The sequence below is a fragment of the Phyllobates terribilis genome, unplaced genomic scaffold (genome assembly GCF_046119375.1).
Source record: "Phyllobates terribilis strain yellow unplaced genomic scaffold, ASM4611937v1 Scaffold_9__5_contigs__length_417890890, whole genome shotgun sequence".
NCBI classification, from domain to species: domain Eukaryota; kingdom Metazoa; phylum Chordata; class Amphibia; order Anura; family Dendrobatidae; genus Phyllobates; species Phyllobates terribilis.
The window spans coordinates 22,747,285-22,819,373 of NW_027362769.1; the positions used below are offsets into that span (position 1 = coordinate 22,747,285).

Sequence of the window (72,089 nt, forward strand, 5' to 3'; positions counted from 1 at the left end):
ATACCAGGATGAGGATGAGGGGTGCCATGCATACTCGGATGAGGGATTGGGTGCCATGCATACCAGGTTTCTGGAATGAGGAGGCCATAGAAACCAAAATTGGGATGAGGGGTGCCATGCATATCAGGATGAGGGGTACCATACATACCAGAATATGGATGAGGGGTACATACATACCAGGATAAGGATGAGGGGTGCCATGCATACTAGGATGAGGGATTGGGTGCCATGCATACCAGGTTTCTGGGATGAGGAAGCCATAGATACCAGAATTGGGATGAGGGGTGCCATGCATATCAGGATGAGAGGTACCATACATACTAGAATAGGGATGAGGGGTACCATGCATACCAGCCAGGATGAGGGATGGGGTAACATACATATCAGGATAGGGATGAGGGGTACCATACAGTGGTGGCCAAAAGTATTGGAACCCCTGCAATTCTGTCAGATAATACTCAGTTTCTTCCTGAAAATGATTGCAATCACAAATTCTTTGGTATTATTATCTTCATTTAATTTGCTTGCAAGGAAAAAACACAAAAGAGAAGGAAGCAAAAATCAAATCATTGATCATTTCACACAAAACTCCAAAAATGGGCCAGACAAAAGTATTGGCACCCTCAGCCTAATACTTGGTTGCACAACCTTTAGCCAAAATAACTGCGAACAACCGCTTCCGGTAACCATCAATGAGTTTCTTACAATGCTCTGCTGGAATTGTAGACCATTCTTCTTTGGCAAACTGCTCCAGGTCCCTGATATTTGAAGGGTGCCTTCTCCAAACTGCCATTTTGAGATCTCTCCACAGGTGTTCTATGGGATTCAGGTCTGGACTCATTGCTGGCCACCTTAGAAGTCTCCAGTTCTTTCTCTCAAACCATTTGATAGTGCTTTTGGAAGTGTATTTTGGGTCATTGTCCTGCTGGAAGACCCATGACATCTGAGGGAGACCCAGCTTTCTCACACTGGGCCCTACATTATGCTGCAAAATTTGTTGGTAGTCTTCAGACTTCATAGTGCCATGCACACGGTCAAGCAGTCCAGTGCCAGAGGCAGCAAAGCAACCCCAAAACATCAGGGAACCTCCATCATGTTTGACTGTAGGGACCGTGTTCTTTTCTTTGAATGCCTCTTTTTTTTTCCTGTACACTCTATGTTGATGCTTTTTCCCAAAAAGCTCTACTTTTGTCTCATCTGACCAGAGAACATTCTTCCAAAACATTTTAGGCTTTCTCAGGTAAGTTTTGGCAAACTCCAGCCTGGCTTTTTTATGTCTCGGGGTAAGAAGTGGGGTCTTCCTGGGTATCCTACCATACAGTCCCTTTTCATTCAGACGCCGACGGATAGTACGGTTGACACTGTTGTACCCTCGGACTGCAGGGCAGCTTGAACTTGTTTGGATGTTAGTCGAGGTTCTTTATCCACCATCCGCAAAATCTTGCGTTGAAATCTCTCGTCAATTTTTGTTTTCAGTCCACATCTAGGGAGGTTAGCCACAGTGCCATGTGCTTTAAAATTCTTGATGACACTGCGCACGGAAGACACAGGAACATTAAGGTCTTTGGAGATGGACTTGTAGCCTTGAGATTGCTCATGCTTCCTCACAATTTGGTTTCTCAAGTCCTCAGACAGTTCTTTGGTCTTCTTTCTTTTCTCCATGCTCAATGTGGTACACACAAGGACACAGGACAGAGATGAGTCAACTTTAATCCATGTTAACTGGCTGCAAGTGTGATTTAGTTATTGCCAACACCTGTTAGGTGCCACAGGTAAGTTACAGGTGCTGTTAATTACACGAGTTAGAGAAGCATCACATGATTTTTCAAACAGTGCCAATAATTTTGTCCACCCCCTTTTTTAGGTTTGGTGCGGAATTATATTCAATTTGGCTTTAGGACAATTCTTTTTGTGTTTTTTTACTGAAGACAAATTAAATGAAGATAATAATACCAAAGAATTTCTGATTTCAATCATTTTCAGGAAGAAACTGAGTATTATCTGACAGAATTGCAGGGGTGCCAATACTTTTGGCCACCACTGTATATGCTCGGATTGGGGATGAGGGGTGCCATGCATAACAGGATTGTGGATGAGGGAGCCATGCATACCAGGATTGGGGATGAGGGAGCCTTGCATAGCAGGATTGGGGATGAAGCGTGCCATGCATACCAGGATTGGGGATGAGGAGTGGCATGAATACAGGGATTGGGGGTGAGGGGTGCCATACATACCTGGATTGGGGATGAGGGAGCCATGCATACCAGGATTGGGATGAGGGAGCCATGCATATCAGGATTGGGGATGAGGGAGCCATGCATACCAGGATTGGGGATGAGGGAGCCATTCATACCAGGATTGGAGATGAAAGGTGCTATGCATATCACGATTGGGGATGAAGGGTGCCATGCATACCAGGATTGGGGATGAGGGTGCCATGCATACCAGGATAGGGATGAGGGGTGCCATGCATACCAGGATTCGGAAGAGGGGCAATGTATACCAGGATGAGGGATACCATACATACCAGGATAGGGATGAGGGATGGGTTACTATGCATACCAGGATAGGGATGAGGGGTGCCACACATACCAGGATTGGGGATGTGGGGTGAAATGCCTTCTAGGATTTGGGTTGAGGGGTGCCATACATACAAGCTTTGGGGGTGAGGGGTGCCATGCATACCAGGATTGGGGGTGGGGGGTGCCATGCATACCAGGATTGGGGGTGAGGGGTGCAATGCATACCAGGATTGGGGATGAGGGGTGCCATGCATACCAGGATTGGGGGTGAGGGATGCCATGCATACCAGGATTGGGGGTAAAGGGTGCTATGCGTTACAGGATAAGGATGAGGGGTGCCATGCATACCAGGATAGGATGGTGGGCACAGGATGGGAGCAGCACATACCAGCATGGGAGACCATATACCAATAAAAATGCTCACCACCCGGGTGTAGAACGGGTTCAATAGCTAATATAGATATATATTTATATATATAGTATATATATATATATATATATATATATATATAAATATATATAAATATATATTTATATATATATATATATATATATACAGTACAGACCAAAAGTTTGGACACACCTTCTCATTTAAAGCTTTTTCTGTATTTTCATGACTTTGAAAATTGTACATTCACACTGAAGGCATCAAAACTATGAATTAACACATGTGGAATTATCTACTTAACAAAAAAGTGTGAAACAACTGAAAATATGTCTTATATTCTTTGTTCTTCAAAGTAGCCACCTTTTGCTTTGATGACTTCTTTGCACACTCTTGGCATTCTCTTGATGAGCTTCAAGAGGTAGTCACCGGAAATGGTTTTCACTACACAGGTGTGCCCTGTCAGGTTTAATAAGTGGGATTTCTTGCCTTATAAATGGGGTTGGGACCATCAGTTGTGTTGTGCAGAAGTCTGGTGGATACACAGCTGATAGTCCTACTGAATAGACTATTAGAATTTGTATTATGGCAAGAAAAAAGCAGCTAAGTAAAGAAAAACGAGTGGCCATCATTACTTTAAGAAATGAAGGTCAGTCAGTCTGAAAAATTGGGCAAACTTTGAAAGTGTCCCCAAGTGCAGTTGCAAAAACCATCAAACGCTACAAAGAAACTGGCTCACATGAGGATCGCCCCAGGAAAGGAAGACCAAGAGTCACCTCTGCTTCTGAGGATAAGTTTATCCGAGTCACCAGCCTTAGAAATCGCAGGTTAACAGCAGCTCAGATTAGAGACCAGGTCAATGCCACACAGAGTTCTAGCAGCAGCCACATCTCTTCAACAACTGTTAGGAGGAGACTTTGTGCAGCAGGCCTTCATAGTAAAATAGCTGCTAGGAAACCACTGCTAAGGAGAGGCAACAAGCAGAAGAGACTTGTTTGGGCTAAAGAACACAAGGAATGGACATTAGACCAGTGGAAATCTGTGCCCTCCAGGCTGTGTAAGGGCTATTTGACCAAGAAGGAGAGTAATGGGGTGCTACTCCAGATGACGTGGCTCACCAGACCTGAAACCAATCGAGATGGTTTGGGGTGAGCTGGACTGAAGAATGAAGGCAAAAGGGCCAACAAGTGCTAAGCATCTCTGGGAACTCCTTCAAGATTGTCGAAAGACCATTTCCGATGACTACCTCTTGAAGCTCATCAAGAGAATGCCAAGAGTGTGCAAAGCAGACATCAAAGCAAAAGGTGGCTACTTTGAAGAACCTAAAATATAGGACATATTTTCAGTTGTTTCACACTTTTTTGTTAAGTATATAATTCCACATGTGTTAATTCATAGTTTTGAGGCCTTCAGTGTGAATGTACAATTTTCATAGTAATGAAAATACAGAAAAATCTTTAAATGAGAAGGTGTGTCCAAACTTTTGGTCTGTACTGTATATATATATATATATATATATATATGCACTGCTCAAAAAAATAAAGGGAACACTTAAACAACAGAATATAACTCCAGGTGAATCAAACTTCTGTGAAATCAAACTGTCCACTTAGGAAGCAACACTGATTGACAATCAATTTCACATGCTGGTGTGCAAATGGAATAGACAATAGATGGAAATTATTGGCAATTATCAAGACACACTCAATAAAGGAGTATTTCTGCAGGTGGGGACCACGGACCACATCTCAGTACCAATGCTTTCTGGCTGATGTTTTGGTCACTTTTGAATGTCGGTTGTGCTTTCACACTAGTGGTAGCATGAGACCGACTCTACAACCCACAGAAGTTTCTCAGGTAGTACAGCTCATCCAGGATGGCACATCAATGCGAGCTGTGGCAAAAAGGTTTGCTGTGTCTGTCAGCGTAGTGTCCAGAGGCTGGAGGCGCTACCAGGAGACAGGCCAGTAAACCAGGAGACGTGGAGGGGGCCATAGGAGGGCAACAACCCAGCAGCAAGACCGCTACCTCCACCTTTGTGCAAGGAGGAACAGGAGGAGCACTGCCAGAGCCTAGCAAAATGACCTCCAGCAGGCCACAAATGTGCATGTGTCTGCACAAATGGTTAGAAACTAACTCCATGAGGGTGGTATGAGCGCCCGACATCCACAGATGGGGGTTGTGCTCACAGACCAGCACCGTGCAGGACACTTTGCATTTGCCACAGAACACCAGAATTGGCAAAGTCGCCACTGGCGCCCTGTGCTCTTCACAGATGAAAGCAGTTTCACACTGAGCACCTGTGACAGATGTGACAGATGTGATAGAGTCTGGAGACGCCGTGGAGATCGATCTGCCGCCTGCAACATCCTTCAGCATGACCGGCTTGGCAGTTGGTCAGTAATGGTGTGGGGTGGCATTTCTTTGGAGGGCCGCACAGCCCTCCATGTGCTCGCCAGAGGTAGCCTGACTGCCATTAGGTACCGAGATGAGATCCTCAGACCCCTTGTGAGACCATATGCTGGTGCAGTTGACCCTGGGTTCCTCCTAATGCAGGACAATGCCAGACCTCATGTGGCTGGAGTGTGTCAGCAGTTCCTGCAAAATGAAGGCATTGAAGCTTTGGACTGGCCAGCCCGTTCCCAAGACCTGAATCCGATTATCACATTTGGGACATCATGTCTCGCTCCATCCACCATTGCACCACAAACTGTCCAGGAGTTTGCACATGCTTTAGTCCAGGTATGGGAGGAGATCCCACAGGAGACCATCCGCAACCTCATCAGGAGCATGCCCAGGTGTTGTAGGGAGGTAATACAGGCACGTCGAGGCTACACACAATACTGAGCCTCATTTTGACTTGTTTTAAGGACATTACATCAAAGTTGGATCAGCCTGTAGTGTGTTTTCCACTTTAATTTTGGGGGTGGCTCCAAATCCAGGCCTCCAATGGTTAATAAATTTGATTTCCATTTATGATTTTTGTGTGATTTTGTTGTCAGCACATTCAACTTTGTACAGAACAAAGTATTCAATGAGAATATTTCTTTCATTCAGATCTAGAATGTGTTATTTGAGTGTTCCCTTTATTTTTTTGACCAGTGTATATATTCATCTAAACTAACAGTTTTTCTGAGGACTAATCCAGCTGTATATATTCAGTGGTGATAACAGGAGTTTGGCAGAGAGGCAGGGTATGTGGCAGACTGCAGTGTATACAGCACAAGAGGGTCCATAGCACGTTCTGACTGATCCTGCTGTGACAGATATTTGTAGACATAGCCCCAGATATCAGGGGCCAGGGTTATTTTTTTTTATCTTAATCCTGGTTATTTGCTTAAAAAGCAAGGCAGGCAGGATATGTGACAGACTGCAGTGAATACAGCACAACAGGGTTCATTGCACATTCTGACTGCTGATATTACAGATATTTGTAGACGTAGCCCCAAGTATCAGGGGCCACGGCAATTTTTTTTTTATCTTAATCCTGATTGCTTGCTTAAAAAGGAATCCAGAGTACACAATTTTTCTGCTCCATTTGCTTGTTAGCACTGCATAATGCAGCCAAATCTTTTCCATATTACAGGGATAAAAATCCTGAAATATTTTGTGAATGTGGAAAATATTGGCCTCCATTTCCATTTTGTTGCAGTGTGTCGGCGAAGCTATTCACACGAGGTCGCTGTGAAGAACAGTATTAGTAAACTACAAGCCCGCTTTTTAAAACCGTGGTTCTCCATCAGATGTATCACATATAACTGCATTCCAAATTCAGCCATTTCTGGCTTCCATTTCCATTTTGTTGTAGTGTGTCAGCGAAGCTATTCACACGAGGTTGTTGTGAAGAATAGTATTAGTTATCTACAGGCCTGCAATTTAAAACCGTGATTCTCAGTCAGATGTATCACATATAACTGCGTTCCAAAAGCTGCCATTTCTGGCTTCCATTTCCATTTTGTTGCAGTGTGTCAGCGAAGCTATTCACATGAGGTTGCTGTGGAGAATAGTATTAGTAAACATCAGGCCCGCAATTTAAGACCGTGGTTGTCCGTCAGACGTATCACATATAACTGCATTCCAAATTCAGCCTTTTCTGGCCTCCATTTCCATTTTTCTGCAGTATGTTAGCGAAGCTATTCACACAAGGTTTTTGTGAAAAATAGTATTAGCAAACTACAGGCCTGCAATTTAAAACCGTGGTTCTCCGTCAAACGTATCACATATAACTGCAGTTCATATCCAGCGATTTGTAGTGAACGTGGAAAATATTGTCCTCCATTTATAGATTGTAGCAGTGTGTCAGTGTACACCATTTTATAGCTCCATTTGCTTGTTCAGAGAATACAGCCATATTTTTTTGTTTTATTCATATTACTGTATTGTGGAAGCAGAGGAACTTTTTTCAATGATCAGACACACGTGATCCAAATTACTGCCGTAATACAGAAATTTTGTGGAGCGTGCCAAATATTCCACTCCATTTAAAGTCAGCCACCCGTGTTTTGTTGAACCAACTGACACTTGGTTGCTGACAAATATCATACTATTAGGCGACTGCCTGAAACCGTGGCCATCAGACATTATCCCATATGACTTCCCTAATAATCCAGCAATTTTTGTGAGCGTCTGAAATATTACACTCCATTTAAAGTATTGCAGTTGTAAGTTAAACTTATTCACAGTTGACCGTTGACAAATAGCATATCTATGAACAATCTTGTCAGAGTATTATGCCACTTTTACAGACTGACAAAAAAAAAAACATACAAAAAAAAAGCTAAAATGGAAAAAATGTTAAGACACATTCTTTCCAGGGTAATGACTTGTATATAAGGCCAAAGAAATAAAAAAAAATAAAGTTATGGACTGTGGAAGACATTTATGCGACCAGAATGATCACTCATCTGTAGCTGGTTATAATACCACCTAGCAGCATCTGTTCCTATTGTAAATGCATCTAACAGCGTTATCGATAGTGAATAGAATAGATTTTAATTTTTTTTGGGCAGAACACAATATAAGGCAATAATACCTGGCTGGATCAATGTAATAAGCTATCGATACTGCGATACCTCACCCGTAAAGGAATTTCAGATATGATAGTTAATATTCTAGAATATAGAATCTATTTGAATTGTCCTTCCCATTATTATGGAGTGTGTCTCCTATACTGTTATTGCATATGCAGAAATTTCAAGTGCTGCTAAAAATTAGGATGAACTCCAATACACATATGAAGAGATGTAAAAAATAAATAAATAAAAATAAAAACACAGTAGGATCTTTCTTTAATATAAAAACCAGACTCGCCAGTGTAACCTCAATGTAATCACATTCTTCCGTTTCCTGGACCTCCTCCTCTTGTTCGGCCTCCATCTCTGAACTGACCACATCAGTCACAAGCTGGAAGCACTGCAGCTGTGCCTTGGCAAAGCGGCAACAGGCTGTGCTTAATATAATATGCTTAATGCTTAGGTGACAAACCATCCACCACTGCAGAGTTGTTGAAAGCAGTAATACAGCAGCCTGATCTGAGGCTCTCACCGCTGAACATACAGCCAGGTATGGTCTTATGTGACAATGGGCGGAACCTGGTGGTGGAGAAATGACAGCTGGAGTAGATACAGTTTCCCTCTGTGCCAGTTCTTTTACCAAGCTAAAGAATATGGCTGTGGTGAAATACAACTCTCACCGAGAAGCAAAGTCAGACTGAAAAACATTGGGCCCCCTAGAGGATTTGATTTTGAGGGCCCACTTTTCTCCCCCACTCAAGAGCCCCATAGCAGCTGCAAAGTTTGCGCTATCTGAACTGTCCTGATGGAGAAGCCATGGCCCACAAGAGGATTCTCTGGTGGGCCCGTCCAACCCTGCCGAGAAGCAGCCCTGGCTAAGAAAAGTCTGTGGGAAGGATCCTGGACACTGTATGACTGCTTTTTTACTGTGGACAGGCTCCAGCAATCTATAAGATCCCTTCATGGGCTCCCCATTGGCTAGAGACTTCAGTTCAAAGCCATAACTATGAAATGCAAAGCCATCCACAACCTGTCTCCTCCATATATCTGTCTCCCAGTAAATACCTGCATGCAACCTCCGATCCTCACAAAATCTCCTTCTCTACTCCCGTCTTATTGCCTCCTCCCACAATCGTATCCAAGATTTTTCCCGTGCATCCCTTCTACTTTTGAACTCTGTACCCCAACATACCATACTTTCACCTACTGTTGAAACCTTTAAAAGGAAGCTGAAGACCCACCTCTTCCTACAAGCCTACAACCTGCAGTACCACTGCACGACCAGCTGTACCCTCACCTACTGTATCCTCACCCATGCCTTGTAGACTGTTTGTGTGCCCTCACGTGCAGGGTCCTGTCTGCTCTTGTACCAGTCAATGACCTCTTTTCACATGTAAATCGCAATGGAATAAATGGTGCTATAATAATAAATAATAATAATTATACTACTTGTAATCTGAGTCAGTTGATGGCACTTTCCTGGTGACTGCCCCTAAATTGATGTGTTTTGGCAGCTTTTGGTCCCGTTTGACGGTGTTGTGTATCCATTTGGCTTTGTCACCCATTAAATCCAATGGCTCTCAGCAATGTTCGGCGAATATTCGACAATTACATTGGCAAATATTGCAGAAATGGCGATTGTAATCCAAAACGAATATTGAAATATTTGCTCGTCTCTAATCAGAAACACCCTTAAAAAAATTATGTGGGTGTTGCATCACGGTCACCCTGGTGATATGTTGGTAGAGGATGAGGAGAAGGAGGAGGGCGACATAAAATATAACAATTCCTGAAGGGTATACCCATGTCTGGGTGTGAAGGGTTGCATGGGAATAGACCCCCCAAAAAATAATCACTGGAATTGAGTTTGTGTTTGATGCTATCATCTGGTGGTGTTGAGAAGTCTGGCCCAATTCAGCCCATGTTCATTTTTATACTAGTCAACCTGTCAGCATTTTCAGTTGACAGTTATAATGCCCCCAGCGGCACTAGAAACCATTTCTGACAAAACGCTAGGAGCCAGGACCTCCAAGGCATAGAGAGACAGTTCATGCTAAGTGTCCAGCTTGGATAACCAACAGTTGTAAGGCACAGAGAGGAATCATGGAGGACGCTGGTATGGTCACCAAGATTTTCCTTCAGCATCTTCCCAAACTTTTCGCTCCTTGTCAGAGTATCCCGTTTATCAGGGTCTGGGCACTGGGAGGCTCTTAGAAAACTGTCCCAGACCTTTGACTGAGTTCTCCTGCCTCTGCTGCATCTGGTTTGTGTCTCCCTCGCTTGTACTCCTTGGTTGTCCAATGAACTGTCTGACTGTGACCTCTGCCACCATCGTTGTCAGATAGAATTTTTTTTTTTGTTAAAATTCTTCAACAGGAGCTTGAACTTAATTTCTCCAAAAATGAACTCCTTCGGTTTTGCTCCCTCTACAAACCTACCTATACCTGCCTTTCCAATTTCCATTATACTAAAGAAAAATCCTACTGTTTTTTTACGTTATTTTTGATGACAATGCATTCTCCGTGAAATGTCATTTTAACATTTTACAGACTTATCTGGCAATGTGGTATGTGACACATCATCAGACACATCCTGTTTCATTTATGGAGGGACTCTGAAAGTCACAAAGCCTATTTTTATAGGGCCATCAGGCGGCCCTTACTATTCTTAAAAGGCTAGCAGTCGGCCCTCGCTATTGTTAGAGAGCCATCAGCCGGCTATGCTTTGTTGTTCCCATTATTAACAAGTGGGTCTCCAACACTGTTATTGCATATGCTGTGACTGCAAGGGCTGCCAAAAATTTGGACACAACCCAATTCCCCTTTGAAAATACATAGAGTAGGGTCTCAGTAAAAAAAATGTTCTCATTATAAAAGAGCGGGTCTCCTATAGTGGTAATGCCCATTCTCTGACTGCAAGGGTTGCCAAAATTTGGGAAAAACCCCACTAAGAATTTAAAGACACACAGAGCAGGGCCACAGTAACGACAAATTTCTATTAGAAAGGAGAGAGTCTGCTATACAGTTATAGGGTATGCAGTGAGTCCAACGGCTGACAAAATTTAGGAAAAACCCCACTAAGAATTTAAAGACACAAAGAGCAGGGCCATAGTAACAAGTACGACATGTTCCCATTAGAAAGGAGAGGATCTGCTATACAGTTATAGGGTATGCAGTGAGTCCAAAGGCTGACCAGATTTAAGATAAACCCCACTAACAATTTAATGACACATAGAGCAGGGCCACAGTAACAAAAAATTCCCATTAGAAAGGACAGGGTCTCCCATCGTGTTGGCCTATGCAGTGAATGCAAGGGCTGTCAAAAATTGGGAGGCTCTCCAATGCCCCTTGGAAGAGACTTAGAAGGCCTCATAAAAAAATGTTCACATTAGAAATGAGCGGGTCTTCTATACTTGTAATGCCCATGCACTAAGTGTATAGGCTGACAAACATTTACCCCTGTGGAGTATACATGAAAATAGTGTATATTCTTTACGGCATCATAAACACCCTTTAAAAAATTATGTGGGTGTTGCATCATGGACCACGGTCACCCTATTGATATGGTGGTGGAGGATGAGGAGAAAGAGGAGGACAAGAGCAAATAGCCAAAATCAGAAAGCGTATACCCATATGTCGATGTGAAGAGGTGCATAGGAATACACCTCCCAAAAAACGACACTGGATTTGAGTTTATGTTACGCTGCTATCATTCAGTGGTGTTGAGAAGTTTGGCCCAATCCAGCCCTTGTTCATTTTTATAAGAGTCATCCTGTCAGCATTTTCAGTTGACAGGCGGATGCACTTATCAGTTATAATTCCACCAGTGCCACTAAAAACCTGATAAAACGCTGTTGGCAGGGCAGCCCAGGACCTCCAAGGCGTAGAGAGCCAGTTCATTCCACGTATCCTACTTTGATATCCAATAATTAAAAGGCAGAGATGAATCACGGAGGACGTTGGAACGGTCGGCAAGGTACTCTCTCAGCATCTGGCCTGTGCGATGGGAGGGGCTGAGAAAACTGTCCCAGAACTTTGACAGTGCTCCCCTGCCCCTTTGGATTGAAGTTGTGTCTCTCTCGCCTGTACTCCTTGGTTGTCCAATGAACTGTGACCTCTGCCGCCAGTGTTTTTAGATGGGAATTTTTTTAATAGTTCTGCAACAAGGGCCTTCTGGTACAGTTCCATTTTTGTAGACCTGTCCACCTCAGGAATAAGAGATATAAAGTTCTCCTTGTAGCGTGAGTCTATAAGTGTCACCAACCAGTAATGGCTGTCACTCAAAACTTTGAGAAAGCGAGGGTCATGGGAAAGGCAGCGTAACATAAACTCAGCCATGCGTGCCAGACTGCTAACAGGCAATACTTCCATGTCCTACCAAGAGGATGACTGACCATGCTCTCCTCCTCCTCCTCCTCTCTGTATTCTGGCCATCCACGCTGAACAGACAGTATGCAGTTGTGCAGGTAGTATCGTCCATAGCACATGAAACTAGCTCCTGTTCTTCCTCCTCCTCCTCCTCTTCCTCATTGTCACCCAATCACCGGCCGAATTTTTTAAAGAGACAAAAACACTATTATCTTTTTTTAATAAATCTTTTATTTTAACACTAAATAACAAGTACAGTAACCAACACTTTCACTGTGCTTATTATATATGTGACTGACATGTTTCTATCTATCTAATCTATGTGTGATGCTCTATTCTTTCTGTTCTAAATTGTCGGGAACCGGTGTATGCCACTGATGAATTGCCGGCCGGATTTTTTAAAGAGACAGGTGCATGAAAATCGGAGGGCACTAGTGTGTTCCAAGTGCCCTGCTATGTTTTTCATGCACCCTCCTATATACCCTGCCTGCCTGGCTGCCTATATATTCTGCCTGCCTGACGTTTAATTGAGCACCGTTCCCATCGATTTGGGCAATTTTTGACCTTCTGCAGACCGCCGGGGGGGACCACCAGGAAAATGCTCGAGTTTCCCATAGACTTACATTGGGCTCGTTGCTCGGGTCGAGCACCCGAGTATTCCAATGTGCTCGACCCGAAATTCGAGCACCCGAGCATTTTAGTGCTCGCTCATCACTACTTTTTAGCCATAGAATGCCTTTTAGGCCCGGTAGCTTACTTTTTGCTATTTTCTGCAAAATTACTTTAGATAGAATTTTGAAACTCTAGGTATTCCTCAAGTATGTGATCCACACTGATCCACATGACAAAGCAACAATGTCAGTGGATAGATATGAGGAAATTCAGAGAAGCTTTCAATTTGATGATAAGCGAACTCATCCTGCAAGGTTGGAAACGGATCAATTAACATTAGTGATGGGTGAGCACTAAAATGCTCGGGTGCTTGATGCTCGGGTCGAGCAAATTGGAATGCTCGGGTGCTCGACCCAAGCAAAGAGCCCATTGTAAGTCTATGGGAAACTCGAGCATTTTTAAGGCGGTTCCCCCTGCGGTCTGCAGAGGGCCTAAAAATTGCCCAAATAGATGGGAACAGTGCTCAAATGACATGGGAACAGCATGGGGAAGACCCCTGGAAGCATTTCTGACTCCCAGGTCACAGCTGTCAACAACGTTGTCAAAGGTATTACGCCACTTTTACGGACTCACAATTAAACATAAAAAAACTTAACCAAAAATAGATTTTCCTGGAAAATATGTTAAGGAACATCCTTTCCAGGGTAATGACTTGTATATAGGGCAAAATAATTAACCAAAAACATTCCTCCACCCCTTGGGCTATGTTCACACGTAGCACGGTTGATGCATTTTTGCACATTTGCATTGCTTTCAACTGTGACAAATGTCCGGGAAATGTAATTTTAACATTTTACAACCTTATCTGGCTATGTGGTGTGTGAGACATTATCAGACACATCCTGTTGCATTTATGAAGGAGAGACTCTGAAAGTCACAAAGCCTATTTTTATAGGGCCATGAGGCGGCCTTTACTATTCTTAAAGGCCCAGCAGTTAGCCCTTGCTATTATTAGAGAGTCATCAGCCGGCTATGCTTTGTTGTTCCCATTGCTAAAGAATGGGTCTCCTATACTGTAATTACGTACACAGTGAGTGGCAGGTCTGCCAAAATTTGGACGCACCCCAATACCCCTTTGAAGAGACTTAGAGGAGGGCCTCCTGAAAACAATGTTCACATTATTAGGAAGTGGGTCTCCCATACTGTTTGATTATGCAGTGAATGCAAGGGCTGCCAAAAATTTGGACCTACTCCAATACCCCTTGAAAGAGACGTAGAGGAGGGTCTCCTGAAAACAATGTTCCCATTATTAGGAAGTGGGTCTCCCATAGTTTTGGCCTATGCAGTGAATGCAAGGGCTGCAAAAATTTGGACCTACTCCAATACCCCTTGGAAGAGAAGTAGAGGAGGGTCTCCTGAAAACAATGTTTCCATTATTCGGAAGTGGGTATCCCATTGTGTTTGTCTATGCAGTGAATGCAAGGGTTGCCAAAAATTTGGAGACACTCCAATGCCCCTTGGAAGAGACGTAGAGGGCCTCCTGAAAACAATGTTCCCATTATTAGGAAGTGGGTCTCCCATTGTGTTTGCCTATGCAGTGAATGCAAGTGCTGCCAAAAATTTGGTGGCACTCCAATGCCCATTGGAAGAGATGTGGAGGTCAGAGTGCCTCCTGAAAACAATGTTCCCATTGTTAAGAAGTGAGAATCCCATTTTGTTTGCCTATGCAGTGAATGCAAGGGCTGCCAAAAATTTGGTGGCACTCCAATGCCCCTTGGAAGAAACATAGAGGGCCTCATGAAAAAATGTTCCCATTATTAGGAAGTTGGTCTCCCATAGTATTTGTCTATGCAGTTGATGCAAGGGTTGCCAAAAATTTGGAGGCAATCCAATATCCCCCAGAAGAGACGTAGAGGGCCTCATGAAAAAATGTTCCCATGATTAGAAAGTGGGTCTCCTATAGTGTTGGCCTATCCAGTAAACGCAAGGGCTGCCAAAAATTGGGAGGCACTCCAATGCACCTTGGAAAATACGTGCAGGAGGGCCTCATAAAAAAATGTTCCCATTAGAAAGGAGCGGGTCTCCTTTACTTGTAATACCCATGCACTAAGTGTATGGGCTGATAAACATTTACCCCTGGGAGGTATACATGAACATAATATATAAAAACATTTTTTTACGGGCATCATAAACACCCTTTAAAAAATTATGTGGGTGTTGCATCACGGACCACGGTCACCCTGGTGATATGGTGGTGGAGGATGAGGAGAAGGAGGAGGACAAGAGAAAATAGCCAAAATCAGGAAGCGTATACCCATGTGTGGGTGTGAAAAGTTGCATGGGAATACACCTCTCAAGAAAAGACACTGGATTTGAGTTTATGTTACGCTGCTATCATTCCGTGGTGTTGAGAAGTCTGGCCCAATCCAGTTCTTGATCATTTTTATAAGAGTCAGCCTGTCAGCATTTTCAGTTGACAGGCGGATGTGCTTATCAGTTATAATTCCACCAGTGGAACTAAAAACACGCTCTGATAAAATGCTAGTGGCAGGCAGGCAAGGACCTCCAGGGCGTAGAGAGCCAGTTCATTCCACGTGTCCAGCTTGGATAGCCAATAATTATAAGGCACAGAGGAATCATGGAGAACATTGGTACGGTCAGCAAGGTACTCCCTCAGCATCTTCCCAAACTTTGCACTCCTTGTTAGAGTACCCAGAGCCTCAGGGCCTGTGCAATGGGAGGGGCTGAGAAATCTCTCCCAGAACTTTGACAGTGTTCCCCTGCCTCTGCGGGATTGGAGTTGTGTCTCTCTCGCCTGTATTCCTTGGTTGTCCAACGAACTATGACCTCTGCCGCCAGCGTTTTCAGATGGGAATTTTTTTAATACTTCCGCAACAAGGGTCCTGCCCCATTTTTGTAGACCTGTCCGCCTCAGGTATAAGTTCTCCTTGTAGAATGGGTCTAAAGTTTCAGCAACCAGTAATGACTGTCATCCAAAATTTTGAGAGCGTGAGGGTCACGGGAATGGCAGCCTAACAAACTCAGCCATGTGTGCCAGACTGCTAACAGGCAAGACTTCCGTGTCCTCCCCAAGAGGATGACTGACCATGCTCTTCTCCTCCTCCTCCACTTCCTCCTCCTCCCTGACCTCTGGTCATCCACGCTGAACATACGGTATGACAGTTGTGCAGGTAATACCATCTAAAGCGCATGAAACTAGCTCCTGTTCTTCCTCCTCCTCTTCCTCATTGTCACCCAATCCACGTTGGGATGAGATGAGGCTGGGCTGTGTGTAATCAAAGTGTATGGTTCCTTGCTCCATCTCATCGTGCTCCGCCTGCAATGCATCCTCTTTGATTGTGAGCAGAGAGCATTTCAGAAGACAGAGTAGTGGGATGGTGTTGCTAAATATGGCGTTATCACCGCTCACCATCTTTGTGGAGTCCTCAAAGTTTTGGAGGATGGTACATATGTCTGACATCCATGTCCACTCCTGAGGTCTTATGTGTGGAGTCTGAACTGTGTACCGACGGCCATGTTGATGCTGGTAGTCAACATCTGCCCTCTCCTGCTCACAAATCCATCCCAACATCAGCAGTGTAGAATTCCAACACAGGAAAGCCATAACACATCAGTTGGTGAGCCGGAAGCTGCAAAAGCTGCTGAAGCACCGCAAGGGCGGCGGAAGCTGTAATTGACTTTCTAAAATGGGAACACAGGCGGTGTACTTTGACAAGCAGATCTTGCAGTTCTGGGTAGGTTTTGAGAAACCGCTGAGCCAAGGAGTTAAGCACATGGGCCAGGCATGGTACGTGTGTGAGCCCGCCTCGCCTCAGAGCCACCACCAGGTTCCAGCCATTGTCATACATGGCCATGCCTGACTGTAGGTTCAGCGGTGTCAACCACAGATCTGCCTGCTCTTTAAGAACTGTCCACAACTCTTCAGCATTGTGCGGTTTGTCACCTAAGCATTTTAGCTTCTGCACAGCCTGTTGCCGCTTGGTTGAGGCAGCGCTGCAGTGCTTCAAGTTTGTGACTGATGTGGTCATTTTGGAGATAGAGGCTGAAGAGAAGAAGGAAGCTGAGGAGGGTGAGGTGCAAGAGCTGTAGACTGTGGGGGCAACCCTGATTGACATAGGGCCCACAATCCTCGGCGTCGAGAGGATGTGTTCAGTCCCAAGGTCCGACTGGGTCCCGGCTTCCACTATGTTAACCCAGTTTGCCGTCAGTGAGATGTCCAGAAGCACTAGTCCACATGTCCGTGGTTAGGTGGACTATCCCAGTATCTGCATAGTCGAGGGCACGGCTAATGTTGTTGGACACGTGCTTGTATAATGCGGGGATGGCACAGCATGAAAAATAGCGGTGGCTGGGGACCGAGTACCGAGGGACGACTGCCACCATCAGGTTGCCGAAAACTATCGTCTCCACGAGCCTAAAAGGCAACATTTTGAGCGCAATGTGGGAATTTAGTATTGTGGCCTGTGGGGCGTTTTCTGCGTCTTTACGCTTGCGTTCCAAGGACTGGGGTATGGACAACTGAATGCTGCGCTGGGGCAAGAACGTGAGTGCTGTTGGTGCTAATTGAGAGTGTGCAATGACAGGTGCAGGGCAGGAGGCATCTTCGCATGCACTATGGACAGGTGATTGACTTGCACGCACAACAGAGGAAGAAGCAGTGGTGTCACCCGCAGACACTGTTCCTGGACCCAGGGGTTAGGCCTGCAAAGTCGGGTGCTTTGCTGCCATGTGCCTGATCATGCTGGTGGTGGTCAGGCTGCTAGTTTTGCTTCCCTTGCTGATGCTGGCCTGGCAGGTGGTGCAAATGGCCCTTTTGGGGTTATCGGTAGAGTCTTTAACCCCTTTACAGCCCATGGCGTATTAATACGCATCAGTGCCCTGGGCTTTAAGAGCCTGACCCGTATTAGTACGTCATCGCGATTGCGCGTGCACACAGGCTGTGCAGGTGCGATCGCCGCCGGGTGTCAGCTGATAGTACCGGGTGTCAGCTGTGACAATGTGCAGGGAGCGGTCCCGCACTGCTTCCGGCACATTAACCCCTGCAATGCTGCGATCGAAGTCGATTGCAGCATTGCGGTGGCAAGGGGAGGTGATCGGTATACTCACCTCCTCTTCCGGCCTCCAGCGCTGTCTGCCGCGTCTTCCGGGTGTTGCCATGACTACCCGATGTCGTCATGACAACATCCGGGTCACCAGGCAGCAGGAGCATTGTTTGGTCATGCGCAGTGCACGACCACACAATGTTCTCACTGTGCAGCGCTGACTGCCTGCATTGCACAGGGATGGTGCTCCATCCCTATGCTGTGCAGGCGATCAGAATAAAAAAAAGTTAAAGTCCCAGAGTGGGACAAAGTCAAAAAGTGTAAAAACTCTCAGAAAGTGAAAAAAAAATAAAAAATAAATTGTAAAAATATTAAAAAAAAATAAAAAAAAGAATCCACCAAAAATAAAAATATAATGTACCCATCAATAAATATTATTATGAAAAAAAAGCAAACAAACAATAAAAGTACACATATTTGGTATCACCGCGTCTGGAACGACCTGACCTATAAAACTGTCCCACTAGTTAACCCCTTCAGTGAACACAGTAAAAATAAAAAATAAAAAACAAAGCAAAAAACAATGCTTTATCATCATACTGCCAAAAAAAAATGGAATAACACGCGATCAAAAAGACGAATATAAATAAAATTGGTACCGCTGAAAACGTCATCTTGTCCCACAATAAACAAGCTGCAATACAGCTCCATCATCCAAAAAATCAAAAAGTTATACCTCTCAGAATAAAGCAATGCAAAAAAATAATTTTTTCTATTAAATAGCTTTTATTGTGTAAAAGCGCCAAAACATAGAAAAACAATATAAATGTGGTACCGTTGTAAACGTACTGACCCAAAGAATAAAGCTACCTTATCAATTTTACCACACGCGGAACAGAATAAAAAAAAATAAAAAAAAACAATTCCTGAATTGTTGGTTTTTGTTTATTCTGCCTCCCAAAAATCAAAATAGAAAGCGATAAAAAAATGTCACGTGCCTGAAAATTGGACCAATAAAAACATCAACTCATCCCGCAAAAAATAAGCCATCACATGACTCTGTCTGCCAAAATATGGAAAAATTATAGCTCTCAAAATATGGCGATGCAAAAACTAGATTTTACAAAAAATGCGCCTTTTAGTGTGTGACAGCTGTCAATCATAAAAACCCCATATGATTCTGGTATTACTGTAATCGCACTGACCCGAAGAATAAAGTAATCTCAACACTTATACCGCACGAGGAACGGCGCAAAAAATAAACTCTCGGGTTAGGGTTGTGCTAGGGTTAGGGTTGTGCTAGGGTTAGGGTTGTGCTAGGGTTAGGGTTGGGCTAGGGTTAGGGCTGGGGTTGGGGTTAGGGTTGGGGTTGGGATTTTTTTCAAAAGTAAGAAAAAAAGATGACGATATGGCGACTATTGTTGAGCTCAAATGCTCGCTACTTGAGTTTGCATCGGGTGCTCTGGTATGCATTGAGTATCGTGGGTATTTGAGTGACATGCTCAAGTCTCCACCCCATATGCTTCACGGCCAAAAAGACTTTGCGGGGATTGCCTGCCATGCACAAGCGATCCCCGCATGTTTTTTTTTGGGTGTCTAATAACCGTGAAACTTGCGGGGCAGGGACTCGAGCATGTCACTCGAGCACACGCAGTACATGGTGCATACCTGAGTACCCGATGCAAACTCAAGTACCGAGCACTTGCGCTCAAGACTCAATTTCAGCCGATTTTCCATTCAATTTGTTAGCGGACACCATGTCGCGTTTGGAGAGCCCCTGTGTGCCTAAACATTGGAGCTCCCCCACAAGTGACCCCATTTTGGAAACTAGACCCCCAAGGCACCTATCTAGATGCATAGTGAGCACTTGGAACCCCCAGGTGCTTCATAAATTGATTCGTAAAAATGAAAAACTGGAAAAAAAAATACTTTTTCATTTTTACGGATTAATTTGTGAAGCACCTGGGGGTTCAAAATGCTCACCACCCATCTAGATAAGTTCCCAGGGGGGTATAGTTTCCAAAATGGGGTCACTTGTCGGGGGTTTCCACTGTTTAGGCACATCAGGGGCTCTCCAAACGCAACATGGCATCCGCTAATTATTCAAGCAAATTTTACAATTGAAAATTCAAATGGCGCTCCTTCCCTTCCGAGCCCTGCCGTGCGCCCAAACAGTGGTTTTTCCCCACATATGGGGTATCTGCGTGCCCAGGGGAAATTGCACAACAAATATTGGGGTCCTTTTTTCCTGTTACCCCTGCGAAAATAAAAAAAATTGGGTCTAAAGTAAAATTTTTGCGAAAAAAGTTAAATGTTCATTTTTTTCTTCCACATTCCAAAAATTCCTGTGAAGCACCTGAAGGGTTAATAAAGTTCTTGAATGTGGTTTTGAGCACCTTGAGGGGTGCAGTTTTTAGAATGGTGTCACTTTTGGGTATTTTCTGTCATAAAGACCTCTCAAAGTGACTTCAAATGTGATGTGGTCCCTAGAAAAATTGTTTTGTAAATTTTGTTGGAAAAATGAGAAATCGCTGGTCAAATTTTAACCCTTATAGCTCCATAACAAAAAAAAATTTTGGTTCCAAAATTGTGCTGATGTAAAATAGACATGTGGGAAATATTATTTATTAACTATTTAGTTTGACATATCTCTCTGATTTAAGGGCATAAAAATTCAAATTTTGAAAATTGCTAAATTTTCCAAATTTTCACCAAATTTCCATTTTTTTCACAAATAAACGCAAGTGATATCAAAGAAATTTTACCACAATCATGAAGTACAATATGTCATGAAAAAACAGTCTCAGAATCAGGGGGATCCGTTGAAGCGTTCCAGAGTAATTACCTCATAAAGTGACAGTGGTCAGAATTGTAAAAATTGGCCTGGTCATTAACGTGCAAACCACCTTGGGTTGTAAAGGGGTTAAAAAACAACCAGACTCCGGAAAACCTAACCATTGTACTGGCAACTTCCGTCATGTTGGTGTTATGGGGAACGGTTGCCTGTCTGCGGCCACCACACTGATCCTTCCTGACGTTGGGGTGCTCTGCCTCCCTTCCCGTGTTTGCTGCTGTCCTCACTCTGCATGTCCTCCTGCCAGGTTGGGTCAGTTACTATATCATCCAGCACCTCGTCTTCCACTTCCGCACCCTGGTCCTCCTCCTGACTTTCTGGCAATTGTGTCTCATCATCGTCCACCTCTTGTGACACTTTCCCACCGTCGCCTTCATATGACCGTGGCTGCTCAAATATTTGGGCATCGCTACATGCGATCTCCTCTTGCCCCACTTCATGTGGACTAGGCGGGAGGCCCAAATCTACAAATGGAAAAGTGAACAGCTCTTCTGAGTATCCAAGTGTGTGATGAGGTTCTATGGGCACTCGGCATGTTGCTGGGAAGGAGGATCAGGGTGAGGAATATGCAGTCCAGACTCACGGCTACTGAGACAGCAAGCTTGCTCGCTCATCACTAATTAGCACTAGTGTTGAGCATTCCGATACTGAAATATCGGGTATCGGCCGATATTCGCGGTATCGGAATTCCGATACTTAATTCCGATACTTTTACAATATCGAATACTGGAATCGGAAGTTCCCATAATGCCTGCGCTCTGCAGTGTCTCTGAACGATGACAAGCTGGATGGCAGCGCTCAGCTGAGATCCAGCCTGTCATCAGAATGCCATCCCAGCGTGGGAGAATTCTCCTGATCGTTTAAAAGCCGGCGGGTGGTAAAAAGCCGCCGGCTTTTAAACAATCACACAGCCCCATACTGCTTCCCCGCAGCCTCCCACCCCGATCCTCCGCTCCCCTCGCCACCTCCCATCCTGATCGTAAGTTAGGACCGGGCGGGGAGCGCAGCACCAAGGAGCGGGGAGCGAAGGACCCGGGCGGGGAAGCCGGCAGTGAAAAGACTTCACCGCCGGCTTTCCCGTTCTGTGCTGCGCTTTCCCGCCGGTTATTTCAAATGAACAGCTGAGGTATCAGGTGATGCTGATCAGCTGTTCATTTGAAGTCACCGCGGTGCCCTTGGAGGGTTCATGTGAGTTCATGCTTGACTTCATTGAATGAACTCACATGAACTTTCCCACGGTCGCACAGGTCAGCCACACCCCCCAGACCATCAGCCCGTCATGATTGGTGTGTGCGGGGTGTCTGTGGGATGTCTGCGGGTGTGCGCGGTGTCTGTGCGATGTCTGCGGGTGTGTGCGGTGTCTGTGCGATGTCTGCGGGTGTGCGCAGTGTCTGTGCGATGTCTGCGGGTGTGCGCGGTGTCTGTGCGATGTCTGCGGGTGTGTGCGGTGTCTGTGCGATGTGTGCGGGTGTGTGCGTGCAGGCAGACATAGGCCGATGTGACACTACTACTCCCATTGGCCTATGTCTGTCCCCTGTCCACTCGTGCCAGCAGGATCAGCTCGATGGGAGCAGTAGTTCCCATCAGCCTGATTCTGCTATTTAAATTGCCCTACTGTGTCCCCAATAAATGTTAAATACATGTTATTGGTGGCCAGTGGTTGCCTACAATAAATTAGTTCATACATTACCTGTCCCCGCCGATCGCCACCTAAAATAAAGTAAAAAATAAAAAACGGCACCTATACTCACCTAGACACCTAATTCCCCGAAGCCATCGATCTCCTGTAATAAAATGTAAAATAATAAACCACAACCTTATCCTTACCCCTCCGTAGTAGTCCATGAGTGTCCCACGATGATCTCCAGTTCAGAGCAGCCACATAGAATGTGTCCGCTCTGAACCGCTGCCGCCGCTAGAATGATGGGGCTGTAAAGCAGCCCCGTCACTGCATAAGCGGGTTCGCTGGAGTTCAGGCAGCGCTGCTCCGGTCAGCTCCTTTACGGCCCTGCTGTATCGTGAGAAATTCCCACGGTACAGCAGTGCCGTAAAGGAGGTCTCCGGAGCAGCGCTACCTGAATGCACTCCGGTGACCTCAGTCAGTGGCTCCCGCTGCCGGGAGCGGACGTGTTCCCGGCAGTGTGAGCTTACAGCAGCCATGCACAGCTGTCACCATCTCCAGATGTGACAGCTGTGCATGGGAGATCAGCGCAGGAACGTGGACAGGTAACTATTTTTTCTTAGTAAAATAAGAATTAAATAAAATGGTATGTTTTATTTCAAATAAATTATTTTTTTCTGGGTGTAGTGTGTGTTTTTTCTTTTTAACACTTTGTAGGTTAGTAATGGGGGTGTCTTATAGACGCCCATCATTACTAACCTGGGCTTCATGGCAGCTGGCGCTGACATGAACCCCAGCCCTATTACCCCACTGCCACCGCACCAGGGCAGTGGGAAGAGCGAGGCTAAGTGCCAGAATTGGCGCATCCTATGGATGCGCCATTTCTGGGGCGGCTGACGGCTGGTGTTTCTAGCCTGGGAGGGGGCCAATATTCATGGCACCCTTCCTGGGCTATTAATATCAGCCCCCAGCTGTGTGCCTAGCCTTTGCTAGATATTAAAATAGGGGGGACCCCACGTCATTTTTTGGGGGGTCCCCCATTTTAATAGCTAGTAAAGGCTAGGTATTCAGCTGGGGGCTCATATTAGTAGCCTGGGAAGCTCCGTGGGTATTACCCCCTTCCCAGGCTTCAAACATCTGCCCCAGCTGTCTGCTTAACCTCCGCTAGAGCCTAAAATTATGGGGAACCCTACGCCAATTTTTTTTTAAATAAATCCTTTATTTTAACACTAAATGACAAGTACAGTAATCAACACTGTCACTGTACTTCATATATATGTGACTGACATGTTTCTATCTATCTAATCTATGTGTGATTCTCTATTCCTTCTATTCTAAATTGTCGGGTACCGCTGCTGAATTGCCGGCCGGCTTTCTTAAAGAGACGGTGCACGAAAACACTATTATTTTTTAAAATAAATCCTTTACACTAAATGACAAGTACAGTAACCAACACTGTCACTGTACTTCTTATATATGTGACTGACATGTTTCTATCTATCTAATCTATGTGTGAAGCTCTATTCTTTCTGTTATAAATTGTCGGGTACCGGTGTATGCGCTGATGAATTGCCGGCTTTTCGCATAATACATTCTACATTATTCTTAGTTGTTTTACTTCATGTAGAATTAACCGACAAGGAAAGAAAGGGTTTATTTTCCTTCCGATATTAGTGTCCCATTGGCTTGCATTGGTTTCCGGTATCGGAATCGGCAATATCCGATACTTTTTGAGTATCGGTCCGATCCAATCCGATACAATATTTCCTGATATCGGAAGGTATCGCTCAACACTAATTAGCACTAGTGTTGAGCATTCCGATACTGAAATATCGGGTATCGGCCGATATTCGCGGTATCGGAATTCCGATACTTAATTCTGATACTTTTGCAATATCGTATACCGGAATCCGGAATGCAATGAGCCATTTTCATATTATTCAGCCAATGAGGATCCTAAGAAGTGTGGGCACATCCTGTTAGGCATGTAGGCATCTTAACTAATGGCATGGCTGTGATTGGCTGCTGAAATGATGTCATGATGCACTATAAAAGCCGCCGCCGCCATTTTGAGCTCACTCTGCTGTGAATTCAGTTAGGGATAGGACGCTGTTGTTCTGAGGGACAGTTTTAGCTACCTATTTGGTCTATTCTGCTTTACCCAAGCTACTTTATAAATCGCTGTGCCTTGCAGTGCTAGTGCACAGTTCTCTGTGCTGTTCACCGCTTTCTGCAAGGTCTCTGTGTGTGAGTGCAGCTCACCCTGTAGTGTGTGCTTCAACCACATCTGGTTGTAGTGCACTCAGTGTGTGTCACTGCCTCATACATTGTCCTTTTTTGCCAATTCATAATTTTTCCTGATATCTCCTATTAGTGTGGTGGTTCCATCCGTATTCAGCTAAATTGGTTCCAAACACACTATATAGGAGTAGATAGAGAATTTTTTTTGGTCTTGCAGCGCTAGTGCACAGTGCTCTGCATCTGTACTGTTCACCGCTGTCTGCAAGGTCTGGTGTGTGAGTGCAGCTCACCCTGTAGTGTGTGCTTCAACCACGTCTGGTTGTATTGCACTCAGTGTGTGTCACTGCCTCATACATTGTCCTTTTTTGCCAATTCATAATTTTTCCTGATATCTCCTATTAGTGTGGTGGTTCCATCCGTATTCAGCTAAATTGGTTCCAAACACACTATATAGGAGTAGATAGAGAATTTTTTTTGGTCTTGCAGCGCTAGTGCACAGTGCTCTGCATCTGTACTGTTCACCGCTGTCTGCAAGGTCTGGTGTGTGAGTGCAGCTCACCCTGTAGTGTGTGCTTCAACCATATCTGGTTGTAGTGCACTCAGTGTGTGTCACTGCCTCATACATTGTCCTTTTTTGCCAATTCATAATTTTTCCTGATTTCTCCTATTAGTGTGGTGGTTCCATCCGTATTCAGCTAAATTGGTTCCAAACACACTATATAGGAGTAGTTAGAGGAGCCTTTCTGCAGCATTGGGCCCTGCAGCCCCAGCCAGATTAGTATTAGCCTATTTTTTGCAGCCTCATCTATTGCATTGTAGGTTACCTTCCTACATTGTAATAGCTACAAAAAGTTTGTGATACTATCGTTATTACATCTTTAGGCACATCCAGTGTCTTTTTGTGACAAAAAAAACCTAAATAAAGTTCACCAAACACTCCACTTTACAGTTGTGTAGGCCACATTAGCTCATATTAAAGTCTAGTCCACACTTTATAAAATTAGTGTTTCTTATACCTGTTAGCAGCTGTTCAGGAATAAGCACACTAAGCCCTTAGTACTTTTCTGCCTATCTTTATCAGTCTACCAAGATGAAGAAGGCAGGGAGTAAGGCATGTGGGCGTGGGCGTGGGCGTGGAGTTTCTGCAGGGAGAGGACGTGAGGATTCTGTGTCTGCAGGGAGAGGACTTGGGGATTCTGTGCCTGCTGCGGGCACCAGTGACTCAGCATCCCCCAGTTTTACCAGGGAACAGTCCTTTATGCGCAGCTTTGTAGGAGCTAGCCGTACCCCACTGCTGCGCGAGGACCAAATTGAAGCCGTTGTCAGATGGATGGCAGCTAACGCATCGACTTCAATTAGTTCCAGATCCTATCAGGTCCTGAGCACTGAAGAGCACCCATCTGTCTCTTCACCACCTGCTAAATTGCCGAGGCAGTCAGAGAGCCCTGGACAGGAGCCATCTCTACTTCTGTTCTTTGAATCTCTTGGCTTGGAAAGAGGGGGCCAGCCAAGCAGAATTCGAGAATTTGAAGAAGAGGTAGTATGCAGTGATGCGCAACCGTTTTGTCTCTCTGAATCTGAAGAGGCGGGTGGGCCAGTGCCTATGGTCAGCAGCACACCTCAGTACGCATCTGATGATGAGACTCAGGTGCCACTTTCTGGTGCGTACTGTGCTGTCGAGACTACCCAGGAGAAGCAGTTGTTTGAAGAGGGTGGTGTAGATGATGAGGTCCTTGACCCATCATGGCGTGAGGGACAGGAAGGTGGTGGGAGCAGCTCTGAGGAAGAGATTCCCCGAACAGCCCAAAAAGGAGGGAGAGGGAGGGGGCAGACTTGGTTGCCTGTAGCCTCCACTTCGGCACCCATTAGGAGCATGGCTCTTCCAAAATCCAAAGCGGGCGCTCCCAAGACCTGCAGTGCCTGGTCCTTTTTTGACACAGTTGCAGATGACATTTGCTTTGTCAAATGCAAGCTGTGTAATCAGAAGGTGAAAAGAGGGAAAAGTGTCAGCAACCTCAATACCACAAATATGTGGAAACATGTGCGGACCAAGCATGTGGTGGAGTTACAAAAACACACTGAAGACCTAGGCCAACCTACAGCACCACCTACCACCTCTTCAGCTCGTGTTGTAGCCTCTTCCTCCAGCTCACACACAGCTGGTTCGGCTTCCTCACAGGATCGCCATGGAAGAATCTCTGGCACTGTTGTACAGAGACACAGTGTAATTCCACCCACAGCACCACTTTCCCAGTCATCCTCACACTCCCAGGCCAGTCTACAGCCATCGTTAGCACAGGCATGGGAGAAAAGGCGCCCATACTCGGCAAACCACCCCCGAGCACAGGCTCTGAATGCTGGCATTGCTAAACTACTGGCCCTTGAAATGCTATCATTCAGGCTGGTGGAGACTGACACATTCCGTAACTTTATGGCATTGGCAGTCCCACAATACAACGTGCCCAGCCGATTTTATTTCAGCAGGCAAGCCGTTCCTGCCCTGCAACATCATGTGGAGGGAAAAATTAAACATGCGCTACAAAACGCCATCAGTAGCAAGGTCCACCTGACCACCGATGCGTGGACCAGTTAGCATGGACAGCGACGATACCTTTCCCTCACTGCCCATTGGGTAAATGTTGTGGAGCCGGGTACAGATCTTGAGAGTGGCGCTGTACGTGTTCTGCCAACTCCAAGGATTGCAGGAATCCAGTCTGTACACATTGACTCCTCCTCATACTCCAGTTCCTCTGAATCAGCGCTGCAGGAGCCGTCACGGTCTACCTCCACATCGACCCGTGAACGGTTACCTGTTATGGTGACCAATATGAGCACAGCCGTGGCCAAACGTCAACAGGCCGTATTAAAAATAATTTCTTTGGGGAATCGAAGCCACACAGCGCAGGAGCTCTGGAATGCCATCAAGCAGCAGAGCGTCGTGTGGTTTGTGCCAGCGAATCTCCAGCCAGGCATGGTAGTGTGTGATAATGGCCGAAATCTGGTGGCAGCTCTGGGCCTAGGCAACCTCATTCACATCCCATGTCTGGCACATGTGCTCAACTTGGTCGTGCAGAGTTTTTTGAGGGACTATCCGGATCTTGATGCACTGCTTCACAAGGTCCACATAGAGTGCGCTCACTTGCGGCGTTCCAGCAATGCAAGATCACGCATTGCAGCTCTGCAGCGCCGATTACGTCTTCCGGAACATCGCATCATATGTGACCTACCCATCAGGTGGAATTCAACGTTACATATGTTGGAGAGGTTGTGAGAGCAGCAGGCAGCAGTAATGGAGTACCAGCTGCAGCAGGCGCAAACAAGTCGCAGTGCGCGCCGTTCACACTTCACCACCACTGAGTGGGCCTCTATGAAGGACATTTGCCACGTTTTGCGTGCCTTCGATTATTCCACGCGGATGGCGAGTGCAGATGATGCACTAGTCAGCATGACTATCCCCCTTATCTGCCTGCTTGAAAAAACACTGCAAGCACTAAGGGACGAGGTTTTGGAAAAGGTGGAGGATGAGGAGTCACAAATGCCATCTGCTTCTCTACAGTCTGCGCAACGTGGTTCCTCACAAAGGCCTAGGCAGGGGACACTTTGTGAGGAGGATGAGGAGGAGTCAATGGATGAGGAAGACATCTGTCCAGAGGAGGGAGGTACACAATGCTCTAGTAGTCAGTATCTAGAGCGAGGGTGGGGTGATGCAGAGCAGGCAGAGATCACGCCTCAAGCAGGGGACAGCGTTTCTTGGCCAGTTGGAAGTCTGCAGCACATGGTTGATTTCATGCCGCATCGCCCACATTCTCAACACGGCTGATTATTGGGTGTCCACCCTCCTAGATCCTCGCTACCGGGACAACTTTCAAAGCCTCATAACACCGTTGAACCGGGAGCGTAAAATGAGGGAGTACCAAGACGCACTGGTGCATTCCATCATGTTCTCCATTCCAACCGAGAGCAGTGCTGCTAGTGCTTTACAAAGCAGCTCAGTGCGTCGAGGCAGTGGAGGAAGCTCTGCACAAAGAGGGAGCAGAAGCAGCGCCTCAGCACAAGGCAAGACCAGTATGGCCGAAATGTGGCAAAGTTTTGTGTCCCCGCCGCCACAAATGTCTACACCATCACAGACGGCTCCAATCAGCAGGAGGCAACGTTTTCGTCAGATGGTGACAGACTACATGTCTTGCCCTCTTAGTGTACTCCCAGACGGCTCTTCTCCCTTCAAGTTTTGGGTCTGTAAGCTGGATACATGGCCAAAGCTTTGTCAGTATGCATTGGAGGTGCTAGATTGCCCTGCTGCTATTGTATTATCGGAACGCATCTTTAGTGCCGCAGGTGGTGTACTAACAGACCGTCGCATGCGACTATCCTCTGATAACGTTGACCGGCTTACTTTTCTCAAAATGAACAAGGCCTGGATCTCTCATGAATTTGCCAGTCCTCTTCCAGAATAAATAATTGGTTGGCAACAGTATCCAGGTCTCCTGTTGTGTTCATGTTTCTACCACCTGAACTGTAATCCCTGAGCTCCAACACCGCCAGTTGGCGCTTGGAAGTGCCGTCTGCACAGTCAACACTTGCTGCCGTGTTATTGGGGTTCAGTAACGTCAGCTGTTCCCCTGCTGTGCGGACGGCAATTTCTCCTGCTCTGTCCACATTCTCACTACTACAGATTTTAAAGTTGCTCCAATTACACCTCTGGCTCCTTTGTTTTCAGTATTATCCCTGAGCTCCAACACCGCCAGCTGGCGCTCGGAAGTGCCGTCTGCACAGTCAACACTTGCTGCCGTGTTATTGGGGTTCAGTAACGTCAGCTGTTCCCCTGCTGTGCGGACGGCAATTTCTCCTGCTCTGTCCACATTCTCACTACTACAGATTTTAAAGTTGCTCCAATTACACCTCTGGCTCCTCTGTTTTCAGTATAATCCCTGAGCTCCAACACCGCCAGTTGGCGCTCGGAAGTGCCGTCTGCACAGTCAACACTTGCTGCCGTGTTATTGGCGTTCAGTAACGTCAGCTGTTCCCCTGCTGTGCGGACGGCAATTTCTCCTGCTCTGTCCACATTCTCACTACTACAGATTTTAAAGTTGCTCCAATTACACCTCTGGCTCCTCTGTTTTCAGTATTATCCCTGAGCTCCAACACCGCCAGTTGGCGCTCGGAAGTGCCGTCTGCACAGTCAACACTTGCTGCCGTGTTATTGGGGTTAAGTAACGTCAGCTGTTCCCCTGCTGTGCGGACGGCAATTTCTCCTGCTCTGTCCACATTCTCACTACTACAGATTTTAAAGTTGCTCCAATTACACCTCTGGCTCCTCTGTTTTCAGTATTATCCCTGAGCTCCAACACCGCCAGTTGGCGCTCGGAAGTGCCGTCTGCACAGTCAACACTTGCTGCCGTGTTATTGGGATTCAGTAACGTCAGCTGATCCCCAGCTGTGTGTCCGGCAAATTCTCCTGCTTTGTCCACATCCACTGTACTACGGATTTAAAACCTCCTCCAAATACACCTCTGGCTCCTCTGTTTTTAGTATTTACCCTGGGCTCCAATACCGCTAGTTGCTGCTCAGAAGTGCCGTCTGCACAGTCAACGCTTGCTCCAGTGTTATTGGGGTTCAATAACGTCAGCTGATCCCCAGCTGTGTGTCCGGCAAATTCTCCTGCTTTGTTCACATCCACTGTACTACGGATTTAAAACCTTCTCCAAATACACCTCTGGCTCCTCTGTTTTTAGTATTTACCCTGGGCTCCAATACCGCTAGTTGCTGCTCAGAAATGCCGTCTGCACAGTCAACGCTTGCTCCAGTGTTATTGGGGTTCAGTAACGTCAGCTGATTCCCAGCTGTGTGTCCGGCAAATTCTCCTGCTTTGTCCACATCCACTGTACTACGGATTTAAAACCTTCTCCAAATACACCTCTGGCTCCTCTGTTTTTAGTAATTACCCTGGGCTCCAATACCGCTAGTTGCTGCTCAGAAGTGCCGTCTGCACAGTCAACGCTTGCTCCAGTGTTATTGGGGTTCAGTAACGTCAGCTGATCCCCAGCTGTGTGTCCGGCAAATTCTCCTGCTTTGTCCACATCCACTGTACTACGGATTTAAAACTTGCTCCAACTACACCTCTGGCTCCACTCTGTTTTTAGTATTTACCCTGGGTTCCAGCACCGCCAGCTGGTTCTCGGTAGTTCCATTTGCTCTTGTACCTTCTACTACCCATCCGGGTTCCAGTACCGTCAGCTGGTTCTCGGCAGTGACTTTGGCACGGATACTCCCTCCTGCCCAGCCTGGTTCCAGCACGCCAGCTGTTTCCGGGTAGTGTCAACGTCACTTTGCCTCCAATGCATTGTCCTTTCGTGTTGCGGTCGGGTTAGCCAACTCTATGGTGCCTGCAGTTTAGTTGACTCCTATGTGGGCTGCGGGATCTGACAATGAAGGCTGGTTCCATAGTGCCAATAGGACAAGCACCCCCAGTAGAACTGTGGGTTTTGGTAACTGTGGCCGGCTCGCGGCCTTGAACTTTTTTTTACATGGGTACCTTCTGCTACCCATCCGGGTTCCAGTACCGTCAGCTGGTCTTCGGTAGTTCCATTGGCTCTTGTACCTTCTGCTACCCATCCGGGTTCCAGTACCGTCAGCTGGTCCTCGGTAGTTCCATTTGCTCTTGTACCTTCTACTACCCATCCGGGTTCCAGTACCGTCAGCTGGTTCTCGGCAGTGACTTTGGCACGGGTACTCCCTCCTGCCCAGCCTGGTTCCAGCACGCCAGCTGTTTCCGGGTAGTGTCAACGTCACTTTGCCTCCAATGCGTTGTCCTGTCGTGTTGCGGTTGGGTTAGCCGACTCTATGGTGCCTGCAGTTTAGGTGACTCCTATGTGGGCTGCGGGATCTGGCAATGAAGGCTGGTTCCATAGTGCCAATAGGACAAGCACCCCCTGTAGGACTGTGGGTTTTGGTAACTGCGGCCGGCTCGCGGCCTTGAACTTTTTTTTACATGGGTACCTTCTGCTACCCATCCAGGTTCCAGTACCGTCAGCTGGTTCTCGGCAGTGCCTTTGGATTAGGTGCCTCCTTCTCGGTATCCAAGTTCCACCAACGTCTGCTGGTCCTTGGTAGTGCTTTCTGGCACAGGTACCTCCTGCTTAGTAACCGAGTTCCAGTACCGTCAGCTGGTCTTCGGCAGTTCCATTGGCTCTTGTACATTCTGCTACCCATCCGGGTTCCAGTACCGTCAGCTGGTCCTCGGTAGTTCCTCAGCTTTCTTGTACCTTCTGCTACATTTCCAAGTTCAAGCTTTTTGAAATGGTTCTTGGTAATCACTCTAGATCTCCCTGACGAGGACCCTGAAGACGAGGACCCTGAAGACCAACCCTAAGAAGACGAGGACCCTGAAGACGAGGACCCTGAAGACCACCCCGAAGAAGACGAGGACCCTGAAGACCACCCCGAAGAAGACGAGGACCCTGAAGACGAGGACCCAGAAGACCAACCCGAAGAAGACGAGGACCCCGAAGACGAGGACCCCCGAAGACGACGACCCTGAAGACCACCCCGAAGAAGACCAAGAAGATGACCCTGAAGAAGTTGACCAAGAGGACAAAGAAGAGAAGACAAGCACCAAGATACAGAAGAACAAGAGACAGAAAACCAAGAAGCAGAAATACAAGAAGCTGCTGAACAAAAAGCGGAAGAACATTAAGCATAAGACTAAAAATCAGAGCAAAAGATAATATCTAAATTATAAGCAGAAGATGACTAAGCAGTGTATGGGGGTGATTCCGTTCCTCCTCGTGGTGCCCCTGGAAAAGACCTGCTGCTGCAGGCCAAACTGAACGCGGACAAATCCTGTTGTAAATCTTTTGTGACGGGCAGAACGAAAGGTGTAATGTCCAACCTTTTATAGATAACAACTACAGGAATGCCTGCCACAAATAAGAATATGATGAAGAAGAAGAAGATGAAGAAGATGAAGAAGTAGAATATGAAGAATGTAAAAAAAAAGAATAATACGAAGAAGGTGAAGAAGAAGAAGATGAAGAAGGTGAAGAAGAAGTGGATGAAAAAGATGCTGAGGTTGATGAAGGAGAAAGTGTGGGAGAAGTAAAAAAGAAGGAAGTAGTGAAACATAAATATCTGACAAAATATAAAAATACTTAACATAGTCAATATTTCCGTAACTCAGAACGCCTTAAAAAAAAATATTAATTCCTGCTATTCCATTTGATTGGGCTAAACCTCTATGCCTTTATTGTCTCCCCCACCTCCCCAAATACATTCTACATTATTCTTAGTTGTTTTCCTTCATGTAGAATTAACCTACAAGGAAAGAAAGGGTTTATTTTCATTCCGATATTTCTGTCCAATTGACTTGCATTGGTTTCCGGTATCGGAATCGGCGATATCCGATACTTTTTCGGTATCGGTCCGATCCAATCCGATCCGATATTTCCCGAGATCGGAAGGTATCGCTCAACACTAATTAGCACCCATCAGTTGCATCTGGAATATTTTTATCAAGAATTGTACCAAGCTCTACAAACCTAGTGCTAATGTAACAGTGGATGATCAACTTGTAGCCTACAGAGGACATTGCAAGTTCATTCAATATATGCCTAGTAAACCAGCCAAGTATGGAATAAAAATATTCTGGATGTGTGATTCTACACATTATTATGGGATGAATGGACTTATCTACTGTGACAAAGAAGTCGGCACTCCAGTGCAGAAAGACCTAGGTTCTGACATTGTTAAAAAAAACTTGCTGTACCAATTTACAATTCTGGTAGAAACATTACAATGGTCAATTACTTTAATAATGTTGAACTGGGCAATTTTTTGCTTGAAAAAAGTCTTACAGTTGTTGGTACTATGAAGCCAAATCAATGAGATATTCCTCCGGTGATGAAGCACATTCTACAGCGAGCAATTTATGATAGTGTCTTTGGTTTCAGCCACAAAGAAAAAATGGTGACTTACAAATCGAAGAAGGAAAAATCCATTATATTACTCAGTACCATGCATCATAATTCCAGTATTGACAGCAATGACAGGAAACAGAAACCAGAAATCATCCTGCACTATAATAAAACTAAAGTAGGTGTGGACAAGATGGATGAAATGGTTGGAGAATATTCATGCAAGAGGCAAACAAAATGTTGACGTGTAGTCATTTTTTCAAAAATGCTAGATGTATCAGACCTTAATTCCTACATTATTTATGCTGAAACTCATCTTGATTTCCATGCTAGGAGAAAGGACAGGAGACGCCTATTCTTGAAGGACCTTTGCCATGAACTTGTCTCAATCTTTCTGTATCTAGGAGCAGCGTCAGGAGCAGCCTCTTTGAGCTGTTAAACTGACAAAATGGCACTATAACAACATGTCTGCTCTTTATTTGGAGAAGGACATGTGACTTCAGCAGCCAATAAAACACAAGCCCTTGTGTCTGTATGTTGTGGATAATTCCTGTGCCCTCATTGGCTTGCTGGAATCTGTACACATTAAGTTAAGAAAAAAAGTATTAAGATTAACAGCCCGCTGCTACTCTGACCTCTTCCTACCCCCTCCCCTCATCAAACACTTCCCCCCACTCATCATACAGCACCACTATCCTAGCCAAAATCATAAAAATTACAGTAGTGGAAATGCAATCATTTACCGCACTTTTGTCGAATTGGGACGATTTTCCCTAAGAACATTTGAAGGTCCCATCACAAATCCGAATGTGCAATGTTCGTGCTGAATTTGAAAAAACCGAACGTTTTCCAACCATGTGAATAAAGTGAATGGAGTAAAAATAAATAAACAATAACAGTTTCTGAATGCTATTTTTTTGCTCATTTTGGGTCCCAAAAACTAGATTGTGAAAGTGATCAAAAAATATTATGCACCCCAAAATAAAGCGCCCCCCCAGATGATTGCTATATATAAAAGCTGACACCCTGTGGCATCGGCCCCGGCCAGTTTGCTTCCGATTGGGGCCGATTAACCCCTTAAATACTTGCTGATGTCCAGCAATCAAAGTAAAAAAATATACAGTACATGTCCTACAGTGGAAATAAGCAAAGTAAAATAAAGTAAAATAAAATATGTAAAAAATACACTAAAAAGGGCACACAAATCACGAAGAGCCGTTTTGCCACTAAAAGTGCAGCGTTTGAGTTAAAAGAAAGTACACATAATTGGTATTGCTGCATCCGGAACGACCCAAGCTATAAAATTGTTACATTATTTATTCCATATGGTGAACACTGCAAAATAAAATATTAAAAACAAACCAAAAAAATGTTTCTTTTTCATCATACTGACACACAAAAAAAATGAATAAAAAGCAAGCAAAAAGTCATATGTAGAAAAAAATGGCACAAATGAAAATGTTTAACCTTCTCACACAAAACAAACTTTAATTTGACTCATGCGGAAAAAAAATAAAAAAGTAAAATCTCTCAGAATATAGCAATACAAAAACAAATAAATTTTTGTAATATATTGTTTTTAGCCTGTAAAAGTAGCAAAGCAGAAAAAAAGGATATATATACACTACTGTTCAAAAGTTTGGGGTCACCCAGACAATTTTGTTTTTCCATGAAAATTCATACTTTTATTTATCAAATGAGTTGCAAAATGAATCGAAAATATAGTCCAGACATTGACAAGGTTAGAAATAATGATTTTTATTTTAAAGAATAATTTTCTCCTTCAAACTTTGCTTTCGTCAAAGAATGCTCCCTTTGCAGCAATTACAGCATTGCAGACCTTTGGCATTCTAGCTGTTAATTTGCTGAGGTAATCTTGAGAAATTTCACCCCATGCTTCCTGAATCCCCTCCCACAAGTTGGATTGGCTTGATGGGCACTTTTTGCCTACCATACGGTCAAGCTGCTCCCACAACAGCTCAATGGGGTTGAGATCTGGTGACTGCGCTGGCCACTCCATTACAGATAGAAGACCAGCTGCTTGCTTCTTCCCTAAATAGTTCATGTATAATTTGGAGGTGTGCTTTGGGTCATTGTCCTGTTGTAGGATGAAATTGGCTCCAATCAAGCGCTGTCCTCAGGGTATGTCATGACATTGCAAAATGGAGTGATAGCCTTTCTTATTCAAAATCCCACTTACCTTGTACAAACCTCCCACTTTACCAGCACCAAAGCAACCCCAGACCATCACATTACCTCCACCATGCTTGTCAGATGGCGTCAGGCACTCTTCCAGCATCTTTTCAGTTGTTCTGCGTCTCACAAATGTTCTTCTGCGTGATCCAAACACCTCAAACTTTGATTTGTCTGTCCATAAAACTTTTTTCCAATATTCCTCTGTCCAATGTTTGGTTCTTTTGCCCATATTAATATTTTCCTTTTATTAGCCAGTCTCATATATAGCTTTTTCTTTGCCACTTTGCCCTGAAGGCCAGCAGCCCGGAGTCGCCTCTTCACTGTAGACGTCGACACTGGCGTTTTGCGTGTAATATTTAATGAAGCTGCCAGTTGAGGAGCTGTGAGGAGTCGATTTCTCAAACTAGAGACTTTAATGTACTTGTCTTGTTGCTCAGTTGTGCAGCGAGGCCTCCCACTTCTCTTTCTGCTCTGGTTAGAGCCTGTTTATGCTCTCCTCTGAAGGGAGTAGTACACACCATTGTAGGAAATCTTCAGTTTTTTGGCAATGTCTCGCATGGAATAGCCTTCATTTCTAAGAACAAGTATAGACTGTCGAGTTTCACATGAAAGTTCTCTTCTTCTGGCCATTTTTAGAGTTTCATAGAACAAACAAATGTAATGCTCCAGATTCTCAACTAGCTCAAAGGAAGGTCAATTTTATAGCTTCTCAGATCAGCCAAACCGTTTTCAGCTGGGCTAACATACTTGTGCAATGGTTTTCTAGGGTTTTCTAAACATCCATTAGCCTTCTTACACAGTTAGCCAACACAATGTACCATTAAAACACTGGAGTGGTGGTTGTTGGAAACGGGCCTCTATACACCTGACCCTAAGGATAACACAGTCTTATCACTTTTACTCCACAGTTAAGCTTGTGCAAAAAAGTATATACATACAATAACTGAATTGCTGGTTTTTGCTCATTCTGGATCTGAAAAATCTTATTAAAAAGCAATCAAAGAAAGTTATGTGCCCCAAAATGGTACTAAACTAATATGTATCTCATCAAACAAAAAAATAAGCCTTCATGTAGCTCTGTTTATCAAAAAATAAAAAAGTTACAGTTCTAAGAATAAGGTGATGAAAAAACTATCTTTTTAGAAAAAAACATTTTTCCTGTGTGAGAGCAGCAAAGCAAAAAACCCGATATAAATTTAGTATAGCTGTAAATGCACTATCCCAATAAAGCCGTCTTATCCCTTATGCTGCACTGTGAACTGCACAAAAATAAAAACTATTCTTCTACTACTATCTATTTGTTCATTGTACCTTCCAAAAATCAGAATAAGGCTTGAGTTCCATTAATAGGCTGGGTCCATGGATATTGTCCCCTTCCCAGCCTAATAAGATCAGTTCTCAGACGCCCCAGAAATGGCGCATCCATTAGACATCAAGCCCCACGGTTAGTAATGTAGTGGCATATATCAGACACCTCCATTGCTAACCTAGTAGTCAAAGAAATAAACACAGAAACAATAGTCCTTTATTTGTAAAAATCACTTCCCGACAATTTCTATCTTTCACCCATTTATTTAAAAAAAATAATCCACAGTGGTCCACTGTAAATCAAATGGAGGTTACACGACAATCGACATCTTCTTTGTCCAGTGTATGGAGCCCCATTCAGAGAGAGAAGCTCCACAGAACTAGAGCAGCAGCCGGGTCTCATACTGTACTCCGCCGGGACTCAAGCAGTTTTCGAGGCTCCTTAGGTCTCTCGTGGTCATGTCTCATGGGCGATGACATCAGTAATGTCATCGACTTTAAGACATGACCGTGAGTGACCTATGGAACCTCGTTCTCGAAGTTCCATTGGTCAATCTCGGTCATGTCAACGCTCATCATTCTGGCTCACCGTCTATAGCCCGCCAGACCTGGCGGAGTACAGCATGAGACCTGGCCATGGTTGCTGCTCCAGTCTATGGTCTATTAAACCCTGTTTTCTGAATGGGGCTCCATACTTTGAACAATGGAGGCAGGGATCATCATGGGGCTTCCATGTGGACTACGGCGGACCAGCGTGGGACCTCCATTTGAATTATGGCGGTGTAACATTCCTGGTGGCGTGCTGGCATGGATTACCACCTCCCAAAATGCAAGACCACCATCTTACCTATCAATCCAGGCTGCACACTTTGCACCAGTACCTGCTGTTTCTCTTGTCTGATTGCTTTGGGCGGCGGCGCGGCTACTGCCTGATTCTTATAGTTACTGTGTGCACACTCCTAATGCCTCCCCAGCCTATCGCTGTGAGTCACTGGATACTTAAACCCCCTCCACCCAGTAGGGGGTGCCTGAGCAACACTTTCATTCAGTGTGTACTGTGCAACTGAGTTGCCAGGTCCTGTCCTGTATCTTATCTGTTTCCGCCCCTGGGGGCTGTATACCCAGGCCTGTTACCTGTATCTGTGACTTCTAGTCTTTCTCCGCCACCCTGGGGGCTGAGTTCCCAGGCTCGTTCCTGTATCTTATTCCTGGTTCAGTTCCTGTCTGAACAGTGTTCTAGCCCGTTACCTGTTTCTCTCTATGTCCGAACGTTCCGTTTCCTGCAGTGTCTGAACCTGCACCTAACTTCAACTCGTCTCTGAACTTCTGTTTGTGAGTTTTGTGTACACTCGCTACTTCATTGTAAGTACCTTGTGTGTATCTGGTTCTGCTTGTTCACCGCACCTGCGGTTTTGCTCTGCCCTGCTTGTTCACCACACCTGCGGTTTTGCCCTGCTCTGCTTGTTCACCGCACCTGCGGTTTCGCTCTGCTCTGCTTGTTCACCGCACCTGCGGTTTCGCTCTGCTCTGCTTGTTCACCGCACCTGCGGTTTCGCTCTGCTCTGCTTGTTCACCGCACCTGTGGTTTCGCTCTGCTCTGCTTGTTCACCGCACCTGCGGTTTCGCTCTGCTCTGCATGTCCACCGCACCTACGGTTTCGCTCTGCTCTGCTTGTCCACCGCACTGGCGGTTTTGCTCTGCTCCGCTCTGCTTGTTAACCGCACCGGCGGTTTCGCTCTGCTCAGCTTGTTCACCGCACCTGCGGTTTCGCTTAGCTTGTTCACCGCACTTGCAGGTTTTACTCTGCTCTGCTTGTTTAACGCACCTGCGGGTTTTGCTCTGCTCTGCTTGTCTACCACACCTGCTGGTTTTGCTCTGCTCTGCTAGTTTACCGCACCTGCGGGCTTAGCTCTGGTCTGCTTGTCCACCGCACCTGGGGGTTTTGCTCTGCTCTGTTTGTCTACCGTATCTGCGGGTTTTGCTCTGCTCTTCTTATCTACCACATCTGCGGGTTTTGCTCTGCTCTGCTTGTCTACTGCATCTGCGGGTTTTGCTCTGCTCTGCTTGTCTACCGAATCTGCGAGTTTTGCTCTGCTCTGCTTGTCTACCGCACCTGCAGGTTTTGCTCTGCTCTGCTTCTCTACCGCACCTGTGGGTTTTGCTCTGCTCTGCTTGTCTACTGCATCTGCGGGTTTTGCTCTGCTCTGCTTGCCTACCGCAACTGTGGGTTTTGCTGTGCTCTGCTTGTCTACCGCATCTGCGGGTTTTGCTCTGCTCTGCTTGTCTACCGCATCTGTTTGTTTTGCTCTACTCTGCTTGTCTACCGCACCTGCGGCTCCGTTCCTGTGTCCCAGTCTGTACTGGTCCCTATCCTGCCTGCGTTCCTACCTGCCTGTACCCTCCTGTCTGCATGCCAGCTGTGTCTGCCAGTGCCCACCTGTCTGCATGCCAGCCATGCCTGCCAGTGTCCACCTGTCTGCATACCAGTCGTGCCTGCCAATACCCACCTATCTGCATACCAGCCATGCCTGCCAGTACCCACCTGTCTGTATGCCAGCCTATCCTTCCTGTTCCTGCATTCCCCGGTGTGGGTCAACAGCTGTGACCGGGGTCTGACCAGGAGTAGCACCTGGTCCCTCTGCTCGGTTCCTCCCTGGTTCACGGAGTCGACTGAGCCACCATGTGACCTTGGTCGGACCGAGTTGATACTTAGTTATGCCCCTCCAGGCACTCCTCGGTTCATGGTCCAGTGGGATCACTAATCATGCTCATGCCAGTCAGTCCGGGCGTGTGCGTAACAATTTTCTCATGCCATTGTCCCCGTTGAGCCCCACGGCCCTTCGCTCTCGGAGACATTTGAATTCTTGTCTGGCGAATATGTGCACCAAGGAAAAATTTTTTCTCAAGCTGAGGTCCAGGCGATTTAAGCACCAGCCCAAATGGAGCTATCAGCACTCGTTCCTGCAGATCCACCACGGTACTATGGGGATCCAAAACAAAGCCATGCGTTTGTGGAGCAATGTATGCTGCATTTCAAATTCTATGCTCACTATTTTACCACTGATCGAGTAAAAGTAGCATTCATGATGTCCTACTTAGTGGGTGATGCTTTGAATTGGATCACCCCCTATGGGAAGCTTGGGATCCTATCGTCCCTGACCTGCAGGCCTTTCTGGTGGCCTTTCTAATGGTCTTCGATGACCCTAACCCTGAAACTTCTGCTAAAGCTTCCCTCCCAATATCCTGGAGCAGTCCCGATGGGTGATGTGTGTAGGTAGCCCACCAGTTCCCCGGCCAGAAGAGGCTGCTGCCCACACATAATTCACACAGGATGACAATGCTCCACAGAATACTTTTCTTCCCAACCTCAAGAGGCAGTCCAGACGTGCTAGGCTTAGAGGTAAACAGTCACGCCAGGTTCTTTCCTCCCAGAGACCTCCTGTTCCCCAGCCTGTAGAGGCAGCTACCTGCACAGAATCCATGAAAGATTACCATGTTCATCAGGCAAAGCAGAGGTCGGAAATCAGTCACAAAATCGAATTGCAGTCCCGCTGCGGTTTTTTGCGACACCCTGACGGTCTTTGTCCAGTGAAGGTTGGAGAATCCCAAGACATTAGGCCTGTAGGAGAGGCTGCCCTTGGCGTTAGTGTTTCCTCTCCACAGATGACCGTGACTGTCTCCGTGGCAAGTGAAGGCATCATATTAACCGGAAGTTTCAGGCATAAAGCCTTGAAGAGTTGGTGTCTGATTCCCGTCCGACATCTCCAGAATCGGGTTTGGGCATTGTCAGCGTAAGGACGAGCCCTACTCAGAAACAGTCAAAATATGTCTGTACAAATTAAGTTCCAGATTGGAGCATTACACATGAAGAAGTTCACATTCCAGGTGCTGTCTGGTTTACCCACAGGTCGTCCAGAGCCGAGAGATCTAGTGCCCGCTCAGGTCTGGAGATCCTGCATGGTGTTTAGAGGGGACTGCAGAGGTACAAGGGGTGCCCAGTTCCTTTATCTTCAGCACAGTCAGCAGTGTCTTCTTCTTCTTCTTCACCAGATCTGCTAGTCGCTGGCTCACTGTGCGCTGAAGTCTCCGAAGGAAGGGAAGCGGAGGCATTGTCCCCACATAGTCTCGACGATTGTACCAAAGATCTGGCTTTAGACACCGCCCCGCCTCGCAGACATGTCATCTCAAAAACCAGACTGAAGTTGGTCCCTAAGCAAGGATCCTCCATCTCTAACAAATCTCGCAATAAGTCCATCAAGGCGGTGACTACCTCCAAGTCTCTGCACACCTCCAATCAGGTGGAGGACCTCCAGTTGCCTCCTGAATCCTCTGGGGTGCTATCTGAAAACAAATGGAGAGAGACTTTTCTGCACCCTGTACCTGGTACTTCGCCCACTCCATCCAGTAAGCTTGGCAAAGTGTACGTCAAGGCGGTGGTTACCCCCGAGTCTCTGCACCCCTCCAACCCGGTGGAGGATCTCCAGTTGTCCCGTGAATCTTTTGGGGTGCTTTTCGATATTAACAAATGGAGAGAGACTTTCCTGTGTCTTGTTCCCGGTACTTCACTCACTTCATCAGTTGCTGAGGATGGTTAGATGGGAGGAAGCATCCTAGTCACCAATATGGTGAGACCAGTTTCGTTCCCTCTAGTGGACAGAAGAGGTAATCTTCTTGAAGAGAAGGATTGGCCTCCAAATTCTCTGCAGAAAATCCTTGCAGGTTTGAAGAAGAGGGGGCGTAAAGAGGGGGGTACTGTAACATCCCTGGCGGCATCCTGGCATGGCTTACCATGCAAGACCCCCATCTTACCAATCAATCCAGGCTGCACACTTTGCTCCAGTACCTGCTGTTTCTCTTGTCTGATTGCTTAGGGCGGCGGCGCGGCTACTGCATGATTCTTATAGTTACTTTGTGCGCACTCCTAATGCCTCCCCAGCCTATTGCTGTGAGTCACTGGATACTTAACCCCCCTCCACCCAGTAAGAGGTGCCTGAGCAACACTTTCATGCATTGCGTTCTGTGCAACTGTGTTGCCATGTTCTGTCATGTATCTTGTCTGTTTCCGCCCCTGGGGGCTGTATACCCAGGCCTGTTACCTGTATCTGTGAGTTCTAGTCTGTCTCCACCACCCTGGGGGCTGAGTTCCCAGGCTCATTCCTGTATCTTATTCCTGGTTCAGTTCCTGTCTGAACTGTGTCCTATCCCATTACCTGTTTCTCTCTATGTCCGAACCTTCCCTTTACCTGCAGTGTCTGAACCTGCACCTAACTCCAACTCGTTGTCTCTGAACTTCTGTTTGTGAGTTTTGTGTACACTTGCTACTTTATTGTAAATACCTTGTGTGTATCTGGTTCTGCTTGTTCACCGCACCTGCGGTTTTGCTCTGCCCTGCTTGTTCACCGCACCTTCGATTTTGCTCTGCTCTGCTTGTTCACCGCACCTACGGTTTCACTCTGCTCTGCTTGTTCACCGCACCTGCAGTTTCCCTCCGCTCTGATTGTCCCACGCACCGGCGGTTTCGCTCTGCTCCGCTCTGCTTGTTCACCGCACCTATGGTTTCGCTCTGCTCAGTTTGTTCACCGCACCTGCGGTTTCGCTCTGCTCAGCTTGTTCACCGCACCTGCGGGTTTTGCTCTGCTCTGCTTGTTTACCGTACCTGCGGGTTTTGCTCTGCTCTGCTTGTCTACCGCACCTGCCTGTTTTGCTCTGCTCTGCTTGTTTACCGCACCTGCGGCTCCGTTCCTGTGTCCCAGTCTGTACTGGTCCCTATCCTGCCTGCGTTCCTATGTGCTTGTACCCGCCTTTCTGCATGCCAGCCATGCCTGCCAGTGCCTACCTGTCTGCATGCCAGCCGTGCCTGCCAGTGTCCACCTGTCTGCATACCAGCCGTGCCTGCCAATACCCACCTGTCTGTATGCCAGCCTAACCTGCCTGTTCCTGCATTCCCTGGTGTGGGTCAACAGCTGTGACCGGGGTCTGACCTGGAGTAACACCTGGTCCCCCTGCTCGGTTCCTCCCTGGTTCACGGAGTCGACTGAGCCGACCTTGCGACCTTGGTCGCTCCGAGTTGAAACTTAGTTACGCCCCTCAAGGCACTCCTCGGTTCATGGTCCAGTGGGATCACTAATCATGCTCATGACAGTCAGTCCGGGCATGTGCATAGCAGGCGGACTGGTATGGATTTTTTGTTTTTATAAATTGGTGAAAGAAGTAAATTATTGAGTTTTTTTTCACATGAAGAATTTTTTTCTGTGTTTTTTCTCTTTTTACTTACTGGATTAATAATGGGGGTATATGATAGCTGCACAAACATCAGGTGACACCCGGTTTGTTTTAACAAGTTGAACTTTGCTGGACAATTCAAGTATATCAATCTTTAATATGTGGTATTGGGCACAGCACTCTCCAGTTCTTGTTCCATCAACACAAAACATTTCAAGCATTTGCTTTCATTCAGCTCGGACTATCCCTATGCTTGTTCCTCCTGTCAGCCCCAGTGATTTCTCATCCGGCACCACAGCACTCCAGAGTTTCATTACGTTTCCTTCACATGGTTCCCCGTCTGGCTTTCTCTGTATCGAAGGGATTAAGGCACACTCCTCAGTGCCTAGTTCGGGCCAAAGGCCCCGGACTTTACAGGAATATCCGCAGGAAATTTGGTACAACCTCATGCTGCTATAGCGATTTATACCCCACGTGCCTCCAGCCCACTGCAGCTTGAACTTGATCTTGACATGAACTTAACACTTACTCTAACTCACTAAACCAAGAAATGATTCCCCTTACTTGACCTTGACCCCGGGTTCGTCCCAAACATTTAACTGTATCCTGCAACACTATTCCTATATCTTATATACTAATACGCCATCCACTGCGTATCTGTTATAATTTTCCTATCAATCACTATCTAAGTACAAGCCTATATTCATTACATTCCCTACCACTGAGCTGAGTGTACAAGAGTTACCTTAGGTGTTACCTTGCAGTACCCACACAGCAGCATCAGTATTACGACAATGTACATTAATTACGTTACACTCTAATTATTTTACAATAAAACGCAATGAAATTGCATGTCAATATTCACACTACACAAATTGTTGTCTTCAGGGGCAGGTATACGGCAGTCTGTCACACCATTACATACCTCCCCTCTTTAAACAAGGTCTTCCTCAAAACCTGCAAGACAACAATGCATACCTAAAATGCATAAAATACACTTTCGCATTAAATTCACATAAAATGTAACGCTCCTTCCAGCCAAGGTCAAAAAGTGACTTTCTGATCGTCAACCTTGACCTCGGTCCCACTAGGTTGGGACCCTGAAACACAAAGTCTGAGTTCTTTTAAAAATACCGGACATTTGGCCCATACAAAAAAAACCTTACTCAACCCTGTAAAAAAAGAAATAAAAAAGTATGCCAGAATTGCTGCTTTTTGGTTATTGTCCCTCTGGAAAAATGGAATAAAAAGCTATTTAAAAAATACACATTCCAAAATTAACAAAACTTCCTCTTTGAGCTCTGTTGTGACAGACAGCAGTTTACAATCACATATTGGGACCAACATATAAAGTAAAAAAATGATTTTTTCATTATTCCAATTGTTATTAATTCTATAGTACACCTGTAGGTTCAATATGCTCACTATACCCCTTACTATATATCTTGAGGAGTATAGTATCCAACCTTGGGTCAACTTCAAGCATTTCAAATGTTTCGGCACCTCAAAGCCTCCACAAACCTAAACTAGTGCCTGGAAATATCTCAATGAACGGTATCCCTTAATTTCTGATCCCTTTTTTTAAAGTCAGCTGTAATGTATAGCTACATAGGATATTTTTCTAAAAACTGTAGGACCGAAGAAACATATTGAGTCGTATGTTTGTTTTTCTGCTGTGTTAAAAAAAACAATGATTGAATATCTTAAAAAATGAAACTTTTTACAATTTCATCTCTTTGCTTTGAAAATTTTAATGAGTTGATTTCCTAAATGTTGTTTTAAATACATTTAGGGTTGTCATTTTTTTAAAACTTACAAGTGTAGAATTTCCACAAAGCTACAATAGGTGTTATACTTATGAGCCTTATATATTTTATTTTATTATGTAATCTTTTTTTCATGGAGAGGTAACCTAAGCTACTGTCAGTCTTCAGAGCCAGATCTTTCTGTTTGTTCTTGTTAACTTATATTCATGTAAAACACAACCTAGAATCTCCCTTTAGAAAGCCTGATAACTTGACAAAAACATTTGAACCATACTGAAAAGAATGTTGTGTAGGTACATAATGGGTACAAAACAGAACTGTTCAGTCCTTTTATTAGTTAAATGTTCTTCATTATGTGACCTTTGAAATGTATATAAAGGACACTAACCGCTTGTATTTGTTTGTACTGAGGGCTAATCCATGTTACATCTTGTGTAACACATTGGTGAAGGTAAAATGTTAAGTGAGACATTTTAGTTGTGCTCAAATAGTGAAATTTAGATTATGTACTATTTCAGATAATGTATTTTTAAAAATATAGTTTATAACTGATTTTTATAGTACAGAATATTGTAATATATAGATGGATAACTCATTTTTCTTTTTATTCTGCTTAAAATTCTCAAATGGGAATTGTTTTTTTAATGGAGAGGACTGAGAATAAAATGATATTATTCAACTGGTAACTATTTGATCACCTTTTAAATACATTAAATGTGTAATTTTAATTATAAAATATCCACACCTGAATACATAAAAACTTATTTTTTTTGGTATGCTCTTACTGAAATTTTCTTAAAATTATTTTGTTGCAGAACTGCTCCAAAATCCGCAACCAAGAAAATCAAAGAGTATTTGAAGTAGTTTTGGATGTGGATTCTAGAGTGGATCTGCTTAAACATCCACATAAAAACCTCCTGTGAAAATACCTATAGTCAGTGATGCCATTGAAACATTGCTCAAATTTATGCAACAAAATTGGAGCTTTTGTCATAGAAAATAAAGAACTGACCTCTAACTTGCTGAAGCAGATTCTGTATATACTTTAACCATTGAGATATGGAGCCTAAAATTAGTGCTAAACCCATAATGAAACTCAGGTAAAAGTGGATTTCTTACACAGATTTCCCTTCAGATCTGGGTTGGATTTCATTTTCTCTTCATCTGGTTATATGACTGTAGCTGTAGATTACAGTACCTGTTTCATGACACAACTTCAAAGATAAAAATTGAAATTTTATAAATATAGTAGCTTTAATTTTGATACAATACTGGTATTGCACTCTACAACAGTGGTTGACAAAATAGCTAAAATAATAGTGTCTCAGAGATAACAGAACATTAAATAATTTGTCTTTTTTTGTAGATGCAAATAATTTTGTATGAAGGGAAACATTTTCAAGGTGACTTCTATGAATGTGGAAAAGATTGTCCTAATTTGAAATTATATATCAGTCAATGCAACTCTGTACGTGTCATAAAAGGATGTTGGATGATATATGAACGCACCAATTTTAAAGGGTATCAGTATTTTCTAACACGAGGAGAGTATTCAAATTTTCATGATTGGATGGGATTTAATAATTCCATCAGATCTTGTATGGCTATTCCACAAGTAAGTGTCTTTTTTTTTCTGATATTTCTTTCACATAAGAGTGAAGTGATGAAACCCCTCAGTAACAATTAGTTATTCTCGGTACTTTATAGTTTACAAAAGGAGCATGAAAATTGAAGTATAATAACTTATTCTCTCATGCCTAGCATTCAAATTTCTGCATAGAAAAACAAATAGATGTTTTTAATAGGATATAGGCTCTGTAAATAAAAGTGCAAATTCAATTTAAATCCTTTGAAGACAATATTACATCTTGTGAAGACTCAATTCCTCCACTATCTTCTTCAAGTCTTCTATAGGATACAGGTCCTCAATTACCTCCACCTCATTTTTCTTGGAATGGTCAGTGGAAGTACTGTCCCTACCTTTCCTCTTCCTTTGTATGGTAACTTCAGAGACAACAGGGTGATAATTCTCCAGGGAAAAGACTACAACAGTGGTTGGAGTGACGGTTAGCACCGCTGTAAGAGAAAAGGGAGGCTGGGTATAGCATGGAGCCAGTGACTAAGTAAGGCAAATATAGAGAAGTTAAAGTTGATAGCCTTAGTGAGGGTGGTGGGTGGTCTTGAGACTCAGAGTGGAAAAAGCCTGAGCGCACAAACAAGGCTAGAGACAAAGGCTGGGGAATAGGTTGCAGCAGGAGAGAAAGATGTTCACTTACTCTCATTCTTGTTGTCCGCTGGCGCTAGTGCAGGCTTTGCACCTGGCAGCCACTGATGCATATGCTTTAACTCTCTGTGAAATGTCCTTGTAGATGTGGGAAGCCTGCTAATAGAGGTTGGAAGTAATCTTTCTAGAACGTTCTTAGATTTGTTTCTTGCCGCACAACAAATCCTGAAGGGGAACTCTTTACCGTTGTTAATATTATGCTCCTTTTTGTGGCATTTCCTGCAGATCTGCATCATGTCTTGGTAATAAATAAGTCCTGATGAGTTTTCCAAAGAAAATGTTTAGGCCAGGTGTTGAAGTCTAGCTTCTGATAACAGATCCTGGTGTAAGCGGACTATGGCAAACCACTTGCTAGTCCAAAAGCCGTTGCCATTTAAGATGTGGGTAGAAATGTTCATTATAGTGTTACACTGTTTTAGGAAAATGGTGATATTTTTGCCCAGGATGCATGGTTTCCACATGGACACTGTAACCATCATCTCTTTCCGCTGTATACAGCAGTTAACCACAAAGAAAAGAATGAGTCCTAGTTTACTTCTTTCACTACTTCTTAGTATCACTTCCATTAGACATACATGTAATGTAAAACATACCAGCTATAAATTACTGGATGCTCAGCATTTCAGCCTTGAAAAATTCTTGTTTCAGGAGTATCTTCTGACCCAACACATTGGGACTCATGTCCTGCATTCTTTTAGTCAACCTCCTTCAGCTTGAGGACAACTGTCGGCCTCATTGATGGTTCCAATGACGGGAAGATCTGGACAGAGTAGAGCCCTGGAGAGTGTCTTGAAAGGTTCTGTTTTGATCTTGTACTACTCCATGTAGGGTCTTTTTGGAGTCATTGTGTTTTTCTTGAAGTACAGGAAGATCTTTAGCTAACATCTTTGTAATGAAAATCCTCTATGAAGCTTTGCGGTGTTGGGAAGTATTTCGAAAGTTTCTTCATGGGGACAAGCTGCAGAAATAAAACAATGTAGAAATGTTATTAGAGATTGGTTGGTCTTTATCCAATAATGGGTGGAATGGATTTGAATGCCTGTATCAAATAGCAGCACTGTACTGAAGCTGAATCAATGACTTTTAAGGGTTAAATATAAGCGGTGCCAAAATTACCTGTGCTGACAAGCCAGGGTAGACAAAGCAACTTTCCTCACCCTGCGAGAACCGTCGCTAATGATTATATTATCTCAACTGCCAGACAACTATCTCTAGATTGCACTGTTTCAGAATTTTTCATTGGTACAAAGTATGATACTGGTTTGTTAGATAAGATGTTTGGATGCAATTATTGGAAGGGTCTGGTACTCCTTGATGGGATATTGCATAAATTACTTATATGAGGTGTCTTTTAGATAATTATTTATACAAATAGTTATGCAAATTAGCTATTTTCTTAAAAGAAGAAAGCAGTCTAATGTCACATATAAGTTGCTAAATTAAAAACTCTTGATAAATGACTAGAAATAGCCAAATAAATGCAAGTCAATACTGTAGCTTGCCTGCCATAATTCTCAGTTGACATTTAATTTTCAATGTTTTTTTAACTTCATTCTTTCATTATAGTATAGCGGATCTTACAGACTGAGACTCTATGAAAGAAATAATTTTGGGGGCAAAATGCTGGAAGCAATGGACGATTGTCCTTCAGTTTCTGATTGTTTTGACCATCATGACATCCAGTCCTGCAATGTATTTGATGGCTACTGGATTTTCTATGAGCTTCCACATTACAAGGGTCGTCAATATTGTCTAAGACCAGGAGAGTACAGAAGATTTACCGATTGGGGTGCTCCGAATGCTAGGGTTGGATCCTTCAAGCAAATAACTGAATTTTCTTAATTCAATAAAATAGTTTTCAAATACATCTTCTTTCTTTATTTGTGGCACACTTTGTATTGCAATTTTTCAAAATTATTTCAGTTTAACCTCGTATAATAACATCTGTGATCACGAATCAAGGGAAACACTGAAGAGAATGTATATCTTATTCAAATTTCTAAGGACAAGAGAGAGGCTGAAAAAATAGCAGCACTCATCACTGGTAACTTAAAATGGCATCTTTATTGAGTGAACATACACAATGTAGACCTAAGACCTAATTCTGGATTACTTCAAACATTGTTCACTATTGAGTTTAATTGTCATGTTAATTTCTGCAGATCAATTTGATAGTAACCATTTTAAGTTTTTCTGATGTATTTTATTACTTTTACACACACACAAAAAAAATAGTTTTTTTTTTGGAGGGGGGGGGGTAAATAGGAGTTTATGTTCTTCACGAGCCATAACTTTTTCGTTTTCCATATAAGGATTTTTATGAGGGTTTTTTTTTTGTAGGACATACTTTTTTTTTTCATTGATGCAGTTTCTGTGTGCATCTGACTTGATCACTTTTTATGTCATTTTTTTGCGAGGCTATATGAGGAAAAGACAATCATTTTTTTTACATTTTGCTACTTTTGCACAAGAAAATAACTTAATGAAAACAGTTTTTCTTCATATTCTAAGAGCCATAACTTTTTTTTTTTTCAGAGTCATAGAATTTAATTTTTAAGACAAGTAGAACTCTATGATCTCTTTTTATTTCATTTTTTTGTGATGTTTTTAAGGTACCTTTATATTTTTCCAGATAAACCCATTTTTTTAGTCAGAAAAATGGCATTTTGGAGGATAGTGATTTTATTTTTCTTTCTTTTTACAATACTTGTTAGTACCCCAAAGTGACTCGAACATGTAATCCTATGATTGTACAGGTAATACACTAATCTACTTACTGTATATAGTACAATGTAAAACAATATCCTGTCAGTGTTAGCCTCTACCTGCATTTGATTGGCTGTGGTGTATGGCGCACCCAAAGGCCTTTGCTAGAGCAACCCATCAGCCCCCCACAATCACACTGAGAGGCCTGCTGGTGGGCTTAAAGAAGGTGCAATCTCCTGTCAAAATCTATATATGTTGCTGTCTCCATTGACAGCAGCATATGAGTGATTAAACTTCTAGAATCAGTGAGAATGCTGATCCTCGCAGTTACAGAACAGCGGTGTATATCAGTCAGGCTCTTGCAGCTGATTGCATCAGTACAAAAGCTGCATTGCACGGTCAATCTGACACATACAGTATATTCGTAATGAAGCATGAAGTAACGTGCCTATGACAGATACAGTACCTTGAAAAAGTGTTCATACTCTGTGAACTTTTCTACATTCTTTCACATTACACCCACAAACCTAAATATTTTAATTTTTTGCGATATACCGACACAAAGTAGCAAGTATTTGGGAAGTGTAAAGGAAATGATACATGATTTTCCAAATATTATAAAAATATAAATCTGAAAATTGTGATGTGCATTTATATTCAGCCCCCCCTGAGTCAATATTTTGCAGGACCACCTTTCGCTGCAATTACTGCTGCAAGTATTTTGGGGTATGTCTCTACCAACATTGCACATCTAGAGGCTGAAATTTTTGCTCATTCTTCTTCGCAAACTTCTTTGTAAATGTTTTTCCCAGCAATATGCGCTCCTGAAGGATGATGATGGAACTTGATATTCGCATTCAAAGATAATTTTTATTTCAAACTAAAATACTTTTATTTCAAACTAAAATACTAAACTAAATTAGTTTGAAATAAAAATTATCTTTGAATCCGAATATCAGTTTCCATCATCATTCTTCAGGAGCGCATATGGCTGGGAAAAACATTTACAAAGTGGTATCGCCCATGAAAGCACTGTCCAGTGCTCTTATCAGCTCCCAAATTTTTGCAGAAAACTGAATGGAAAGAGGAATGGAGTGATCCACTGATTGGATCTACATGCAGAACCTCAAGACACCAAATAGGTGAGTGGATTTATACTGAGTATATACCCTTGGAATCCAACTACTACACTTAGAAGCCAGACACAGTGCACCACACCTATCTGTGTGACTGGCATCCTATATAAGCTGCATTTATGTGCATTGTTAATACTACACAGCCACTCACATATCTGCCAATTCATGGAGGGGGTGGCTATTGCAACAGTATTTTTCACCTGTGTAGCACCTGCCTTTATCATGGGGGTCTGCCGCATCCTGCCTGTGCTTTGGTAATCTGACCTGGTGTTGGTAAGGCTGTTTTTTTCTGTGATGTTTTAGTGAATTTTTGTTCTTTTCTGTGAGCTGTTTTTAAACACATGAATATGCTTGCATCTAAAGCATTCAATTGTGGCTTTGGCAGCATGTTTAGGGTTGTTGTCATACTGAAAGGTGAGCCTATGCCCCAGTCTCAAGTCTTTTGCAGATTCTAATAGGTTTTCCTCTAGGATTTCCCTGCATTTAGCTCCATGTACTTTCCTATAAACTCTGACCAGTTTCCTTGTCCCTGCTGACGAAAAGCCTCCAAACAACATGATGCTGCCACCACCATGTTTGATGATGGAGATGGTGTTTTCAGGATGATGTGCAATGTTAGTTTTCTGCTACACATAGAACTTTGCATTTAGCCCAAAAAGTTCTACTTTGGTCTCATCTGAGCAGAGCACCTTCTTCCACATGCTAGCTGTGTCCCCTAAAAAATAAACATCACCACTTTTGCTTGAGCTAAATTGAGAGTGCAGTGAATAATTCCTTGACTGTTAAAGAGTAGTTAGTATACAACTGTCATCATATACAGTACAGACCAAAAGTTTGGACACACCTTCTCATTTAAAGATTTTTCTGTATTTTCATGACTATGAAAATTGTACATTCACACTGAAGGCATCAAAACTATGAATTAACACATGTGGAATTATATACTTAACAAAAAAGTGAGAAACAACTGAAAATATGTCTTATATTCTAGTTTCTTCAAAGTAGCCACCTTTCGCTTTGATGACTGCTTTGCACACTCTTGGCATTCTCTTGATGAGCTTCAAGAGGTAGTCACCGGAAATGGTTTTCGCTTCACAGGTGTGCCCTGTCAGGTTTAATAAGTGGGATTTCTTGCCCTATAAATGGGATTGGGACCATCAGTTGTGTTGTGCAGAAGTCAGGTGGATACACAGCTGATAGTCCTACTGAATAGACTGTTAGAATTTGTATTATGGCAAGAAAAAAGCAGCTAAGTTAAGAAAAACGAGTGGCCATCATTACTTTAAGAAATGAAGGTCAGTCAGTGTGAAAAATTGGGAAGACTTTGAAAGTGTCCCCAAGTGCAGTTGCAAAAACCATCAAGCACTACAAAGAAACTGGCTCAAATGAGGACCGCCCCAGGAAAGGAAGACCGAGAGTCACCTCTGCTTTAGACCAGTGGAAATCTGTGCTTTGGTCTGATGAGTCCAAATTTGAGATCTTTGGTTCCAAACACCGTGTCTCTGTGCGACGCAGAAAAGGTGAATGGATTGACTCTACATGCCTGGTTCCCACCGTGAAGCATGGAGGAGGAGGTGTGATAGTGTGGGGGTGATTTGCTGGTGACACTGTTGGTGACATTATTCAAAATTGAAGGCATATTGAACCAGCATGGCAACCACAACATCTTGCAGCGGCATGCTATTCCATCCGGTTTGCGTTTAGCTGGACCATCATTTATTTTTCAACAGGACAATAACCCCAAACACACTTCCATACTGTGTAAGGGCTATGTCACCAAGAAGGAGAGTGATGGGGTGCTACGCCAGATGACCTGGCCTCCACAGTCACCAGACCTGAACCCAATCGAGATGGTTTGGGCTGAGCTGGACCGCAGAGTGAAGGCAAAAGGGCCAACAAGTGCTAAGCATCTCTGGGAACGCCTTCAAGATTGTTGAAACACCATTTCTGGTGACTACCTCTTGAAGCTCATCAAGAGAATGCCAAGAGTGTGCAAAGCAGTCTTCAAAGCAAAAGGTGGCTACTTTGAAGAACCTAGAATATAAGACATATTTTCAGTTGTTTCTCAGTTTTTTGTTAAGTATATAATTCCACATGTGTTAATTCATAGTTTTGATGCCTTCAGTATGAATGTACAATTTTCAGAGTCATGAAAATACAGAAAAATCTTTAAATGAGAAGGTGTGTCCAAACTTTTGGTCTGTACTGTACATTGATTATGATTAACCCCATGTAAAGTTTAGCTGTTCTATTAGGAATTTATTCACATTTTCTTAGTTGCCTTTTAAAACTAAAGCCAAGGTCTATAAACAGTTTACAACACAGCAAATATATCTCATTGTTAAAAGTTGCCAGTCAGGAGAAGGATACAAAATTGTTTCGAAAGGCTTTAGATATACCATGGAAAACTGTAAAAATAGTCATTAAGAAGTGGCTTAAATTTGGCACAGCAGTGACGCTGCCTAGAACTGGATGTCCCTCAAAAATTGATGAAAAGACAAGAAAAAAATGTTTCCAGGAAGCTGCCAAAAGACTTTCAGCAAGATTAAAGAATTGAGAGGGCTTTCTGGCAAGTATTGGTGATCTCACCCGGAAGAAGGCTCTGGCGCCAAAACGCACGGAGGGGATCCTGGCATCATATTATTTGCTCTGGTAAAACAATCTACTTTGGCTTACTATGTACTTATGTGTATCCTGTGGGTAGTGTTTATCTACTTCATGCCCTTGTTGGGAGTTTGTCCTTATATAGGTCACTAATAGAGATGAGCGTTGTTCTACTCGAACTGTTCGCCAATCTCAAATTCGAGCTGTTTTGGGCGGTGTTCGAGCCGGTCGGCGAACACGAACAATTTGAGAAAAATTCGGCTGTTCGAGGTTATGTTCGATAACTGTTCGTGCACCAAAATCATAACTGGATTTTTTCTCAGTAATGATGAAAATTAATGTTAATACGCAGTTTGAGTGTACAGCGGGGCGGGGGGAGGGGCAGGGGATGGATCTCTGCAGGAACAATGAAGATCTCCATTTTTTTTTCTCTTTCCCGCATTTGCAGTGGGGAGGTGCAATCTGTCAGCCTATCAGCAGCGCACACACGGAGCGAAGTGCTTTTTTTCACACAAGCAAGGGCATGTATGATTGGCAGTGTATGTCACATGTCCTTGCCCTATAAGACCAAGCCATTTTCCCCGTCGCCACCATTTTCTCACTGCTGCAGCTGCGTGTTAGACGGCACCGCTGTTGCTGTGTGCGCTATACCTTGTTAATTTCAAGCCAATTTTCGCACAAATATACAGATAGCTTGGGAGTAGGGAATAGTTGTGATTGCAGTCCTTTTAAGGACTAGGTTACAGCATTTCCTACGACTTTTATCAGGCAGGTCTGTGCTCTTAAATAGATAGATTGTGGGAGTAAAGACTAATTGTAATTGGAGTCCTTTTCAGGACTAGGTTACATCAGTTCCTATCAGTTTTTGCCAGGCAGGTCTGTGCCAGTGCTGTGCAAGTTTTTTTCACAGCATTTGGCTGAATCTAGCAAAGCTAATCCTTTTTGGCCTATTGCAGAGTGTGTTAGTCAGTGGAGTAGCCTATCTGTGTTGCAAGATATACCACCTGTGTATAGAATACCAATTTTTTTACTGCACCTAGTGAAGTAAAATCTTTTGGGCATAGCATCATTCTATTAGTCCATCTATACTGACCTCCATCAGGTTGCAAACTGAATATAATTTTTTTCTGCATCTAGCTCTGAAAAAATATTTGGGCTTCTAGCGGTGTGTGGGACTTGGTCTATTAGTCCATCTATACTGACCTCCATCAGGTTGCAAATTAAAAATAATTTTTTTCTGCATCTAGCTCTGAAAAAATATTTGGGCTTCTAGCAGTGTGTGGGACTTGGTCTATTAGTCCATCTATACTGACCTCCATCAGGTTGCAAATTAAAAATAATTTTTTTCTTCATTTATCTCTGAAAAAATATTTGGGCTTCTAGCAGCGTGTGGGACTTGTTCTATTAGTCCATCTATACTGACCTCCATCAGGTTGCAAATTAAAAATATTTTTTTTCTGCATCTAGCTCTGAAAAAATATTTGGGCTTCTAGCAGTGTGTGGGACTTGGTCTATTAGTCCATCTATACTGACCTCCATCAGGTTGCAAATTAAAAATAATTTTTTTCTGCATCTAGCTCTGAAAAAATATTTGGGCTTCTAGCAGTGTGTGGGACTTGGTCTATTAGTCCATCTATACTGACCTCCATCAGGTTGCAAATTAAAAATAATTTTTTTCTTCTTTTATCTCTGAAAAAATATTTGGGCTTCTAGCAGCGTGTGGGACTTGTTCTATTAGTCCATCTATACTGACCTCCATCAGGTTGCAAATTAAAAATAATTTTTTTCTGCATCTAGCTCTGAAAAAATATTTGGGCTTCTAGCAGTGTGTGGGACTTGGTCTATTAGTCCATCTATACTGACCTCCATCAGGTTGCAAATTAAAAATAATTTTTTTCTTCATTTAGCTCTGAAAAAATATTTGGGCTTCTAGCAGTGTGTGGGACTTGTTCTATTAGTCCTTCTATACTGACGTCCAGCAGGTTGCAAATTGAATATAATTTTTTTCTGCATCTAGCTCTGAAAAAATATTTGGGCTTCTAGCGGTGTGTGGGACTTGGTCTATTAGTCCATCTATACTGACCTCCATCAGGTTGCAAATTAAAAATAATTTTTTTCTGCATCTAGCTCGGAAAAAATATTTGGGCTTCTAGCAGTGTGTGGGACTTGGTCTATTAGTCCATCTATACTGACCTCCATCAGGTTGCAAATTGAATAAAAAAATTTTCTGCATCTAGCTCTGAAAAAATATTTGGGCTTCTAGCGGTGTGTGGGACTTGGTCTATTAGTCCATCTATACTGACCTCCATCAGGTTGCAAATTAAAAATAATTTTTTTCTGCATCTAGCTCTGAAAAAATATTTGGGCTTCTAGCAGTGTGTGGGACTTGGTCTATTAGTCCATCTATACTGACCTCCATCAGGTTGCAAATTAAAAATAATTTTTTTCTTCATTTAGCTCTGAAAAAATATTTGGGCTTCTAGCAGTGTGTGGGACTTGTTCTATTAGTCCTTCTATACTGATGTCCAGCAGGTTGCAAATTGAATATAATTTTTTTCTGCATCTAGCTCTGAAAAAATATTTGGGCTTCTAGCGGTGTGTGGGACTTGGTCTATTAGTCCATCTATACTGACCTCCATCAGGTTGAAAATTAAAAATAATTTTTTTCTGCATCTAGCTCTGAAAAAATATTTGGGCTTCTAGCAGTGTGTGGGACTTGGTCTATTAGTCCATCTATACTGACCTCCATCAGGTTGCAAATTAAAAATAATTTTTTTCTGCATCTAGCTCTGAAAAAATATTTGGGCTTCTAGCAGTGTGTGGGACTTGGTCTATTAGTCCATCTATACTGACCTCCATCAGGTTGCAAATTGAATAAAAAAATTTTCTGCATCTAGCTCTGAAAAAATATTTGGGCTTCTAGCGGTGTGTGGGACTTGGTCTATTAGTCCATCTATACTGACCTCCATCAGGTTGCAAATTAAAAATAATTTTTTTCTGCATCTAGCTCTGAAAAAATATTTGGGCTTCTAGCGGTGTGTGGGACTTGGTCTATTAGTCCATCTATACTGACCTCCATCAGGTTGCAAATTAAAAATAATTTTTTTCTGCATCTAACCCAGCCAATAGTTTTGGCCTAATACCACAGTTTGGCCACTCAGCTCTGCTCGGTTACCATCCATTGTTTTTTTGTGCAAACAACTCCAGAGTTGTGAATTAGTTAACCACCAAAATGAGTGGAAAAAGGCCTGCTGCTGGTGGAAAGGGGAATAGGCGTGTTGGGAAGGGGAAAAAAGGTTGTGTCCGTGGGGTAGGTGCAGAAGAAAGACCATCTTCCAGCCAAACTAAAATGTCTACTTCTTTTAGCGGACAATGTGATAAGATCCCTTTCTTACGGCCACGCCAATCGCTACAAATTCCAGATGAGGCACAAAAACAGCAGGTGCTTCAACGGATATCAAGTGCTCCTTTAAGTGGGCTCTCCTCCACATCAACTTCAACATCACAAATACTCCAGTCCTCAAAGGTGTCACCCAAATCGCACTTGCTTCCTCACAGCTATCAAATCTCCAGCTGCCCGTCTGAGTATGAGGTAGAACAGATGGTTGAGTCTGCAGAGCTGTTTACTCATACTATAGCCTGGGAATCAGAGGTCGACTCCAGCGCTTCTGTGAATCCAGACGAGGAAATGATCTGCACTGATGCCCAGAATCTTTATGAGTCGGATCCAGGACCAGACGCAGAAGGTTCTGACCATAATGTAGACCCTCATTCCCAAACTGTAACTCCTGTTGGTGGAGACAATGAGGAAGACGATGATAAGACTCAAATACCTGATTGGAGCGACAACTTTAGTTTTTTGTCAGGGCAGGAACAGGTTGGCTCTGAGGACGACGGGTGTGATAACGCACAGGGTGATGATGATGAGGTCGGAGATCCCACTTACTGTCAACCCACAGTCAGCCAAGAGATGAGGTCAGCAGAGGAGGTGGAGGAAGATGCTAGTGACGACGAGGTCAGGTTGCGCCTTCCTGGACAGAGACGTAGTACTGGAAGCACGTCAACAACTGCATCCTCAAACACAACTCTGCCTCTCACCACAAGTCGTGGTGGCTCTTCAGGTCGCATGGGTGCTAAGCCTTGCATAGCCTGGGCATTTTTTCAGATCGATAAAGATGACCCAACTCGTGTTATCTGTAACATTTGTCAGCAAAAGCTAAGTAGAGGCCAAAAAATACATAGTTTGAGTACTTCATGCATGAACCGGCACATGGACATGAAGCATAAGTTGCAGTGGGAAGCTCAGTGTGCTACAATGCGGTCTAGCCGGCCGGGCCAACCACCGTCTGCCATATCTTGTGCATCCGCGGCCTCTTCATCCTCTGTGACTGGGGGGACAGCAGTCACACCTGTTTTGGGGCGCAGACCTGCCACCTCTTTACCCGCAACAGCCAGCGTGATTGGCAGGTCATCATTTTCTTTGGAGGTGGTAACACCAGCTGGTCTTGAGCGCTGTCTGACATCGATAGCACCACCTTTGGATCAAGGCAACCTAACATGTCCGCCTGCATCTTCCTCACAGACCGGCAGTTTGCCGGGGACACCCTTATCAACCCCGTCTAAGCACAATAGCCAGCCCTCGGTCCCTCAGATGTGGACAAGTAAAAGACCATTTCCTCCTAGCCATGAGAAAGCTAAGAGGTTGAATTTCACCATCTGCAAGCTCTTGGCTACAGAAATGCTGCCTTTCCACCTGGTGGACACAGAGGATTTTCGAGACCTTATGTCCGTCGCAGTGCCCCAGTACCAGATGCCCAGTCGGCACTACTTCTCAAAGAAAGGTGTGCCTGCGCTTCACCAGCATGTCGCACACAACATCACCGCTTCTTTGAGAAACTCTGTGTGTGACAGGGTGCATTTCACCACAGACACTTGGACGAGTAGGCATGGACAGGGGCGTTACATGTCGCTGACTGGGCACTGGGTAACTATGGTGACAGCAGGACAAGGGGCTGCTGTCCAAGTCTTGCCGTCCCCACGAGTTGTGCGTCAATCCTCTTTATGTCATTTTTCCTCCACTGCTTCTGCCTCCTCAACCTCCTCTCGGTCTTCCACCTGCACCCAAAGCCTGTCTGGTCATGCCACAAGCTTTCTAACTGCGCAGAAGGGATCCTGCACACCTCCTTACTATGCTAGCAGTAGGGCTCAACGTCATCAGGCGGTTTTTACATTGAAATGTCTGGGAAATGTGAGTCACACAGCTGAGGAGTTGTGGTCAGCTCTGGAGAACCAATTTCATGAATGGTTGTCTCCACTGGACCTGAAACCAGGGAAGGCCGTGTGCGACAATGCTGCAAACCTGGGTGCGGCCCTTCGCCGGGGCAATGTCACACACGTGCCTTGTATGGCTCACGTGTTGAACCTGGTTGTCCAGCAATTTTTAGCCCACTATCCCAGACTAGATGGCCTTCTGCAGAGGGCACGGTCGCTGTGTGCTCACTTCCGCCGTTCGCATCCCGCAGCTCAGCGACTTACATCTCTACAGAAGTCGTTGGGCCTGCCACTTCACCGGCTAAAATGCGATGTGCCTACCCGGTGGAATTCAACTCTGCACATGTTGCAGCGACTGTGGCAGCACCGACAAGCCCTGGTGCAATACGTTCTGACGTATAGCCTGGGCCAACGAGATTCAGAGGTGGGGCAAATCACGCTGGAGGAGTGGTCTCAGATCAGGGACCTATGCACCCTTCTGCACAGTTTTGAAATGGCGACGAAGATGTTTAGTGCTGACGATGCCATTATCAGCATGACTATTCCGGTGATTTACATGCTGGAGCACATGATAAACAGAATTCGGAGTCAGGTGGTGGCACAAGAGGAGGTGGAGGAAGTAGAGGAGGAGGAGTTGTATGCGGAAGGGCTAACATCTGCAAGGTCCAGACGGTCGGCAGCACCAAGGCGGCAGGCATGTGAGGGTGGGGGAGATGGTTTAACCAGGGCGCATGGTAGCAGCCAAACTAGTGAGGAAGGTGCAGGAGCCCAGGAAGAAGTGGAGGACGAACTGATGGAAGACTCATCAGATGAGGGAGACCTTGATCACATTTCTGTTGTGCGAGGTTGGGGGGAGAGGACAGAGGAAGGAAGCATGATTGTTACCTCGCCACCAACACAACAGGGACTTGGTGCTCCTGGATGCGCAACACACATGAGTGCCTTCTTGCTGCACTACCTGCAACATGACCCTCGAATTGTGAGAATTAGAAATAATCCTGACTACTGGGTTGCCACACTGTTAGATCCCCGGTACAAAAGTAAATTTGCAGAAATTATTCCTGCCATAGAAAGGGATGCACGCATGCAGGAGTATCAGCAGAGACTGTTGCAGAATCTTACATGTGCTTTTCCACAAAATACCAGTGGTGCACGTAGTGAATCTCACAGTTCCAACTTGCCAACCGTGGGACCGTCAAGTGTTCAGCACTCAAACCGTAACAGAACCACAGTATCTGCTGGTAACATCAATTTTGCGGAATCATTTCACCACTTTTTTAGCCCATCCTTTGCAAGGCCACAGGAGACAAGAAGTCTGACACATAGTCAACGCCTAGAGACGATGGTACAGGAGTATCTCCAAGTAAACATTGAAGCCACGACTGTGTCACTGGACCCTTGCTCTTTTTGGGCTTCCAATCTGGATAAATGGCTGGAGCTAGCCACTTACGCCTTGGAGATCTTGTCATGCCCCGCAGCCAGCGTTCTGTCTGAACGTGTGTTCAGCGCTGCTGGTGGTGTGCTGACAGATAAGCGCACGCGGCTCTCCACTGATAATGTAGACAGACTCACGTTCATAAAGATGAACAAATCATGGATCCGAAACGACTTTTCTACCCCTGTGTCATCCTGGGGAGAGTAAAAGCTTGATGATTGGTTAAAATCACCCTACCAACCGTTTTAAGCTTTCAAATTACTAATCATGTTTATCTGTATCTTGACTGGAAAATAATTTGGGCTTTGTAGCAGTGTGCAGCACTGATCCTATTAGGCCATCTATAATAAGCTTCACCAGATTTAAAATTAAAAATAATTTTTAGCTGCATCTAGCCCGGAAAATAATTTTGGGGCTCCGAGATGCGCAAGACACATAAGTGCCTTCTTGCTGCACTACCTGCAGCATGACCCTCATATTGTCAGAATTCGAAGTAATCATGACTACTGGGTTGCCACACTCTTAGATCCCCCAAACTTTTCGATCAACCTTTTCATTTTAATAAAGACCAAAAAAATGGTCATTTTTGAAATTATAAGCATTAGCAGGTTGTTAGAAACTGAAATCAAACAGTTTTCAACTCAAAACTTTATTCTAGGTGATGTTACATTTTCACATAGGACCCCTTGTTCGAAAGGAGCTTCTGAACTCTCTCGTCCATTGAATTTGTCAGGTTTTGGATGGTTTCTGCTTCAATTGTTTTGCATGAGGACAGAATACCCTCCCAGAGCTGTTGCTTAGATGTGAACTGCCTCCCGCCATCATAGACACTCCTTTTAATGATGCTCCAAAGGTTCTGAATGGGGTAGAGGTCAGGGGAGCATGGGGGTCACACCATAAGTTTGTCCCCTTTTATGCCCATATCAGCCAGAGATGCAGATGTTTTATGTGCAGCATGAGATGGTGCATTATCATGCAGAAAAATGATCTTGCTGTGAAATACACGGTTCTTCTTCTTGAACCATGGCAGGAAGTGCTGTTTGAGAAAATCCACATACATTATGGAGTTCATCTTTAGCGCCTTCAGGGATCATAAAGGGGCCGACAATCTCTCTCCCCATGATTCCAGCCCAAAACATTACTCCACCTCCTCCTTGTTGGCGCTGTAGCCGTGTTTGCGTGGGGTGTCCATCAACCAGCCATCCTCCACTCCATTCATCTGGACCATCGAGCGCTGCACGGCACTCATCCGTGAACAAAACAGTTTTGAAATCAGTCTTCATGTAATGTTTGGCCCACTGGAGCCGTTTCTGCTTGTGTGAAGTGGATAGAGGAGGTCGACAGGATGGCGTATGCACAGCTGCAAACCTCTGAAGGACCCTGCATCTTGTTGTTCGGGGGACGTTGGAGGCACAAGCAGCTTCAAAAACTTGTCTGCTGCTATGACAAGGCTTTTTTGCCGCTGCTCTTTCAACCTGACGTAATTGCCTGTAGGAAAGAGTCCTCAATTTGCCCTTATCAGCACGCACACGTGTGTACTGTGAATCAGCTACATACTTCTTGATTGCCAAGACACTTCATCCTGATCATCGCACAATGTTGATTGTAGTCATGCCTTGACCTAAACACTCCACAATTTGTTGCTTCTCAGCAGCCGACACATCCTTTTTCTTTCCCATTTTGGCAGAAAATGTAGGCTGCTTAATAATGTGAGAGAGCCTTCTTAAGTAGTCTTGCCTTTATTGAACATACCTGCCAAACTAATTAGCACAGGTGTCTGCAATTGCTTACAGTGATATAAAGAGCCCTGACACACATCACCATCAATGAGTTTAACTGACAAACAAACAAATTCTTCCCTTATCACTCCTAAACACTTTTTGCATAATAATTTGGAACGCGGTGTACATGTGCTTTTCCACAAAACACCAGTGGTTCACGTAGTGAATCTTACAGTTCTAACTTGCCAACCGTGGTCTGTATGGAATTGTTCAATAAAGGGCCCAAAATTAAGATAACATAGATGGGAGAGGTCTCTATAAATAGGAATTCCTAAGTATTTGATACCCTGTGAGGGCCAGGCAAAGGGAAAGTTGGACTGGATGGAATCCTATATGGATTTAGGGAGGGAGACATCGAGGGCCTCAGACTTCGCTGCATTGATTTTAAAATTTTACCATGTAACAAAGTGATCTATTTCAGCCATAACAGCAGGGATGGATATATGTGATTGAGTGATATATACTAGGACATCATCAGCAAATAGAGAGCACTTGTACTCGGTGCCTCCCACCTCAATCCACCTAATATTGGGGTTATGGCGAATTGATGAGAGCAGGTGCTCCGTCACTAGGATGTATAAGAGAGGGGACAGAGGACATCCCTGCCTTGTCCCATTGGTGATTGTGAAAGGTGATGAAAATGTTCTGACGCACCCCCTGGGCCTTGGGACACCCGGAGCCGGACCCTTTTTGGTGGATGCTGGTGGTTGTAGTCTTCGTGGCGGCGACCCGGTTCCGTGGCTCAGGGCGGTCAAACCAGTGGCGGAACTATTTATGTGGTTTTGATGTTTAAATGTCCGACTACGCCACCCGTGGATTGCGGTCAGAGTGAACCGCCGCTACAGGGCAGACCGCTAAGGCTGGTGTTGTGGGTGCAGCAGAGCGTAGCATAACTCCCCACGGGAGGAGTATAGCCTCAGGGCAGTGTATGCGGAGGATGGGGGTGATGGTGCAGGGCAGCAGCAGTAACGACACGGAGTCAGTGATGCAGTTCAGGGCCTTTACTCACAGTTCTTATTATCCAGACCACGTCTGCAGGTAACGGCTGCCCACGTCGTACTGTGCTCACCAGGTGAGGGGCTCAGACAACTCCCAGATAACTTTGGAGCGCTTCACAGGACCCCCTTTGTGTGTCCTTTGTCTGGCCTTTCTTACCAACACTTCTGTCCGGCTGCCTCGGGCCTCCTCTTGGTAAACTTGGCGCCAGTTTCCCTGACCCTATGTGGTGCCTTCCTAGCGGGTGGAGCAAGGGGCTGCGCCACATAAAATGTCAGAGCCTCCGGTTTCTAGCTGAGGGTCGTTTCCTGCCTCCACTAGTTCGGGGACTGGTCTCCCCCTTTGGCCTGACCCCTCCACGCAGGTGGATTCGGGCGTGCGGTAGCGACTCGCCCGTCCGCACCCCTGGGATCCCTTCATTCCTCGTTCCTGGAGCCTTCTCCGCTCCTCTTCCTTCCTTCTCCCTCTTGCAGGCCTGGGCCTCTGTTACTAGGCCCGCCTCCGGAGCAGAGCTCATGCAGAGCCCCTGCTCCCTGCCACTTCTGCTCAGACTTCTCTGCACTGAACTAAGATGGTGCCCACCTTTTATACTCCCTTCTCAATGCACCCAGGAACTGCTTCCTCCCTGCTCCTGCACTGCAGGGTTCCCCTTCCTCAGTGTTCCCTCCCCCCACTCCAGCCAGGGACAGGGACTGTCGTGCCCATCTCAGGGGCATATTGGTCGCCCTGCCCCACGGCAATGTGGTGTAATGCATGCAGGTGTCGGGTCCTGATCCACACTCCATCCTTATCTGAGAGTGAGATATCACACCTCTGGGTGAGGTGCAATACGTCTGTAGCAACCGAGCCCTCGGTGCTACAGTTCCATTTATCTTCAGCCTAGGTGACGTATTGTGATACAGGGCCGTGATTTTGGCTATAAAAGGGTCCCCTAGACCCCTACCCCAAGCTTTTTAAGAGAATCATATATGGCGTGCAAGGAGACTCTATGGAATGCTTTCTCAGCATCCAACGAGAGTATCTACTTACAAATTTTTAACTGCATCTAGCCCAGGAAATACTTTGTGCCTAGTAGCAGTGTCTGCTAGTCAGCGGATTATCCCGGCTGTTAAGCAAGCTACACCACCTGTAGTTTGGACACTTAATTTTTTCAAAGGAAATGCTTCGGGACCACAGGATACTTAGTGAAGAGCATCAGGAGGCACCCCAAGGCATAGGGGCTGGGACTGGCACTAGGATGCCTTGCGGTGGACAGCCGAGCTCGATCCTTATAAAAGCTTTTTAACTGCAGCAGCTTTAGTGGACGCTACTGGAGCTGGAATTACGCGGCTGCTGGCATGAGACTTGCCCTCCAATAGATCCTTGTAAATGGATTTAAAGTGTATTCATTCAAATTAGAGGGACAATTTAAATTAAAAAGCTTAGAGCTGCCTCCACCACAGGGGGGCTCTCTCGACCCACCAGCGGACAGGCACCAGTATTGGGAGAGGGGGGCTGGCCGTCAGGGTTCACCGCGGCTCTGGCACAAACCCGGCGACACGGAGGTGGCACGGGCAGGAGCGGACTGGCCGTCTCGGCTTCTCACTTTTTGGATTTTAGAAGGGCATGACATGCCTATATCTGTGTCTCCCCCTCCTTTTACTCCTCCACCTCTTTTCTTTTCGCATAACTATATGTACTTGTCACTTTTCCATGTGTTAGTTGTGTCTTCTGAGCAGTTTGTCAGCTTTTGGACACCTTTGAAGGTGTTTTCTATGTGTTTCTATGTGTTTTTGTTTGCCTGCCATTGGTTTTAACGGTGTTCGAAGGTGTTCGACGAACAGTTCGACGAACTGTTCGGCGAACACACGGGTGTTCGACGAACCGAACCGAACTCCAACACTACGGGGGTGGCTCAACACTAGTCACTAACTGAATTAACTATTTTTGTATCACTCTATGTTACTACTTGTAAATATACACCTAGGAATTTTATATAGGATCTTTGATTATTAAGTGTCACCTTATCATATACTATTTAAATATGTGTGCATTTATTGCACTATATGATGATCTTGTGCTGGACTGATTTATTTTATTTAAAACAGGATTTATACACTTACTATTCATACTATTTATTCTTTACCTTTCCTGTTTGTGGATGCCAATCATTGCCCGACTACTTAAGTTATTTTAATTATTTTCAATAAAGTTTAATTATTATAATCTTTTAGAATCTGTGTTTTTTCCACACCGTTTCCTTTATATGATAAGTAATACTTGTGTACTGCATGTGAAAACAATCTCCAATATTTATAAATGTCTGGCTTTTGGGTTAGGTTGGTAAAATCAACAAAAGATTGGTTTCGCCAGAAGAAGATCAACATATTGGAATGGTCCATCCAGAGCCCAGGCCTGAATCCAATTGACAATTTGTGGGTTGATCTGAAGAGGGCTGTACACAGGACAAAAACATCACAATCTGATAGCTTCGGAGAGCTACTGGCAAAGATTTAAAATTTTACATGTGTAATGCTGGCAGACTCCTATCTATAAAGGGTCATCGTGTCCCCTGGCCGCCCTCTTCCTGCACAGTTCATGGGAGGCTGGGCACGTGATGTCACTCCATACTGTGACTCGGGCCGCATTTGTAATAGCAGAGGTATCATGCAGCCCCGTTGGCCCGAGGGTTTAGATTGCCTGGGATAAAGGGGCTCTGCCTGGGTCCAAGGAGAGGAAGCGCCCCCTCTGTACCAGCACAGCTTCCCAACAAAGGTCATTAAGCTCTTCCGGGGACCTGTCACAACACTGGGTAACCACCCTGCCCGATATCCCAGCCGTAACCTGCACTGGAGAGAGAAGACCCCGCAGTTTGTAGGCGATGGGAACAAGGCGCCCCCCAGCCTGGGGGAGGGGAGCAATGGCGGGGAACAGCTCAGCCGGTTTGCTGGATTTGGCATTGGACTTGCAAGTCTCTTTACAGAAAATGTATTGGCTCACCCCAGTATTGTCCTGCGCCGGCAATGTCAGGTTAACTACCTTGCAAGGAATTACCACTTGTCTCCATTTAGCATTGTGAATATTATGTATAATTCTAAAAAGACTGAATGTTGTAGGGAATTCGTAAGGTTCTTCAACAAAGTATTATTTTAAGGATGTGCAACCACATTATCTGGGTTCTTTATTTTTCTTTTTCCACTCAAGCAGATTTCAGTTTACTTTTTTAGTTTATTTGTACAGATTATGTGTGATATTAATGGTGGGAAAAGTTCTGAAATGATTCCTATTAGTATGATTTTTTTACAGTATAAAAACCTGGCATTTTACCAGAAGCTTCCAGGCTTTTTATATCCAATGTCTTAATACATGTTTAACTGTATTAAGGTTTTATCCCATGAAAGCAGGTTTGGTGCAAAAGACCCTCTTTAGAAAATATTGATTATAAAAACAGGATTTTGTTTTATACATAAGTATGAATCTTAGTGTGACGCCTCTTTCTCGGAAGCCCTTGTCTTTACCCTGGGTGATGGGGGACTCGGAGTCGGGTCCTGAGATGGAGGCATGGGGTGCAGCCATGGCCTGCACCCGACCCGTGCTCAGGGCCGTCACATTAAAAAGGATGGTGTGGGCTTATCCGGGTTGAGTTGCTGATTTACGACTACGCCACCTGTGGCACCTGGTGAAGGCCACCAGCGCCGCTGCAGTCCGCTGAGGCATAGTGTTATGGCGGCCAAAGTTATTACTACTCCCCACAGGCGGAGCAAGGTCTCACGGCAGAGGGACAGGATGGAGGGGGTAGTAGTAGAAGAGACCGGGCGCCGCGTTGTGCGGTGTAGCGCAGAATAAACAGTCCAGAGGCCATAGGGGTGAACTTCCAAGGCTTTACTCACATTAGAGATGGCAAAAGGAAGGCGACTCCCTGCTCCCTGCGGAGTCCTGCGGTCACCAGGGACAGGGGTCTAAAAACCTCCGAGTAAGTCCAGCGTTCAATCGGGACCCTGCACCAGAGTGTTACTGAACTACAGACCATATCCTTTCCTGTCTGTGTGGGTAGATAGGCCGGGTCTCCCTCTGAGCTCCTCTCAGAACAAGGGTACGGGTGGCAGCTCCGCTCCTTCCGATACCAGGTGGGATCCTCAGGGCCTACCGGGCTTTCCCGACCAGGACGTGGAGTAGCGAGGTCAGGTGTCGGGGGGCCGGTACCCCTCTTGCAGCCGGAATCCCTCTGAATATATCAGGTTGGCGAGGACAGGTAGCGTATACCGCTCCGTCTGCATCCTCCCCGGGATCCATTTGCTGTGGAGCTACACTCTTAAGCTCCGGGCCTTCTTGGTCATGGTCCTTGCCCGGGTTGAGACATTCCATGTCTGCAACCTGCCCCTCGTTCCAAGGCCAGGGTACGAGAGCTGTGTCTCCATCCGCTGCAGGTCCACAAAGGATCCACACTCAGGGTAGGAGATCACAGTACGTGACAGCCAGTAAACTTGACTAACAAGGACCAAGAACCAAGATGGCATTTTATTAAATATGAAATTTAAAGTGTCACTAAAATGTGAGCCCTCCACCCTCACCCACTAATTTGGTTCCCCTAACTCTTGGTTCCCCAGTCTCTCTGTAACCAGGAGGGCAGCACCTAGTGCATAATAGCCCCCTCTGGTGGAGAAATGTGGTGTTGGATACAAAGGTTGGGTCACGACTATCACACTGTTCTTACCTCAGAGGAGGAACACTACACTCCATTAGAGAAGTGCAGCATCCCTGTGGCGGTCGAACCCTCAGGGGCGCCACATTAGTAAAGTAGTATTTACTTAAAATTAATCTGTCAGCCGGAATTTGGAGCATAATATGAAAGTGTCATGAAGTAGGGCCAGAGAACCTGATTCCAGCAATGTATCACTTTGTTTACTCGGACTTGTATTTATGATAAAGTCACTGTTTTCTCTGCTGCAGATCTAGCAGGGCTCAGTTCCTGAGCTGAGTATAACCTGCCTGCCCCACAGCTTTGTGTGTACATTGTGTACATTATATGCTAATCACTGATGGGTAGTGTTAAGCGAGCATGCTCAACACTGCTCGGTACTCGTCCGAGCATCTCACTACTCGGGATGTTCGGCGAGCACCGAGCATTTCCGGGTTACTCGGGTGGGAGCTCAGGTCTCCGCCCTGCACGTTTGGCGCTCAATACAGAGCCAATGAACATGCAGGGATTGCCAGCCAGACATTGTAATGCCACAGCCATGTTGTTTGTGGGCATTACAGTGATTGGCTGGCCGCACAGCATCACCTCGATTATTTAAAACCGGGCACCGCCATCTTGGACACAGTCGCTCCGGATCAGACAGTGTAGGGTCAGTGCTGCTGAGTTAGGGAGAGATATATAGTGCAAAATAGGTAGTGTAGGGTCTCTAAAGCCTGCCAAATCAAACAAACAGTCCTTCTCAGGACTAATATCCATCCCAGATATCAGGCAGGCTGGCTGTATAGGAGACGCAGTGGTTATACCAGCAAACACTGCATTACAGTCCTGTGTGCTGCTGCTGGTCAAATTGCTCGACTTATTCCCAGGTCTCAGGGGCCAGGAAAAATCCTTTTTTTTCATCGAAATCCTGTTTGTTTGTTTTTTTCCTCAGTCAGACTGTACAAATACCCGTCTTATTAACCTTTTGGTATTCCCCCCCACCCAAAAAAAAATAATTGAGTGTGTCTGTGAGTGTTCAGACACAAATATATCTGTTTAAAAGAGTCTGGTGTAGGCCAGAGAACTAGAACTGTGTTTTTACTCTTCCACGGATCAAATCTGGGTGCTATCAACCTGCTTGCCTTTTTTCCATAATAAAAAACAGTTTGAGTGTGTCGCTGACTGTTCAGACACAAATATATCTATTTTAACAAGTCTGGTATACACCAGGAAATTATAACTGGTTTTGCAGTTCCACGGTTCAAATTTCTGTATTATCCACTTTTTTGTCTTTTTTCCATAAAAAAAAACATTTTCAGTGTCTCGCTGACTGTTCAGACACCAGTATATCTGTTTAAAGGAGTCTTGTGTATGCCACAGAACTAGAACTGTGTTTTTCCTCTTCCACGGTTCAAATCTGGGTGTTATCAACCTTCTTGCCTTTTTTCCATAAAAAAAAACAGTTTGAGTGTGTCGCTGACTGTTCAGACACAAATATATCTAATTTAACAAGTCTGATATACACCAGGAAATTATAACTGTGGTTTTGCAGTTCCACGGTTCAAATCTCTGTATTATCCAGTTTTTTGGCTTTTTTCCATGAAAAAATTTTTTTCAGTGTCTCGCTGACTGCTCAGACATCAATATATCTGTTTAAAAGAGTCTGGTGTAAGCCAGAGAAATAGAACTGTGGTTTTCCTCTTCCACGGTTCAAATCTCCTTTTTATTACCCTTTTGCCATTGATAGTGTGACTGTAAGCTATTTTACTTCATTTAAAATGGGCAAGGTGAGTGGCAAGTGACGTGGAACCGGACGTTCTGGTGATGGTGCGTGCAGAGGACGGGGCCATGGCTAAGGTGAAAAGAGGAAGAGGAAGAGGAGAAGGAGGAGAGCATGGTCAGTCATCATCTTGGTGAGGACATGGAAGTCTTGCCCGTTACCAGTCTGGCACGCATGGCGGGCTTTATGCTACGCTGCCTTAACCGTGACCCTCGCGTTGTCAAACTGTTGGGTGACAGTCATTACTGGTTGGTGACACTTTTAGACCCCCGCTACAAGGAGAACTTTCACTTTCTTATTCCTGAGGTGCAGAGGTCTACAAAATGGGGCAGTACCAGAAGGCCCTTGCTGCAGAACTGTTAAAAAAATTCCCATCTGAACATGCTAGCGGCAGAGGTCACAGTTCGTTGACCAACCAAGGCGTACATGCGAGAGAGACGCAACTCCAATCCAGTAGAGGCAGGGGAACACGTTCAACGTTAAGGGACAGTTTTCTGAGACCCGCCCAGCTTACAGGCCCTGAGGCGCGGGGTACTCTCACAAGGAGTGGAAAGTTTCAAAAGATGGTGAGGGAGTACTTTGCTGACCGTACCAGCGTCCTCCGTGATTCCTCTGTGCCTTTTAATTATTGGGTATCCAAGCTGGACACTTGGAATGAACTCGCTCTGTACGCCTTGGAGGTCCTGGCCTGCCCTGCCGCTAGCATGTTATCGGAGCATGTTTTTAGTGCTGCTGGGGGAATTATAACTGATAAGCGCACTCGCCTGTCAACTGACATTGCTGACAAGCTGACCCTTATCAAAATGAACAAGGGTTGGATTGGGCCAGACTTCTCATCTCCACCAAATGACAGCAGAGTAACATAAAGTCAAATCCACTGAGTTGTTTCGGGAGGTGTATTCCCATGCACCGCTTCACACCCACATATGGGTATACGCTTCCTCATTTCGACTGCTTTTTGCTCTTCTCCTTATCCTCAGCCCCCACCACCACTATACCACCGGGGTGACCATGGTCCGTGTTGCCAGCATTGCAAGTTCATCCGTCCTAATTTTGGCAGCTTTTGCTTGAAAGGCATAGGCAAAGACTATGGGAGACCCACTCCCCCATAATGAGAATAATGTTTTTAATATGCTGTACTGAATGGCTTTTGTACGGGGCATTGCAAGTTCCTCCATCCTAATTTTTGGCAGCTTTTGCTTGAAAGGCATAGGCAAAGACTATGGGAGACCCACTCCCCAATAATGGAAATAATGTTTTTAAGATGCTGTACTGCATGGCTCTTGTAAGGGGAATTAAAACCGTCTTGTTACGCTACTGTGACCTCCACGTCTCTTCCATAGTGCATTATAACCATCTTGTTAAACCACTCTGACCTCCTCCACTCTTCCAAGGGGCATTAAAACCGTTTTGTTAAGCTACTGTGAACTCCACGTCTCTTCCAAGGGGCATTAAAACCGTCTTGTTAAACCACTCTAAACTCCACGTCTCTTCCAAGGGGCATTAAAACCATCTTGTTAGACCACTCTGATCTCCATATCTCTTCGAAGGGGCATTAAAACCATCTTGTTAAACCACTCTGACCTCCACGTCTCTTCCAAGGGGCATTAAAACCATCTTGTTAAACCACTCTGACCTCCACGTCTCATCCAAGGGGCATTAAAACCATCTTGTTAAACCACTCTGACCTCCACGTCTCTTCCAAGGGGCATTAAAACCATCTTGTTAAATGACTCTGACCTCCACCACTCTTCCAAGGGGCATTAAAACCGTCTTGTTAAGCTACGGTGACCTCCACGTCTCTTCCACGGGGCATTGATATTGTCTTTTTATTCCACTGCGACCTCCACCACTCTTCCAAGGGGCATTAATATTGTCTTTTTATTACACTGCAACCTCCACCACTCTTCCAAGGGGCATTGATATTGTCTTTTTATTCCACTGCGACCTCCACCACTCTTCCAAGGGGCATTGATATTATCTTTTTATTCCACTGCGACCTCCACCACTCTTCAAAGGGGCATTGATATTGTCTTTTTTTTCCACTGCGACCTCCACCACTTTTCCAATGGGCATTGATCTTGTCTTTTTATTCCACTGCGACCTCCACCACTCTTCCAATGGGCATTAAAACCGTCTTGTAAAGCTACTGTAACCTCCACCACCCTTCCAAGGGGCAATGATATTATCTTTTTATTCAACTGCGACCTCCACCACTCTTCCAAGGGGCATTGATATTGTCTTTTTATTCCACTGCGACCTCCACCACTCTTCAAAGGGGCATTAAAACCATCTTGTTAAACCACTCTGAACTCCACGTCTCTTCCAAGGGGCATTGCAATGTTGTTTTTAATTACCTCT

At 44.8% G+C, this 72,089-nt stretch overlaps 1 protein-coding gene across 1 annotated transcript; it reads left to right on the forward strand.

The window, feature by feature from the left end:
• The first annotated feature begins 46,444 nt into the window (after positions 1-46,444).
• Positions 46,445-49,204, forward strand: LOC141160792 (gamma-crystallin M2-like). Its single transcript, XM_073645577.1, has 2 exons — positions 46,445-46,693; positions 48,929-49,204. Exons 1-2 carry the CDS (start codon positions 46,445-46,447, stop codon positions 49,202-49,204), a joined length of 525 nt encoding a protein of 174 aa, XP_073501678.1.
• The last annotated feature ends 22,885 nt before the right edge of the window (positions 49,205-72,089 follow it).

Bases quoted from the DNA above. Each gene is read 5' to 3' on its own strand.
- LOC141160792 (XM_073645577.1), top strand. From the start codon at position 46,445: ATGCAAATAATTTTGTATGAAGGGAAACATTTTCAAGGTGACTTCTAT. The intron at 46,694-48,928 runs GTAAGTGTCTTT...CTTTCATTATAG, and splicing joins CTTGTATGGCTATTCCACAA to TATAGCGGATCTTACAGACT.